Raw genomic sequence first — 72,089 nt, forward strand, 5'->3', positions numbered from 1 at the left:
GGCCCATCAGCGCATGCACAAGAGGGATAACGAAGCCATGCATGTTTCCAAGTACTGTAAAAACTTGGTTGAAGGGGCGGGGGCACGTTCTGAACGTTGCATCCATATATATGGTTCCACAGCCTCGCAGCTTCCTGATGTTTCCCTCTGTGGCAAACACAGCGATAGCCCACTCGTTGTCTTGGTGCAGGAGGAACTGTTCCCTGTCCCATGTTTCAGCCCATGCACCTTCGATGACGACATCCTCAAGTGTAGCTGGAATCGGGGGCGTGACTGCTGCGCGTGCTCTGGCCATAACAGTCCTTACAGACTGGAATCCTTGTGGTGGTGGTCTGTCGCCGCCACCTTGGATTTGACGTTGCCGATGCTGCAGGACCCTTTGCGCATTATAGATCCTTCTGATTGGGACTGTTGGCTCCCTCGCAACTTCTGCAATCACCCCCTGTCGGAATTCTGCACGGTGCACCATTTCTCCGTCAGGGGGATGCACGTGTTCCCCAACATCGTGCACAATAATGTTAGCATCCACGTCCTCCACTTCAAATCTATTTGTGATCAGTGGCACTCTACAGTTCCACCTCCCGCACCTCCATCTAATGGTGTCTTGATTGGTGCGGTGCTTCTGATATCTGAAGTTCTCATGTACCAACACTTTGCCCCCTCGATCACCATCCATAACTATCGCCATTGTTTGTCTTCTTGTAGGCTAGTAAGCACATGACAGTGAGTCCACGAGTTATCACCGATAACAACCGATTGTTGCAAATTGTTGCAAGTTGGCAGGCGGTTTAGACATTGGTGAATTTTGATCATGTGGTTTAGAACGCCAGGAAACTTGCGTGCAGATGACCACACATCCACGACAAGTTTTAAATATTTCCAAACTCGAAATCATGTGTGCATTTGGCTATTTATAAATTATTTTTCGAGCAATATATGTTTTGTGATTCAGCTTTAGCGTTGTTGATTAGCCTTTCATTCATATTTTGTCAAAAAGGCGTATGCATTAGCCTAGGCCTGTGTCCCGTTATTTCTGTAGCATACAGCATCTTAGAATTTTAAGAGACCAGGCAGATATTGTTATTATTTTGTTATTACCATGCTATATTAGCCTACTTTATAATTATAAATATTTCAATTATCAAATTTTTAGCATTTCTAATATAAGGCTATATTGTTATTATTATTATTATCATCATCATCATCATTATTATTATTAGGCTATCATTATTATTATTATTGTCATTATTATTATGTTATTATTATTATCATTACAATTATGATGCTTAAAGGGCCTTACTGAGCAGATGGTTTCTATCTAATATCTGTCAGATGCTTTTCCCAATAAGCTGGTGTGGTTATGATGGGAACGACAGCTTTCTAGCGAACATAGAAGAAGTGGGTCGGAATTGGCCTATTGTCGATATCAGCTAGCTTTCGCAGGAGTCTATCCCTGGTACAATGCACTAGACCTCTGGGAGATGGACTGCTGAGGACGGAACACAACACCTATCCTCAGCTCCCAGCACTTCTCGCACAATGTGCTACTCATACGCTGAGTTGGCGGCACCCGGGGTCGAACTCACAACCTTGCGATCCATAGGCGAGAGCTCTACCGACTGAGCTACGCCCGGGTACAATTGCCCAAGGAGCATAGGCTTACTATATTACATTCAGACACAGACGAGCCAGCTCACCTACTCGGCGAGGCGCATTTTCCTCGATAAGTGACATATTTCACGCATAAATATCAGAGAACTACCGGGGTGGGTTATGCGCCCAAATATAGGCTATAGCCTAATAAGTTGAAATTGATTTAGTGTCGAAAGTTTCCACATACTTTAGCCAACCTGGACTTTGTGAATTCGTTTTTGTGATATAAAAATAGCAATCGTATGATTCATTGTCTTCTTAATAATCTGCCCTAAATAATGCATTATTGAAAATGCACTTTTTGCGCCAAACAGCGTCAAACCTGCTGACCGGGGAACATAGGACCCTTTTTATAAAGAAAGGTCCTATGTTCCCCTGCACATACAAAACGGGGAACATAGGACCCTTTTGGGGAAAAGTGGGGAATATAGGGCCCTCTGTGTACAAAAAGGTCCGATATTCCCCGGTCTCATACAAAGCGGGGAACATAGGACCCGGGGACTATAGGACCCGGGGACTATAGGGAGGACCCCCTCTGGACAATATAGATCAACTGAACTGCACTGAATTCATTTAAAATAATTCAAAATAATGCAGGCCTGTGACAGTGTTATTAATCATTAATATGCAGTCACTGCAGCCTCCTGTGATTAATTAATTGGCCAATTATCAAACAGTCCTCCAGTACTGACCACCTTACTCTTTAACGTAACGTTACGTTAATAACGTTCGACTTTCTAGTGTCTGCCATGACAAAATGACAACACTCATAGGCAGCCTAAAATATAAAAAACATGTATCTTCATCTTAGCTGACAGGGAGGGAGTATTACAGACATATTACAGACGGGGTCATAAAATACATTACTACTCAATTAAAGTCTCTGTTAGCTGTAAAGCTAAATGCTAACAGAGCTAAGTGACGCTAACTCCGTAACGTAACTTTAACGTACACTTCCAGGTAAATTCAAGCTGTTCTCCTCAACTCTCTACCGCTAAATGACATGTAATTAACATGACAACACACATGTGCAACCTAAAATCATTTAAACAAACATTAATACATTTAAAAAAATAATAATCACCCATGTATCTTACCAGATTTGGGTTTGGGAGAAGAGGGGGATGCGAAGGATGCACTTATTTTATACTGTGCGCTTCTATGTCGTCTTTGGTGAGTTGTTGACAATGAGTAAGGTGAGCAATTTAGCGCCCCCTACTGGCACTCCATCGAAATACATGCGTGTACATTTCACGCTTGGGCGAGGCAAACCGTGACACTGGCAGGTTTTACAACAGTGGACAGGCGGCTGTATTACACGCTTAGGCATGATACCGGGTTGGTGTGGCGCAGTGTTGGGGGTATGCAAGGTTGAGGGCATAAATAAGGCCCATAAGCAGCATGCAAGCTTTGGCAGTACTGCCGCATCCCACCAACATCTCCTTGCCTTCAAGAAGGATGGATACATACATCAACGGGATCTTCTCCATCAGTGCCATGGACAACCAGGATCTTGATGATGTGTTGAATAGCATCACTGCGGCTGTCCTCCTGTATACAATGTACAAGAAGATTTAAGACAATACTATGAGCAGATCAAAAAAATAGAATTGCGTGTTAACTACCATGATTAAAGAATTACTCAGTTTACATGTTTGCATTTCTCTTAATTTTGAGTTAAGATTTTGAACCGTATTACTAAAAAGACAAAGCGAAACAGTTGAATTGTTGAATCTTCTTAACCACCAGCTAATGAAATATTACAAAAGCTCCGATAAAATAAAGTAACAAAACAACAAAAACAAGCTTTACCAGGCAATCTTCAAAAACTGCCTCCTCTTTCTCACCAAGGTAAAGGTTAAGGCTGCGGATAACAGCTTCACGTCTCATCTCAATGCTTTGGTTCTGTGAACAGATGAATATATTGTCAATACTGAACCCAGTATTCATACACAATGAACTGCATAAATCTGCAGTAAACAGTGACTTGAGAGCAAAGCAAGAACCATTTGAAAAATGGAGAAAGATGGAGTGTGGACTAACAGAGGCAACAGAGTGTTGGAGTTGGTGGCTTATATACACAGACATGGAGCAATGTGCATGTATAGTCTTTCTCACCACAATTAAATGTGAACAAGCACAATTTTGAACAAACACACCTGACTGAGTTTGTCCAACGACAGCCTCAGCTTGGTCCCGAGGACATCACCCTTGGCTTTCATCAAGGTGACAAGTTTTGGTGTGTGGTAGTCAAGCTTGTACATAAACGTCTGCTCGAGGGGAATTGTGGTTATTCTTCTGAATTCTGCCTTGACCTGAATGGACAAAAGTCAACATTAGGAACAGAGCCAAATAGTCAGATGGTCAAATAGGCAAAATGAAGGGAGAGTACATTCCTTATAGGGCAATTAAACCCTTTATAACCCAATGGTGCAGCACATAAGGTAGCACTGTAATAATGATTAACTCAAATAAAGGAGGGCCAATTCGGCTTCGAATTTTAACTTAGAACACATACATAAACATAAATAAACTTGATGCACTTCTTTCAGTCAGGAGCAGTAGTCCTCAATGGGGATGTATACATTAGAGATTTTAAGAAGTACAATCATAGTCTGAGGAAAAATCCTCTCCAGTTTTTATGATTATAATACATTAATTTATTTCACATCACCTCGGATATATAAAATAAGATTTTTAATGAAAGGTTTCATTGTCTTTCTTTCCAACATTTCTTCAATGAAAGGTTTCATTGTCTCTGTTTCAAACATTTCTTTGTTGGATGTTGTTTTAACAGTTACTGCCTTTACAAACAGAAATAATATAATAAACATATGATACAGCAAATAAACCAGTCTATAGAGCATTAGGTTCATAATACAAAGCAAATTCTGAGATTTCGAGCAAAAAGTTGTAATATAATGCGAATGATAGTCAGGAGTTTATTCTGATGATTGTTTTCTCATAATCTGACTACTCTAAGTTATAGGTTTTGTTCATAGAAAAATGTGCTCAAAGTCTATAAGTTTATTTATTTTTGAAAGTGAGAGCAGAAACACTAAGTTTATGTTAACCTTGAGATTTTAAAACACAGTTAATAGTGAAATTGGTTTATGGCTGCATCCGTAGTCCTTAATATATGTTATAAATTGAAATTTGTATTGCTCAGTGGGTCAGGTAATAGTTTTAAAGTTTATGGATTCACTTACCTCAGCTTCACAAAACAAAGCAGGCCAACTCTCTGCAGTCATCAGCCGCGGGACTTCCTGTCACAGTCTCAAGCCGTCGACTTGAGAAAGTCTTGGCAATGTTTTCTTGAATCACCTTAGTGTTGTTCTTCTTCTGTACGTCGTGAAGAAGCTCCTGTCTCTCCCTCTCCAGACTGTCACTAGTTTCTCCTATTGGATGTGGAGGAAGGTAGTTTACCTCTTGCAGTTTTTTTGCAGGATCTGTACAGTAAGCTACTTGGTTTGTCTGGCCTAAGTAGCTCTTAACTAAGCCAGAGCTTCCCAAACTTTAGAGGCTTGAGGTCTCCAAAAATTGTAGCAAATTCTCCAAGGCCTAAACGATCCTCCGTCCTTTCCTACACATCGTTAAGCACTGCAGGTATTTCCACAACAAAGCCATAAAATTAAAAGGTTTTAGTCAACACATCGAGCCTTACAAGCATAGCAACAGGACGGCTAACATTAGCACAGAGGTGTTGTAGCTTCCTAGCATTAGCACAGAGGTGTTGTAGCTTCCTAGCATTAGCACAGAGGTGTTGTAGCTTGCTAGCATTAGCACAGAGGAGTTGTAGTTTCCTAGCATTAGCACAGAGGTGTTGTAGCTTCCTAGCATTAGCACAGAGGAGCTGTAGCTTCAGTTAAATATGTGCTGAGCGACATTAAACAGATATAATAACGCTTCATCGTGTGATCATAAGCCGCATACACAGCAGCCTCGGCAGCGTGTTTAAAACCCATGTCAGGACATTCAGAGGACTTACCCACCAACAAAGCTGCCAGCTGAACTACTGCTGGACAGCTACGGCGGTTATAACAGGAGCGCACATTGCACCATGTAAACACGGCTCTCACACACACAGACCCGCATATTATCACAAATGTAGAGAGGCAATAACTTGCGGTACACACGCAGATATTCGGCCAGGAAGCTCCTCCGTGAAGCCCGACGGTTAAAATGGCGCGGGCGGGTCTCGCTTGATTCAAATGTGCTGCGTGTTTAGACGAAGTAAAACTTACTTACTATTTTCTGGTTTATGTGCGGTGATGATAAAACATGTAAACAGTATGAGAAGTTCTGCAGTAAAACTTACTCTTCCCACAGAGCGAATTTATTGTATGATTACATTGCGTAAACATATCGTAGCGAAGACGCTACCCCGTTAGAATTGTGCCCTGCTGTTTTACCCGTCAGGCATTGCGCCGCGTCAGTCACGTGACTGCAAACTCTGCTCCTCCCCCTGACGTCACATCGCTCCGCCCCGGCTCACAGTGTATATAAACTGGTGCGCTCAGCGTCGCCGCCCAGTTACTCCAAGATTCTAAAGAGATTAGCACGTGAGAGAAGAGCCATTGAGAGATCAGAGCATCGTTGGAAAGCACAACTGAAGACTACGATGTAAGCATCTTTACACTTTTAACCACCCATCACTTTCTACATTCTCCTTATTGTAAAGCCACTTAGAGGGTTAGAAAAGCGCTAAATGAGTTTATTATCATTATTGTTATCATTGTTATTATTAAAAAGTCAAGTGTGATTGTACCTTAAGTGAAAAGGTAGATGATGAATTGAATTTGTTGCTTTGTGTAATTTTATAATTTGGTGCAAAACTCTGCTGTGTTCACGGGATCGTCGGGTCGAATCCCCGCGTTACCTCCGGCTTGGTCGGGCGTCCCTACAGACACAATTGGCCGTGTCTGCGGGTGGGAAGTCGGATGTGGGTATGTGTCCTGGTCGCTGCACTGGCGCCTCCTCTGGTCGGTCGGGGCGCCCCCGTATCGGCGGAGAGGAGGTGGAGCAGCGAACGGGACGGCTCAAGAGGAGCTGGGTAATCGGCCGGATACAAATTGGGGAGAAAATTGGAAAAAAGGGGGGAAAAAAAACTTTAAAAAAAAATCTGCTGTGTTCAGTGGCCAAGATTATTTTTGTTTTACTGGCTTCTTTCTGTGTAACTCAAATCTATGAACTACTTTACTGTGGTACCCTGTACTAATTGAATACAATCTCAAAAACGAGCTTTGTTTTTTTTAAGACCAAAGTTATCTTTTTGTTTTTTATAATTGCAGCCTGAATGTTATTATAATGTCCTGTAAATATTCTTAAATAAAAACGAACGGTAACCATCACGGAAGGTTCCCTGGCCGTACGTTGGAGGTAGTGTGAAAAAAATCCTGGAAAAATCCAATCAGTTCATCATCGCAACTCCTCAGTTCACCGTTGTAACTCTAATTAATGTCCTCTGTAATTTGCATATGAACCCGGTGTTAGATCACCGGTTTCGGTCATAATGCAACTGTACTGTTTATAAAGTTGGACCTGCAGTCAGCTGAGATTGACGAAGTGTCTTAGATGAGTGATGAAATGTGTCCAGATAAACTGATTCAATTTTTCTGGGATTTTTACACCTGGATTATTGAGCATTTAGTACAGTACCCGTTCAAAAGGAATTTACCCCTGTTGTGGATATTTGTAACATGCGCCTTGGTTGCTCTGACTCGTCGGTTCGTTTCACACTCTCACTGAGACACACACAGACACTCTTGGTCGCCAGAGTGCATCGTCTGTTTGTGTACTTCCCCGCTGTCTGTAGTTCCCGTCTGTTCCTGCTTTTGTGTAAGTGTTTTGGATGGACCCAGCAGATCTGCTCAGCCTGCCGTATACGTGTAAGGATTTTGGGGTGTCGAGGGATACTTTTCTCCAAGAAGAGCCGTCCTTCTTTGGGCTTCTCACCGCGCTCTGGAAGTGAGACCCTGAGATAGCACAAAGACTTGGTTTCTACAAGTGGAAATTCTATGTGAATCTGGTTTCTCCACAGCCCTGCGCGACCGTGTCTTAGAGGCCCAGCATCCCCAAGCCTAAGCTACCCAGCATCCCCGAGCCTGAGTTGCCCAGCATGTCCGGGCCTAATCTGCCCAGCAGCCCTGGGCATAAGCTGCCCAACGACCCTGAGCCTGAGTTGCCCGATGCCCCTGAGTTTGAGCTGCACGGTGCTCCCAAGCCTGAGCTGCCCGGCGCCCCTGAGCTTGAGCTGCCCTGTGCCCCCGAGCCTGAGCTGCCCGGCGCCCCCGAGCCTGAGCTGCCCGGCGCCCCCGAGCCTAAGCTGACCAAAAACCTTGAGCCTGAGCTTCCCAGCGCCCTCGACCCTGAGCTGCCTGGAGTCACCGAGCCTCACCCGCCCGGCAACCCAGAGCCTCAGCTCCACGGCAGCCTAGAGTTCCAGATTGCTCTGTCTGATCCTGTCCGCCGGGCCGTCTCGGTTTCGGCTGTTGCTGTGCAGTCTATTGCTGCGCCGCCGGCCGCCATTGCCGATAGGCAGTCTGTTCCTGAGCCGTCGGCTTCCCGGCCGTCCCTGAAGCCTGTTCGCCATGCAGCAGCCCTTCCGCTGCCTCCAAAGTGTGGTCCTCGAGTGGCAATCATTCCGCCGCCCCTGAAGCCTGTTCAACCAATGACGGCCCTTCCGCCACCTGCGAAGCCTGGTCCCCAAGCGGTGGCCCTTCCGCTTCCCCCTGGGTCTATTTACCGAGCGGCGTCTGTTTACCGAGCAACTCTTCCACCGATCCGGAGGGCTGTTTCCCGAGCGGTCCTTCCGCCGCGTCCAAGGTCTGCTCCCCGAGCGGCGGCCCTTCCGCTTCCCCCTGGGTCTATTTACCAAGCGGCGTCTGTTTACCGAGCAACTCTTCCACCGATCCCGAGGGCTGTTTCCCGAGCGGTCCTTCCGCCGCGTCCAAGGTCTGGTCCCCGAGCGGCAACCCTTCCGCCGCCCCCGGGGTCTATTTACCGAGCGGCATCTGTTTACCGAGCGACCCTTCCGCCGACTCCGAGGTCTTTTTCCCGAGCACCACTTCCGCCGACCGCAGGGTCTGTTTCCCGGGCAGCATCTGTTTACCAAGCGACTCTTCCACTGACCACAAGCATCCCAGAACATCAGCAGCCCAGCGTCCCAGAGTTCCAGAATGGTCTGTCTGTTCCTGTGCCACCAGCGGCCCCAGCCGGCGTGCGGTCTTTTGCTGTGCGGCCGGCTTCCATGGCCGACGTGCGGTCTGTTGGTTTGTCGCAGGCTTCCCCAGCCGGTGTGCGGTCTGTTGCTGTGCGGTTTGTTACGGTGCCATCGCCCACCCCGGCCAGCGTGCAGGCTGTTCCTGTGCTGCCGACTGCCTCGGCTGGCGTGCGATCTTTTGCTAAGCCTGAGCTGCCCGGCGCCCCCGAGCCTGAGCTGCCTAAAACCCCCGAGCCTAAGCTGCCCAGCACCCCCAAGCCTAAGCTGCCCAATGCCCCCGAGCCTGAGCTTCCTGGCGCCCTCGAGCCTGAGCTGCCTGGTGTCCCCGAGCCTCAGCCACCCAGCATCCCAGAGCCTCAGCACCACGGCATCCCAGAGTGCCAGATTGGTCTGTCTGTTCCTGTCCGCTGGGCCTTCTCGGTGTCGGCTGCTGCTGTGCGGTCTGTTGTTGCGCCGCCGGCCGCCCTTGCCAATAGGCAGTCTGTTCCTGACCGGTCGCCTCTGAAGCCTGCTCGCCGTGCGGCGGCCCTTCCACTGCCTCCAAAGTGTGGTCCTGCTTTTGTGTAAGTGGGGTTTTTTTGGGGGTTTTTGTGTGTGATTAAAGCTGTGTTCAAACCCAGCCTATCCTTGCTGTCCTATCTCAGGTTCCCTACCCGTCCCGCCCGTGACAGAATGAACCAACCAAGGATGGACCCAGCATATCTGCTCAGCCTGCCGTATACGTGGGAGGATTTTGGGGTGTCGAGGGACACGTTCCTCCAAGAACAGCCGTACTTCTTTCGGCTTCTCACCGCACTCTGGAATTGGGACCCTGAGATAGCCCAAAGACTTGGTTACTACAAGTGGAAATTCCACGTGAATCAGGTTTCGCCACAGCCCTGCACGACGGCGTCTGAGCTGCCCAGCACCCCCGAGGCTGACCTGCCCAGCACCCCCGAGCCTCAACTGCCCAGCACCCCTGAGCCTAAGCTGCCCGGTGCTCCCGAGACTGAGCTGCCCAGCACCCAAGAGCCTAAGCTGCCCGGCACCCCTGGGCATAAGCTGCCTGGCGCTCGCGAAACTGAGCTGCCCGGTGCTCCCAAGTCTGAGTCGCCCGGCACCCCTAAGCCTGAGCTGCTCACCGCCCCTGAGCATGAGCTGCCAAGCGCCCCCAAGCCTAAGCTGCCTGGCGCCCCCGAGCCTAAACTGTCCGGCACCCCCGAGCGTCAGCCGCCCAGTGTCCCGGAGCCTAAGTTGCCCAGCGTCCCAGAGTCTGAGACACTCAACGTCCAAGAGACTCAGCAGCCCAGCGTCCCAGAGTTCCAGAATGGTTTGCCTGTTCCTTTGCCGCCTGCCGTCCCTCCCGGTGTGAGGTCTGTTGCTGTGCCACAGGCTTATCCGGCCGGCGTGCGGTCTGTTGCTGTGCGGTTTATTGGTGTGCCCTCGCCCGCCCCGGCCAGCGCGCAATCTGTTCCTTTGCTGCCAACTGCTTCAGCAGGCGTGCGGTCTGTTGCTAAGCCTGAGCTTCCCAATGCCCCCGAGCCTAAGCTGTCTGACGCGCCTGAGCCTGAGCTGCCCAGCGCCCCCGAGCCTCAGCCACCTGGCGTCCCAGAGCCTCAGCCACCCAGTGCCCCTGAGCCCCAGCCGCCCAGAGTCCCAGAGCCTCAGCCGCCCAGCGTCCCAAAGCCACAGCAGCTCAGTATCCCAGAGTTCCAGAATGGTCTGTCTATTCCTGAGCCATCAGCTGCCCTGCTGCCTCTAAAGCCTGGTCCCCGAACGGCGGCCCGTCTACTGCCTCCTAAGCCTGGTCTCCGAGCGGCGGCCCGTCCGCTGCCTCCAAAGCCTTGTCCCTGTGCGGCAGCCCTTCCATCGCCTCTGAAGGCTGGTCCTCGAGTGGCAGCTATTCCGGCCCTTCCGCCACCTCCAAGGCCTGGTCCCCGAGCGGTGGCAGTTCCTCCGCCTCCAAAGCCTGGTCACCGTGCGGCAGTCCTTCCGCCGCCTTCCAAGCCTGGTACCCGAGCAGCGATTCTTCTGCAGCCTTCGAAGCCTGGTCCTCGAGCAGCGGCCCTTCCACTGCGTCCGAAGGCTGGTGCGCAAGCGGCAGCCTTGACGGCCCTTCCGCCACCTCCGAAGCCTGGTCCCCGAGCGGTGGCCCTTCCGACACCTCCAAAGCCTGGTCCCCAAGCGGTGGCCCTTCCGCTGCCTCCGAAGCCTGGTACCCGAATGGCGGCCCTTCCGCCACCTCCAAAGGCTGGACACCGAGCGGTGGCCCTTCCACCATGTCCGAAACCCGGTCCCCGAGCGACGGCCCTTCCTGCCCTTCCGTTGTCTCTGAAGCCTGTTACCCGAGCAGCGGCCCTTCCACTACCTCCAAAACCTGGTCCCCGAGCAACGGCCCTTCCGGCCCTTCCACTGTCTCCGAAGCCTGGTACCCTAGCAGCAGTCCTTCCGCAACCGCCGATGTCTTGTCCTCCAGCGGCGGCCCTTCCGTCACGTCCGAAGCCTGGTCCACGATCAGTGGCCCTTCCTTCGCCTCCGAAGCCTGGTTTGCGATCAGTGGCCCTTCCTTCGCCTCTGAAGCCTGGTCCACGATCAGTGGCCCTTCCTTCGCCTCCGAAGCCTGGTTCACGAGTAGCAGCCCTTCCACCGGCTTCGAAACCTGGTCCCCAAGCAGCGGCCCTTCCACCGCCTCGGAAGCCTGGTCCCCTAGCGGCGGCCCTCCCGGCTCTTCCACTGCCTCCGAGGTCTTGTCCCCGAGCGGCGACCATTCCGCTGTCTTCGAAGTCTTTTTCCCAAGCGGAGGCCTTTCAGACAACTCTGAAGTCTGTTTCCCTTCCGACGCCTCTGAAGTCTGTTTCCCGTGCTGTTAGTTCCTGTGCCACTGGCCGAGGACTGAAGATGCAGCTGAACTGAAGATGCAGCTGAACTGATGATGCAGCTGGAGGAGGCTCAGGAAGAGGCACAGAGAGAAACTTGAATCAATATCTCGAGGGACAAGTTGTGAATTATTGGTATTATTGCAATAAAGAGGCTTTCTGCAAAAAAATAGCTGAAAGAACCTTTTTTTAAATAATTCTTTATTTCAAACTATCAACATATATAATAACAAAAGCAGACAACAGAATCAAACAAATAATGTATAGAATGCAACGACGAGCAGTGTCAAACAGAAACAAAGAAAAAACACATCTAGGATAGAAAGGAAAACACCCGAGTATATGACTTAAAAACATTAAAGACATTGCAAACGTTTATTGCTTTGATAGCTTTCTTCTTTTGAGAGGAAGAAATCGTTGACACATATTGACCCATTTCTTTCATAAATACAAAGAAATGAGGATTTTTGTAAATTTACATTTGTGACTGTGGAATTTGGCAAGAGGTGGAATTAGTTTAAACAGAAAAATGCACTAATGTCTTGCTCACTACAATCATAGCAACCGAATATAATATTTCTATAATAAAGGACAAAATGTTGTGGTTACACCGGCCAGAGCTGCCTCCCCGGCACGTTCAAGCCACTCCCCCTGCTCGGACGTGCCGGAAACATCCGAGCGCTCGGCTCACGCTCTGAGGAGACGAGCGCTGCGTTGCACCAGGCGTTTGCCATCATCCATCAGGCACACCTGCGGCAATCAGGCAGCCCTCTACAAGAAGAAATATGTCTATTTCTTGTATATGTCTATAGCTGGGTTCCCCGTTCCTACCTGGCCGACCCCGCACCTGTGGAGGAGTCCTGTCGGGCCCAGCCCAATGCCATCGGACGGTAGCCCGGTGTCTCCCGTAGGAGGGGGGGGTCCTGTTGTGGTTACACCGCCCCGAGTTGCCTCCCCGGCACGTTCAAGCCACTCCCCCAGCTCGGACGTGCCGGAAACATCTGAGCGCTCGTCTCGCACTCTGAGGAGACGAGCGCTGCGCTGCACCAGGTGTTTGCCATCATCTATCAGGCACACCTGCGGCAATCAGGCAGCCCTCTACAAGAAGCCTACCAGAACGTCTCTCCATGCTTCGACGTACTGAACCCTGTGGTAAAGCTCTGACAAGCCCTCCAGCGTTCCTTGCCCTCTTGCTCTCCCGTTTATTCCCAGTGTCTATATTCATGTCTCTCTTTTTTCCCTCCCAGGACTCTCCCTCCGCGACTTCCACGGCTCCCCGCGTCTCCCTCGCTCCTTGCCCCCAGCGACCGTCACGTTTTCCCCCCGGACCTCTCCAGCGATCTCCCTCCATGTCTCTCTACCTGGACCCCTCCTATTCGGACTTGACTTCCTGGATCTTGGACACGGACTTCCTCGGACAACCCCTTGCTCTACGGATTTGGACTTTGGTAGCCAGGCGCACATTGTCTCAACAACGCCCACCTGAGACTCACCTGTCATTATCCCCTGTGACACTGTTGTTTGTTTTTCTTCCCTGCATTAAATCGCCCTTCGGGTTATCCCGGTGCTCTGTTGTCTGTCTGTCCTTTTGGGTTTCCCTACACTGGCCTCTGGTCTTCATTCGTGAAATGTAACACAAAATCTGAGAAATGCTGTTAACCATAAAATGATTAAAATCTTTCCACAACTTATATGTAAACGTACAAGACCAACATAAATGGGAGCAAGTTTCAGCATGTAATTCACAGAAAGAGTAATTTACATCTTTGTCACTCTTTAACTTTTGTAAGAAATGTTTAGCTGGATAGAATCTGTGGATCAACTTAAATGAAAATTATTTAACCTTATTTGTTAGAAGGAACTTTTGTGGTAAGGACCGACATTTCTGCCAGTCAATATATACCAACAAAGTTACTCCAATAAAATGTTGCTGGAGGAACAGAAACGATGTTGGCCTGAAACAAAGCTCTTATTCTGGAATTCATGCCTCTATGAAAAGAAAAGCAATCTTTTCCTAATGGAGATTGAATTGGGTCAGGGGTGACATTGACAAGGGCAGAGAGTGGTCAACATTCCCAAATAACAGGCATATACCAGATGGGATAGCGTCAAAACTACAGAAAATTTTTTGGGGTTATTGGTATATTATACCTGGCAAGACATTCTGAGTAGTTGTACAATAGCCCTTCTTTATTAAACAACTGACTCACTAGGATAATGCCATTGTTAAACCAATAATCATAAAATAATGACTTGTTCTTATGTACAATATCACAGTTGTTCCAAATATAACATCTCTGCGGTGAGAGGTTGTACTTGTAAATCAGCGCCCAAGCCAAAGGAACCTGTTGGTGAAAATTTGAAAGTTTGAGTGGGATTTTTTTGAATATTATAGTTACAAAGCAGAATGAATTTTAGACCACCTAAATGTGGAAAAAAAGTGAGGAGAGATGAAATTCCAAATAGTAGGGTTTTTTAAATATTATTTGAACCAGTTTATTTTGAATGTATTGTTAAGCGAGCTGAAGTCTATAAAATGTAGCCCACCGTTGTTGTATGTATTTAGAACGACAGATTTTTGCATATAGTGGGTTTTGTTTTTCCATAAGAAATTGTCAAGCATTCTGTCGATAGATTTAAACACCGAGCCATCAACATACACTATGTACAAAAGTATTGGGACAACTGGCCATTACACCTACATGAACTGTTATGACATCTCATTCTAAATCCATAGGCATTAATATGGAGTTGGTCTCCCCCTTTGCAGCTATAACAGCTTCCACTCTTCTGGGAAGGCTTTCCACAAGATTTTGGAGTGTGTCTTTGGGAATTTTTGCCCATTCATCCAGAAGAGCATTTGTGAGGTCAGGCACTGATGTTGGACGAGAAGATTTGGCTTGCAGTCTCCATTCTAGTTCATCCCAAGTGTTTGATGGGGCTGAGATCAGGGCTCTGTGCGGGCCAGTCAAGTTCTTACATGCCAAACTCACCCAACCATGTCTTAATGGACCTTGCTTTGTGCACTGGGGCACAGTCATGCTGGAACAAAAAAAGGGCCCTACCCAAACTGTTCCCACAATGTTGGAGCATAGAATTGTCCAAAATGTCTTGGTATGCTGAAGCATTAAGATTTCCCTTCACTGGAACTAAGGGGCCTAGACCAACCCCTGAAAAGCAACCCCATACAATTATCCCTCCTCCACCAAACTTTACATCTGGCACAGTGCAGTCAGGCAAGTAACCTTCTCCTTCGCCAAATCCAGACTCGTCCATCAGACTGCCAGACAGAGAAGCGTGATTCGTCACTCCACCGAACATGTTTCCACTGCTCCATCCAGTGGCGGCGTGCTTTTCTTTCTTTTTTATCAATATATTTTATTGATTTTTCAATAATAACAGAAACAATGTGCATTACAACAATACCCTCTGGGAAGAAAAGCAAAAAGGAAATGTAATACACATTGTGCATCTGTGTACCTAAGCTTAGTATACAGCATATGAAATATCAAACAATTTCTTAAAGCTACATTCTAATAGCAAATATGTATAAAAAATGCTAAAACAACAATAAAAGAAAACCATAACACAGAACAAAAGTTTCTCTTTTCCTATACAATTTCTCCTACATTCTACATGGGTATCCAATGGTGAAGATACATCACCTTGAAAAAAAATCGCTTTGCAGGCTCAGCCCCCCCCCCCCTTCCTCTTCTGGTTCATGTAAAATATTTTCCAGGTCATTATGTTGAACAAAATGTATAAACGAGCCCCATATCTTTTTAAACAGTCCTCCTCCTGTCAATCCTGGTCATCAACTGAATGTGGCCCGAGAGCTTGTGTCTGTGACAATGCAACGCTGAAACACAAGAGGGCGCTGCCGCACTTCGCTTTTTCCCCATAGTAACAGAAATGCTGAGTAGCATGTTCCCGCAGTAGCATCGCCTACGTCACCCGAGTAACGTTACCTGAACGTACGCTTTGCAAAGGAGATCGAAAGCTAGCTAGCTAGCATGAGCAAAAGATGGCGACAAAACGAAAAGTAGACAAAGAGTATCGACAGTTTCAAGAGAGGTGGGAAGCTGAATACCTGTTTTGTGAGTTAAAACAAAAGCCAGCGTGTCTCGTATGTCAAGAGTCGCTGGCAGTGTTCAAAGAGCACAACATCCGCAGAGCCTTCGAAAGGAAGCATGGCGAGCAATATGCTAACATGGACACGGAGCAGCGGCTGCAGAAAGCCAAAGGCTTGAAACGCAACCTTCAACATCTGCAAAGCGTGTTCACTCGCATCGGTAGTGAAAGTGAGGGCGCTACCGAGGCGAGTTGTATTATCGCAGAGGAACTCGCAAAGGCTAGCGAGCCGTTTAGCGAGGGAGAGTTTATTAAAGACTGCCTTGAAAAAGTGTGCAACGTCGTGTGCCCTGACAAGAAGCAGGCATTTTCAAACACCAGCCTGTCCCGGAATACTGTGGCTAGTCGTGTTGAGGAACTGGCCTCCGCTGTGGAGAGCCAGCTACAAACCAAAGCCGAGCACTTTGTTCCATCCTCACTAGCGGCAGATGAGAGTAAAGACAGGACGCACACAGCCCAGCTGTCCATACTCATCCGAGGGGTGGACACTCAGTTGTCCGTCACTGAGGAACTTTTAGACGTGAAACTGGTCGGTTTGACTCGGAAGGCGACGGGGCACACAGGAGAAAACTTGGTAGCCTACCACCGCATCCTCCCCCAGGAGGCCCTCTGCTGTAAGGTGTTGGGCATGGAACAGGTCATGACTGTTGTGACTAACACTGTGAACTTTAGTCGTGCACGGGGCTTGAATCATCGGCGGTTTAGGGCTCTTTTAGAGGAGGGAAACTCTGTGCGTGAGGATGTGCCCTATCACACGGAGGTGCGCTGGTTGAGTCGGGGAAAAGTGCTGAGGAGGTTTTACGACACCCGCGCTGAGATCGCTCGTTTCATGGAAAGCAAACAGAAGGCCGCCCCCAAGCTTGAGGATGAAAAGTGGCTGAGCGACTTGGTGTTTATGTGTGACATCACGGAGCACCTCAGGTCACTGAATCTCAAACTCCAGGGAAGAAAGCAGCTGATCCCCGAGATGCGGCACTCCGTGAAGGCATTTGAACTGAAACTGCGTCTGAGGGAGGGCCAGATGCGCAAAGGTAACTTGACCCACTTTCCTACCTGTCAATCAATGAGCGCCACAGTCACCATTCCACTCCGGACCCAAGTGTATGCTGACAAACTGAACACACTCAAAGCGGAATTCAGCAGGAGGTTTGCTGATTTTGAATCACAGAAATTCAACCTTGACCTGTTCGCAAATCCTTCTGCAATTGATGTCGACGCTGCCCCTGAGCACCTGCAATTGGAACTCATTGAACTGCAATGTAGCAGCGCTCTGAAGTCCCAGTACCAGTCAATCGGGGCTGCTGAGTTTGCAGCTCTCCTCCCCAAATCAATGCCAGAGCTCCGTCTTCATGCTGCACGCATCATGTCCATGTTCGGAAGCACTTACTCGTGCGAACAGATGTTCTCCATAATGAACCTGAACAAGACATCCCACAGATCCCGACTCACTGACCAGCATTTGGTGTCGGTACTGAAACTGGCCACAGCCAAGGACATTAAGCCTAGAATAGACGAGATCATCTCTAAGAAAAGGTGCAGAGTGTCTGGTAAGAGTTGAACTACAATGCATTTCAGATAGGCCTTGTTGCACTGACTATTTTGCGTTATCACAGAAAACATAATTTGTTGTGTTGAAAGACACAGTAGTAGGCCTAATGGTTTTGTTTAACTGTGAAACTATTTTGTTAAAAACTGAGCCTATTGTAGGCTAGACTGCTAATGTAGTTTGTTTAATTGTGCACTTGTCTTCTTCTTCTTTTATTTTTTATTATTATTATTATCTTTAAATACAACATCGTTTTTGCACTTGCCGCTATATTGACAGCACTTCCATCTTACTTTGCTGATAAAAAGAATTACCCACAAATATGAAGGGGGAACAAACTGTATTTTTATTTTATTTAATCCACCTGCTAGCCTACTTATAAACATAATTGTTGTGGTCCTGTCATCCATGTGCCCTCTCCTGGCAGGTTCTCGCCAGTCATGTGTTTGGTTTGATTGTGTGAATAAACCCGCCAGTTTGGCTGCATTGACGTTACCTCTGAGTCATATATGAATTGAATTGAATTGAATTGCCTTTTATTAATCCCCAGGTTGGGGAAATTTGAATGTCACTCCGACAGGAAAATGAGAAGAAGCATACAGAGTATTGAAGTTTACTGTACAAAGAGACCAATCAAATATACAATAATCCTAAAAAACTGTCTGTGCTATATAAATAGCATATGGGTTGTAACCATAACAAGAATCACTGTAATGAATGTCATGGCCCCCGATTTTATTCACAACCCTCAGAATGGCCCTCAGTAAGTTTGGATTTGACACCCCTGGCGTAGAGTAATCACAGAGCAAACAGATTTGATGGCAGGGCTCTTTCCCAGCTTAGCATTATTGGCCAGCTAGCTTCAGCTTCAACAACATAAATCGTCGTCATCACTGTCATTGCTTAAACTATTCGTAAAAAAATGACATTTTCACTACACAATCATACCTATAATACACATGACTATTTAGAGATATTTAAATCAAACATTATGGACATTCAAACATTCTAGCTTCTCAGAAAAAGGGTGTACATAGAGCTCCTGGCGTTACTAACCTCTGCCCAAAACAGCCAGACCCGGGAAAGAGACAGAGACCTAGGAGTTCACGACCCCGCCAATGTCCCAGCTCATAGCCCAACAGTAATCAGGATATTAAATGTGGCCAATCAATAATCAGGATATTAAGATATAGTAAATAAATCAATAAAATGAAACATTAAACAAGACAGGCGATCACAGAAACAGAAAAACAAATAAACAATAGCAAATGAGACATAAAAATCTAGTGAAACATACAAACAAAATTAATCCTGTTACACAGGCAAACAACCATGCATACCCCAGGAGGATACCTAATAATAATAATAATAACTCAAGATTTCCATAGCGCCTTTCAAAAAACCCAAGGTCGCTTTACAGGGTCAGGTAAGGGGTCGGGAGGGGCAGTGGGGGGCAGCAGCAAAAAAGGGGAAAATGAACCTAACTAAACTAAACTAACTAATGGGGAAAAGCCTTGGTAAAAAGGTGTGTTTTGAGGGCTGTTTTAAAAGTGTCCAGGGTTGGGGTGCCACGGATTTCAGGAGGGAGAGAGTTCCAGAGGGTAGGGGCCGCCACACTGAAGGCTCTGTCACCAAAAGTCTGCAGCCTAGTATGGGGGATGGAGAGGAGACCCAGGTCAGAGGACCGTAGGTTCCAGAATGGAGTGTACTGGTGGAGGAGGTCAGACAAGTATTGGGGGGCGAGGGCATGGAGGGATTTGTAGGTGAGGAGGAGGAGTTTGTAGGAGATACGGCTCTTGACTGGGAGCCAGTGGAGGTGGATGAGGGTGGGGGATGATGTGCTGCCAGGGCTACCCAGGTTGCCTCCTCTTCAGCCTCCTCCTCACTCTCTTCCGAACTGCTAGGTTCACTTTCCTCTTCATCATCCAAGCCTCCAAGGAGAGATGCATGTGGCCCCAAAGCAGCCTGGTAGTGGTGTAGGACCAACCGCAAACTACCTTCCACTTCCGAAAGTCTTCGAATAAGAAGACATCGTAGTCCTTCACTTCCCTCTGCTGACATTCAAAACAAGACAATACACAAACCTATAGTAAGGATTCTGATAGTATGTAACTTCTAATCAAATGCCTGCTGATTTTGTGTTGCAAAAAGATTTTTGGTGGGATGGCAGTAACATGAATGGAAAACAAAGTTGTTTTTTTCAACATACCCTCACTTATAATCTTGGTCCTGAGAGCCGAGGCCAGGTTTCACAACGTTGGGCCATCTCCAAAACCAGGAAGCTCCTCTCCTCTTGCAGGTGTGTGGTCAGCATCTGCTGGTCATGCACTCGTCTCCTGGTGCTGATGTTCACTGATGATCCTGTAAGTTATACAAAAGATCCCCTACTGACTTGCTAAATGTCACTTTATGATGCATGATCAGGGCATAGTCCGTAACTTATATTCTATATAATTATACCCTGGGTCTCAAAACACACACATTTGAGCATCCCAAAAGGCACGTACCACTGCTGTGCACCTCCCATGGCCATATGTGTGACACAGTGTGTCCAGCCAGCGACCTCTCGACCACTGCCACATTGATCTGCATCTCTGACACCAGCCTGTTGTATTCGGCAATCTGTTCGAAGAGACGCCACTTGTCTTTCACCAAATCTTTGCGCAGGCGGTGACGAAGCTTGTTGCTGTCTAACAAGACAAAAGTAGCGTAAAAACAACTGACAATGTAGCGAATGGGTAAGTGATCATGTACATGTATTGTCCATTACATAGGATACAAATAAATACTTCAAATTTTACCATACCATTTTGACGGTAGAGGCTCTGTTTTCTGTGGTGACGGCTCAGATGAAGCCCCTCAGTGGACTGTTGTTGCAGGGATCGTTGATCACTGGCGGCATCTCTTGTCTCTACAGAATTGGGAAATAGTAAAGGAATACCAGATATAGATATTTAATCTAACAAAATCATTTAATCACACACCTACTTCACAGTTTGTATATGTATTGCACTACTTTTTCAACATTCAATAACAGCTACTTCTGAAAGTACAGATAGAAATGTTAAAAAAAAGGACAAAAAGAGATGGGAGAGATATGATTTCCTGTCATCCTTACCCCCAGCCCATTCCTGAACATCCGTAACCCACTGCAGTGCCATCTCCTCTGAGCAATGGACCTCTTCTCTGAGCTCTAGAAGTCTTGCTGTCTCCTCCACAGCTCTTTGACAAGTCTGAAAGACAGAAATATTTTCAGCATCAATTTCAAGTCAGGTACAGTGACCCAAATCTGCTTCACGCATGTGGGTTTAACCAGATACACAAACACATAATGATACAACAAACATGAATACAGGACATACCTTCACATATCTTGTGGAGAGGGCCTTGTGGAGATTGTCTCCCTTGTTCCTGTTCCATTCCATTGCATGGACAGTCAGCATGTCCACACAGGCTGTTGGAAGTAGATGATGTCATTATGGACCGCAAATTATAGAACAATGTGAGAAGATGACGCACTTCAGGATAGATACAATGCCACTTTTTTAACAGAAAATTAGAAAACGAAGTGAGAGTGAGTACAGTAAGGTACAGTTGAAGAGAGTAGAGTTGAGATGAGTAAGGATTGGGTGCTGGAAAAGTGCTGAAAGTGACCAACCTGCTTTGGACATGTATTTCGTTGTCAGAGCACAACGGGAGAGGTAGCTGTTCACCTGCTCAACCTCTTCACCAGCCGTTGTGCCCGCTCCCTCCTGGTTCCTGCCACTCCATTTAAGCTGTTAAAGGAGACAATGAATGTAGTCAGGGAGCTGGATTGATCAAAAGTACCAGTGGCCCTGCCTTTGATCACGAAACACCCGGAGAACCCTGCCCCTGCCACTGACAATGGACTGAACACTGATATTAGCAGCAGTGCATGAAAATAGACATGGAATCTTGAGCTGAATCTCAATATCGTTTCTTTATAAAACAATACATAAAAATTGAAAAAATGAAAATATACCTCACACTTTGTGGCATGAGCCCTGGCATGCATGATGCTGAGGAATGGCCTCATCTGCAAGAGCCCCTGGAGTGGTGGAAGGGCAGCCACTACCTTTAGGAGGCATAGCCAGTACTTGCAGGTGACATCCATGGCAAAGAATTTGACATTTGCTGTGGCCTGAATTTCTCTCTGGAGATAGAGAGGGTAGGCAAAAATTTCACCCCGGTACATATTTAGGCCTTTCAAGAGGTAGCCATGGCGACACACGGCTACCTCAACGCCCTCCTCATCGAGTTTACTGGCCCTCCGTGAGGTTTCCCTGGCTGCTGCCCACTGCGAAGCACCGCATGTTGCTTTGCCTTGCGTCTGTGAGAACAGTGCATTAACAGAAACATTTGAAACACAGGTACTACAGCATCATTAACATTCCTTTCACTTAATACCCGTTGGTATCGGGAGTAGCTGAATAGCCCACTAGTATGTGGTGAGTACATACAGTAGCAACATGATTAATGTATACTTGGCTGTTGTAAGACTTACGCTTTTCACTGCAGTCCTAATGGTGTCAACAAAAGCTGACACCTCACTGTCCTTGGCAAGAAACAGCCCTTCAAAAAATGCAAATTCAACAAAAAGACCACAAGCAAAAGACACACCCGCTGGATCGTTTAAAGCGGTAAAGCTTCCGGTTTCCATCAGCTGCTACAGCCACCATTTCTGGGGTACAGGCGGGGCAGGGGAACGGGGTCGCACAGCAGAGCTGGTCCTCCTCAAACGAGCAATAGCTGAACTCCAGGAAGCTCCGCTGAAGTGCATCCCCATTGATTTGCCCTGACTGAAGTGTACATGATTATGAACATATGGGTATTGTCTATTTAACAGTATAATAATAATTACGAAGACATTTGTTCTATTACACTTACTCTTCCAGCACGCCGAGTGCGATGTTCCAGCAACTTTGCAAAAGCTTGCCTGGAAAAGCCAGGTGAAATGACCTTCAGGTCTGGGAATGAGTGGAAGAGGTCAATAGTGTACAGGGTCGGGGAATGTGAAGAGGCTGGCCACTAACCACTCTTGATTAGATCTTTAAGACCCGGGGTCCAGCGTTGCAGGCAGATATTGCACACATGAGCAGGCATGTGCAAGTCGAACCATCCTGGTGATATATTTAAACAATTTAGACAATGACATGTCATTATGCTAACAGATATGAAGTATAAAAGGACAACTCTTTACCGTTTATGGTGATAAGGATGACTTCTCTGCCTGGAGACATAGTGACGTCAGCAACTTCACATGAGCATAGCTGTGGTGCGCGCACTGTGGGTAAAATGGAAGCTGACAGAAAATAAAATAGAAACATGTTATTTGCATAACAGACAGAATAGAAACATGTATATTTTAATGTCATACACTCTCACAGAAATAACTACCAATCAAAAATTTGAGAACATAAGATAATGCCTTAATAGTGAGTGAGTAAAAAAACATAGAATATGTACCTTGCTTGTGTGGGATGTAGTGTCCAGTTTCCCCTTTAGTATAGCATGTGGATGGTGGGATGGCCTTGAGGAAGCCATCCACCACGCTTGTCTCTGTTGTGGAGTGGCCATCATTTATGATGCAACACATCACAGGCCTCACACAACCACTCCTCGGGAAGGCAGTCTCTGCACCTAAGCAAAGAAAAACAGATAATTATTTCATAAGCAAACAAGACGTGCCATATATTTTCAAATTTGCATTTGGTTGGAATAATTGGAGTAAGATTGAGCCATGTCCTTTTGTTAGGACATGTCCTTCCGTATTTATTCAGCCTATGATAAAAGTGTGTAAACTAAACTATTTACAAAAACTGAAGAGAGCTGCAGACATCTGACTCCAACCTTATAACAGCAGCCTGATGGCAGATAGAGCGCAACTCCTGGCCAACAGCCTCAGTTGCCAGTAGATATTGCAGGAGGTCTGGCCGAGCTTCCTTCCACTGTTCTTGGGCTGTCAGCTGACGCAAGGACCAAGACGAGGAGCTTTGCAGAGGCACAGCAGGCACATCAGTACGGAATGACCCAGAAGTCATTGACAGTCTCTCCATGTTTCGGTCTATGAAGGAAATGCAAAAGCATGTTGAATATGTTAAAGGTGCAATAGAGAACTTGTAATCTCTACTTCCATTTGAGTACTCAAAAGCCATAAAGGGTTGTTGAAAATCGAACAATACCATGCCTGATCAGTTGCAAATTACAAAACATCAAAACTAAGGATTACTTGGATCAACAGGGTGAATGACAAAAATTTTATCTGTAGATGCAGTGTTACAGACCAAGTGAAACATGTCTATGGTGCAATGAATGAATGGTGGCAGGGCGCTTTACTGAGATATAACCCCAATAGTATAGCGTCCTATACCATGGCCGATTGATACCCTGTGAGGCATCTTTAAGATTTCAGCATGATGCGATCTATGTGTACAATCTTACCAAATTCTTCTTGAGCAAACGCTCTTGGCTGGGAATTCGCTTCAGCAGTCGTGGCCTGGGAGTCCTCCGTACCAGGGCATGTGACTGTTAAACAATACATGCAAGAATAGAAAGAGATTAGGAGAACCCTAACATGTTTTGAAGGTTAAGGCAAAATAGCAACAATCTATTCACATGTTCATTACACTACAAATGACAACACTCAACAACAGCTTGACAACACTGTTAGTCCCATCCTTGGCGTTGATTGGATAATCATTAGAACCCGCAGGGTTCCCCACACATTGTAAATACTTTGCAGGCCGCCCAAGTATATTCATGGCTGCCAACGTATCGAAAAGTATCAAATCTAGCAATAGCAGAGTCTGATCATACCCCACCCCGGCTACCACCACAAGTATATTTCAATCATGTGGGAAACACTGATCCTGAGATCATTTTGTAGTAAGAGAAGCAGTGACATGAATAATTAGTTACATAGTAAATCAATGAGACTTAATGAATTTCGAATTTGTTTAGGAGTTACCAGCAGTTGAGGCTCGGCGCCGTCCTCCACATCTCCCTCTTGGCTTGCCTCGTCCTGCATGGTCCCTTTTTATCGGCTGAGGGACCTTTCTTTGCGCATTCTGTGTGTGACAATTCTTGTAAGACTGAAATTTAAGAATAATGATGAAGGTACTGTCTAGAAACTGAAAATGTAAATCCACACAAATTGCTATTAAAACACTAACCCTGGCTTCAGTTGGGACAGCATCGTGCTTTACATGGAGTGCTATGCCCCTCCCCTCCTGGTAGGCCTCTTCCAGTAAGCGCTCATCTACGTCTTCAGCATAATCAATTTCATGCCTCAGGGCAAGTGCAATGCGCCTCCCCTCCTGATAGGCCTGGTTCAACATGTCTCCAGTCAAGACAGCTTCGTTGTTGAAAGCATGTCCAATGCACGTTCCATAAGTGTGGTCGTGGATGTGGTCCATGTTGGAAGCCATCGATGAGATAGACAAGAGCGTGAGAGATTGGTTAGCAAGAGTGTGAGAGACTGACAGACAGACAAGAGAGTGAGAGACTGACAGATAGACAGGAGTATGAGAGATAAGGATGGATGGATGGATGGATGGATGGATGGGTGGGCGGAAGGACAGACAGACAGACAGACAGACAGACAGACAGACAGACAGACAGACAGAGACAGAGGTTGGTTCTTAAAAGAGCCTTTGGGTTTAATAATATTGAGGGATCCAAGGGTGGGGCAAAAACAATGACTGGAGCTGCAATGAAAAGGAAAAGAGGGGTGAATACTATATTGCCACATACAGTAATACTCATGAAATGTTGTCTTTTTTTGGAGGTTAGAAGAAACCCTCATCTTCTCCGACCGGTCGAGCTACAGTATACCAGTGATCCGAGTTGGCTAATGCAGCTATGAGCTAGCAACTTGGGCTCATTTCATGCTATTGCTATGTACAAGCTATAAGGACTGTTAGTCAACTAGGTTAGTGTAGATAAATGTAATGGTGTGATGTTTAATAATGATGATTACAACGTATTAATTGGAATAAGGGATATAAGGATATATTAATCATTGGGAAAGCATATGCATGAGGAACAGGGCTTGTTACAAGGACATGAGGTGCTATAGTGGCAGTGGAAAAGTACTGAGTATGTTAGCAGACAGAGGAATGCAGAGTAAATTATAGGAAGAGAAGTGGGGGGCAATAAAAGGATAAGATGTCCCAAGAAGGAGAGTGTGTCTATCTCCATGGAAGGAGTGAGGGTCGCTGACTTTAGATAAGGTTAGCGGCTCTGAATAGGAAAGGGAACAATAAGGGTGTTGTGGTCAAGGTGGAGTAGAGACAAGAACAGGATTTTACGACGGCAGCTGCAACAAGGAGGTCACAGCAGATGTAGAAGAAGATTACCTGGAGTCCGGATATCAGTGAGGTGGAAATGGAGTCAGATGAACGGACCAATCACAAAGAAGACCACACATTCATGTTTAGTCAACACTTTGTATAGTATAAAGACTGGGTCAGGGAAAGGAGAGACAGTCAGACTTCGTGAACTAACACAATCTGTTGTTTGTCAGGGATAGGAAGATCTAGACCCAGAGCTCTGTATGCTTTATCCATTTACTGCTAAATAAAACGGATGGTTTTGAGACCGAACATCTTCTCCTAGTGCTTTATCAACAAAACACGCAGGACTACGCTCTCACATAGATGAAGATGAGTTGGTAGAGTGAGCTGCAGTCCAACAATTTGGTGACCCCGACGTGATAAAGACGGAGAAGCGACGGATTGACCGCAGAAGTAAAAGACAACGGATAACTGCAGTGTGATGGCAACAACAAGCGGCCGCTGAAAAAAACTAAGGTAAACAGACGCCTGTTTTATCGAAGTTCTGTTATTGGCTATACCAAATTGTGTGTTGTCATTATACGGCAAGTGTCCTAGTTAAAGTGGATGAATAAAGCATTGAAATAAATTGTGCACGGGTTTAAGGGATTAGAGACCCTTGAAAGCAGCAACAGTACTGAAAAGAAGACGTGCGGGTTTAGAGACCCATGAGGTTAAGAAATCCCATAAAAGCAGCGCATGCACGTGGGAAATACGGACGGGTTTAAAGACCCATGAGGTTAGAGTCCTCATAAAAGCAGCGCATGTCCGTATAAGGGGTTAGAGGCCCTGAGTGAGTAGGTTTAGAGACCCATGGGAACAAAAAAAAAAACAAAAAAACGGAGGTTCCCATAAAAGCAGCGCTCTCTGGTTTATGATATGTGCTGTGTTTTAACGGCAAGTGTGAATGTTTGATATTTTGTATGATTAAAAAGTGTGTTGTTTGATAAAACTGTGTGTAAGGGTGGTAGAAACTCAGTAGTGTCTCAGAGAGGAAGGAGGGAGTGTCTCAGTGAGAAAGAATCAGCAGTGGAAACCTAACTGGTGTCAACGCAAACTGCCTGATAAAACTCACTGATTGGGTCAGTTGCTCGGGACGTATGTGCCATACAAACTGACTGGCTACTGAACTCTTCTCTGATTGGGTTGGTTGCTCGGAACGCAAATGTCATACAAACCAGCTGGCTACTGAGTGGGGACAGATAAAACACAATGGAAAGGGAATCTGACAGGGAGTGTGAAGAATATGGAGGTTGCCCTCCCAATGTTATGTTGACCGTTCAGCAATAATGGGAAAGAACCAGGAGTCAAATTCTTGCAGGGCTCCCTAAGAACAAGCGAGACACCATGATTGAAGCGTATGACAGTATATGGAAAGACTTACAAACACAGGGTGAGGTCCCCAAAGAGGAGGAAAGGAAGAGATTGATATTATACCTAGGGAAGGCAGAAAAACAAGCTAAAAAGAAAGCAGATGAACACTGGAAGGCGGAAAAAGTTTCCATGTTAGTCAAAAGAAAATGGAAGAAAGACGGAGAGGAAAATGAGCAGAGAAGAGCCCACTTACACAACATGACCTTAGCTTGCATGGCAGTAGAAATGAATCAACAACACTCAGAAATAACCAAAGAAAAAGATAAAGGAAATGAAAAAACAGAAGCATCAGTGCCAATATATCCCAAAATACCCGGAATACAACCCCCTCCTTATCCCACACCGCAAATGCCACTCATGCATGTGGAAGAAGGAGTAATGAGAATGACAGCAATAGAAAAGGAGGAGTACAGAGAGATTAGGGAGACGTTAGAGGAAGCAGTAACAAGGAGAATATTAGAGGTGGAGGACCTGGTGAGGGAGGCAGCGCGCAGGAAGCCAGAGAAGTGAATAGGAAAATACATGAACAGAATAGTGGACAGGAAGAGATAAATCAGGCAAGAAGCTCACCCACGACAGTGTCAGAAACATCCTCCACCCCAAACGGGGGAGGAGCAGGACAGGGGAGGATACAGAGTCAGGGGGTTGAAACAATGGATGAGTTTCAGGAGAGACAGCTCAGAGAGATAAGAGAGGAAGTGAATAGGGCAGACAGTCACGAGGAGGAGAGCTCGGAGGCAGGTACAGAGGCAGGGGGTGTGAAGAGTAATGAGGAAGACGAAGACACATACCAGATCACAATTACAGGGGCACTAACCAGGCACAACCGGACTCATATACCACCCCGTGCTGACTACAGGCATAGACACCAGCTTAGGGACAGAGAACAGATACAACCACCCGCTAGATATCATCAACTGCCACTGATATATAAAGGACCCCAAACGGGGGATGTGTATCAACCATTCTCATTCACAGACATGAATTGCATCCTGGATAAGATGCCCCCTCCCACTGAGGGAGGAGGGCCCTGGATGGAGAAATTTTGCCAACACACATTGGGATATAAATTAGCTATGGGAGATTGGAGAGCATTATTGGGAAAACAACTAGCTATGTGGGCAATACAGCAGATTGAGGCTGCAGCAGGCACTAGTCATATACCAGATTCAGAACCATTTACCAGACAAGCCACAGCTGTGGGAAGGGCAATGAGGGATAAATTCCCCATTCCTCCCAGAGCAATGCATTCACTGACCTTTTCCATGAAAGACGGAGAAGACGTCAGCATTTTTAGGTAGATCCAAAGGCATATGGACAGACACCACAGGAAGCCATCCAGGTTCAGGACAGTTACAGACCACACTGTTTAGAAAAGCTGTTATGGCTGGAATGCCCAAAACAGTACAAGATGCCGTGGAGGGCAATCCAGACAGCCCATGCTGCTCTACTGAGCAATGGGAAAAACATTTGATTCATCATATGAAAAGACACAAGGCTACACAGGATGAGGATAGACAGAGCACAGAGTCAGCCCAGGTGCAGCTTCTAAAGCTCCAATTGGATGAGGCAAGGAAAAAGGTAAATGATGCTAAAAAGACAAACCAAAAGGTAGCCAATCAGATGGTTCAACAGCCGCCACCACAAAACTACACCCCAAATTTGTACCCAGTGCCTGAATGGGTGTCTAGTTCCCCTTATCGGGGCAGGCCTGTCAGAGTAACAGGAGGTATGAGAGGTAGAGGGAGGGGTCGCGGAGGACCCAGAGGTATGCCACTTACATGCTTTGGATGTGGCCAGCTTGGACACTGGATCAGGGAGTGTCCCATGCTGTGGGGACCCAGGGGAGGTCAAGGTCCAGTCAGCAACAGGGGTGGTTATGTGCAGCCCCCGGTCCAAGGGCAGCCTTCAGTTATGGTTCCACTACATCAAGCCCCTCATGCAGCAACAGCTCCACCGCAAGGACAATATCCCCAGACCATGCAGGGTGGTCAGGGGGATGAGTACTGAAGGGGCCCAGGAACTCAAGGGCAGGTGGGGCTGGCAGAATCCTACCTGCAAATAAGGGTAATGGAGATGGATCTGCATTTCCTAGTTGACACAGGTGCAAGGTTTTCCACTATCACGTGCGCCATGTCTCGGTCCAACCTTTCATCCTCCAGCGTCCAGCTAGTAGGGTTCTCGGGTAAACCAGAAAATCTGCCGTTGACGACACCTCTGACTACCACGGTGGCAGGACAGACTTTTTTGCATCAATACATTTCATCACCAGCATGCCCAGTCAATTTGATGGGACGGGATATGTTGGTGAGGTGCGGGGCATCAGTCTTGTGTGGGCCAGAGGGACTGGTAGTGACTTTTCCCAGTGGGTATTCTGTGAACTGTTCTCTGTCAATGATCCAGTCCAGCTCTCAAATGTTGTTGTCAGCTGATGTTTCACCCACGGCTGAAGGACTTTGGGCAGAAAAAACTGGGGACTCCTAGAACCGGAAAGCAAGCAAAGCAAAGGCGTACAGACTCTGTATCATCAGTGGCGGCCGTGGGTCCAAATGCTACATCCCTACTCCCCTCCAACCAACCCCCTCCATGTTACTCTGTACTATGATAGGGACGGGGATGAAATTTATCAGCAAACTTTTTACAATTACTTTTTATTCCCCATCCGAAAAGGCTTACAGGATCATGCACAACATGGCTGACAAAGTGCTGTTAGAACATAGACAAATAGAGAGATTTCATGGCAGAGAGAAGGCTGATCACTCTGACGCCGCAAGCATGATAGACACTCTCCCTGAGGCGTTATGGTCAGCAGGCCCAACTGATGTAGGCCACTGCAAGAATGTTGATCCAATCTCTTTTGAATTGACAGATCACACTCCGATCTGGCAGAAACAGTACTCCCACAAACCTGAGGCAGAAGCAGGGATCACAGATACTATTGGGGGACTGTTGGCAACGGGGGTGTTGGAGCCCTCAGCATCTGGCTGGAACACACCTATTTTACCAGTAGAGAAGCAAAATACAGGGAAATATAGAATGGCTCACGACCTTAGACGGGTCAATAGTATTGTGTCAACTCCTACAGTCCCAGTACCAAATCCATACACTGCTATGTCTGCACTGTCCCCAGAACACAGATGGTTTTCCTGTATTGATCTGGCCAATGCATTTTTCTGCCTACCACTAGCTGACCATGTGAGAGACATCTTCTCGTTTACCTATAAAGGCCAACAGCTAAGGTATACGAGGGTTCCCCAAGGTTTCATCTTGTCTCCTGGGCTGTTCAATCAGGTTCTGAAACAGCAGCTCACTGATCTCACCCTCCCAAAGGGGGTGGTGTTGATTCAGTATGTGGATGACATCCTTCTGGCAGCTCCAGATCATGTCTCCTGCCTAGCAGCCACCAAATCCCTATTAACTCGGCTGTATCACATTGCGTTCAAAGTTTCAAAAACCAAGCTCCAGTGCTGCAAACAGATGGTCTCGTTTCTGGGGAGAATTATCTCTAGTAGAGGAACAGTGGTGTCCCCAGCCCATAGATCCTCAATTCTACACCATCCTAAACCAGTTACAGTGAAAGACATGCTCTTATTCCTGGGGTTGACGGGCTACAGCAGACAGTACATAGCATCATATGGGGAACTCACGCACCCCTTAAGGGCCATGGTTAATGAGCAGGGGATGAGAAATTTGCCCGCATGCTTACAATAGAACACTGAAGCAGAGAACAACTTCATTTCCCTCAAACAGGCTCTCACAAACGCTGCTGATTTAGCACTGCCTGACTACACAAAGCCATTCTATCTGGATGTTTCAGAAAAATCACATACAGTAAATGGTGTTCTTTTTTTTTTTAAAAAAAGGGGGAGGTAGGCAGGTGATGATGTATGCAAGTGTGACACTCGATCCAACAGAAAATAGACATCCACCATGCACAAGACATGCAGCAGGGGTAGCAAAAATTATGCAAAAAGTAGTACACATAGTCGTGGGACATACTCTAACAGTCCTGACAACACACAGCATAGTGGCCTATGTGAATTCAGCAGCATTCACCATGACATCATTAAGACAGACAAGGTTGGAAAAAATCCTCAATGCACCACACATAACGTTCACACACGAGGGACTCAACATGGTAGACAACATGGGGGAAGGTGAGCCACATGTGTGTGAAGAAAGAGTACAGAAAGATGTTAAGGTCAGAGCAGATTTACGGGCAAAACCCTTAGCTGACCCAGAGGAAGTGCTGTTCACAGATGGCTGTTGCTAAAGACATCCCACGGAGGGACTGAAGGCAGCATATGAAGTGGTAAGACAAACAGATGAAGGGTTTGAGGAGGTAGTGACAGGGGGAGTAATAGGAAAAGAATCAGCGCAGCTAGCTGAATTACAGGGAATGATAGCAGCATTAGAATGGGCAGAAGGGAAAAAAGTAAACATCTACACAGACTCGGCATACGTGGTAGGAGCAATACAGGTGGAGCTCAGTCAGTGGATCAGAGCAGCATTTTTGACAGCAGCAAAAACCCCAATCAAACATGAGAAAGACATCAAGAGACTGGTAGAAGCCCTAATGAAACCAACAGAGGTAGCAGTAATAAAGTGCAGAGGTCACGACAAAACTGAAACAATGATAGCAAAAGGAAATCAGGAGGCAGACTCTGCAGCTAAAAGGGCAGCAGGTTACACAGCCCAATACATGATGATGCAGGTGGGAAAAACGGTGTATGATTTACTACCTGCCTGCGATGTAAATATGTTAATAAAGGAACAACAGAAAGCCTCTCCTCAAGAGTTCACAGTTTGGAAAGAGAGAGGGGCAACGGAATCCGAAGGAGTGTAGAGGTCGCCGGATGGCCGACCTGTGTTACCCCCAGGGTGGACGGCTTCCGTGTTACAGGAGGCGCACGGGCTAACACATTGTGGAAAGGTACAGATGCAGAGACATCTGACCCATTGGTGGCATTCATTTTTGCCCGCAATGATTGTGAACCATATCAGGGAATGTAAAATATGTACAGAATACAATATCAGGGCTACAGTGAAGCCACACGAGGGAAAATTTCCTTTGCCAAAAATGCCAGGTCAAGAAATCATAATTGATTACACTGACATGTTGGAAAGAGTAAATGGGTATAGGTACCTCTTGGTCGCTGTGGATGTATTCACTGGCTGGCCAGAAGCAGTACCTGCTAAAAAGGAAGATGCCAAAACGGTAATCAAATTCCTAATCAACCAATACATACCAACGCATGGGTTTCCAAAAAGAATCAGGTCAGATAATGGCACACATTTCAAGAACAAAGACCTGCAGGCAGTAGAAGCGGCCCTAGGACTGAAACATGCGTTTGGAACAGTGTATCACCCCCAATCACAGGGAAAGGTGGAGAGAAGGAATCAGTCCATTAAAGGAAACATAGGAAAAGTGTGTGCTCATTCAAAAATGAGTTGGCTGGATGCCCTACTAATAGCTCTAATGTCAATTAGGAGCTCAGTAAACTCCATCACAGGTTACGCTCCATATGAGCTGACAACAGGGCAGCAGTTCCCGGGACCGGGAGCTGGAACCCCAACCACAGAAAAGGAAAGAGATCCGCTGAAGTACAAACCTTACTATGACCAACTAACAGCTTTGGTGTCAGCTTTCTCAAAACAGGTTGCAGCAGCAGAGGGGAACCTAGAGGGTCAGACACCGCCCACCACGGACTGGGTTCTAATGAAGGTGATCAAGAGGAAGTGGTCGGAGCCAAGGTGGACAGGGCCCTACAAGGTGGTTGAGAGGACATCACATGCGGTCCGACTACAGGGCAAAGGAGACAGCTGGTACCACTGCAGCCAGTGTGCAGCAGCGGATTCACCCGCTAGGACACGGGAACAGATAAGAAACACCACAGTTAACTCTGAATAAGTGTAAAGACACGAGCCACTATTTGTGGCGACAGCTATTATAGCTATCACTTTTGGATAAGATTTATAGTAACCGGCTTTGCATATACTCAGGCAAGCCACAAGATACTCAAAATTGGAATGAAGAATTTTGCCAGGTGCGGAAAGAATGTTCTGATGTTACTACAGAAGGTCAAAAGCTCTCCCAGAAAAGGTTTTTCTAGGATACAAGGAACTGATAACCAGAACACAAGAAGGTTTTGCTTGCTAAGAATTTTTGATATGTGATGATTAAGATGTTTGAGGGAACGGGAAAACCCCACCAAGCCAAATGGTGGTGGTTGGGAGTGTGTGGGATCATTTCTATAGTAATAGTTACTCCAAAATTGATGTGGGAATCACCCATCAGAGACAGACACACAGATCAAAACCAACACCACGACAGAACAAAGAGGGAAGGCCGGAGCCAACCAGATTACTGCATTAAAACATATGGAGGTATAGACGTAGATTACACACTGTGAACGAACGTGACATTTCAATTTGACTTATGCCATGTTATTAATTGTGGGAAACGACAGGTGAGGTGGAGAGGATATGATTTATACCTGTGCGGAAGTCCAAAAACTCACTCCAGATGGCTCGGTAACTAGAGCCCTAAAAGGACTTAGGACCCTGTCGGAGGAGATGCATGAACACTCACGTATAAACAACCCACTGGGAGGAATTTTTTGAACAGTGGTTTGGGAAGTGGAAAGGTGTGATAGTGTCTGTGTTTCTGTCCCTGGGAGGCATGATGACTGCACTTGTGTTGTGTGGATGCTGTTGTATCCCCTGTATCAGATCTCTGTTTGAAAGGTTGATCGTCACTGCCATCGAAAAGAAGAGTCCCCCATCACCCTATCAGAAGGCTTAAGTCAAGACAGAGACGGTGGCTCTGATGGAGGACGGAGGGTGTGAAGAACTGGGCAGTGACACAGAGGCTGAAATGTGAATTTTGAATCCGATTGGTTGGTTGGTCTCATTTACATGAGACCAAAAGGAGGACTTGTGGATAAATGCAATGGTGTTATGTTTAATAATGATGATTACTTGTGGATAAATGCAATGGTGTGACGTTTAATAATGATGATTACAACGTATTGATTGGAATAAGGGATATAAGGATAGAATAATCAATGGGAAATCATATGCATAAGGAACAAGGCTTGTTACAAGGACATGAGGGGCTATAGTGGCAGTGGAAAAGTATTGAGTATGTCAGCAGACAGAGAAATGCAGAGTAAGCTACAGGAAGAGAAGTGGGGGGCAATAACAGGATAAGATGTCCCAAGAGGATTGTGTCTATTTCCATAGAAGGTAAAAGAGTAAGGGTCGCTAACCTTAGATAAGGTTAGCATCTCTAAATAAATAAAAGGGAACAACAAGGGTGCTGTGGCCTTGGGGGAGTAGAGACAGGATGTGCTGTGATCTGTGGTTTCAGAGATGGGAACCGGATCTTACGACAGCAGCTGCAGAAGGAGGTCACAGCAGCTGCAGATGGAGGCCACTTGGAGTACCGGATATTATGGAGGTGGAGATGGAGTCAGATCAACGGACCAATCACAAAGAAGACCACACATTCATGTTTAGTCAACACTTTGTATAGTATAAAGACTGGGTCAGGGAAAGGAGAGAGAGTCAGACTTCGTGAACTGACACAATCTGTTGTTTGTCAGGGATAGGAAGATCTAGACCCAGAGCTCTGTATGCTTTATCCATTTACTGCTAAATAAAACGGATGGTTTTGAGACCAAACATCTTCTCCTATTGCTTTATCAACAAACACGCAGGACTACCCTCTCACATAGATGAAAATGAGTTGGTAGAGTGAGCTGCAGTCCAACAGTGCCGGATAAGGACACTTGTTAGTGCTTCCACTTTAGGTTCCAAGGTGCTGAAGGTGCTGGAGTGCTTTGTATTGTGTATTAGCACTATTGTTTTGTTTGCACAGCAATTATTGTCACTTTAAGCTATGAATGTTCCTGTGCAGTGTTTGTTTTTTCCAAAAAATACATTTTAAAATAATCATTTTGTCCTTGAATATCATATTATAGTTCTACCCCGTTATATCTATATCCAAGATAACATGCCATTTATCTGTAATTTGTTTAAATACAGAAATTAATAAAGTCTCAACATTCAAAGGTGTTGCATTCATATCTTGTCTATATGGAAACCACACTGGCTCTCCTATGATTGGTACCTGGTATCGTTCTCTCAATTATTCTCACTAATAACATATTTGCATGTATCACATATTTTGCCAGAAAATTCATTTTATATCAACAATATAACTTTATACAAAGCTATTTTGTGTGGCCCGGGAAAGGGTAGTATGGGGTTCCCTGCTGGACCTGCTACCCCCGCGACCCGAAACCAGATAAGCGGAGGACGATGGATGGATGGATGGATGGACAAAGCTATTTTTTGAAGAAGATTAACAAATACTTTGTAAAATTAATGTTTTTATTATAGGTAGAACAACAACAAATAAGGTGTTGACCAGATGCCCCTGTTTCATACTTTGTTCCTTGCTGGAGTTGCACCCAGATACCTTTCCATCTTCACAGTGCTGTATTATTTCCAGTTACTCCAACCACATGTTATTCCAGTAACAAGTTAATCTAAGGGATTTGATATAGTTTTTAAGAAGCACATAATAAAACTCACATGAATGATATGAATTGAGTTAATGATCAGCACACATCACTGATAAGTAACCTACTGGTAGGTTCCGGAGGCTGTCATCACTCTTATATCTGGACACACTGGTAGCAGAGCCAGGCTGTCACGTGACTGTGTTAAATCCTTCTGGAAGCTTAGTAAACAGCCAGGCAGGAACTTCAATGTATTTTTGGATACTTTATACAATCAATCGATTGCAATATTGATATTTGACGACAAAAAATCCGTTTTATATGATAAAATCCATCCATTTCGCTGCAAGCATGCCGACCGGAAGTGACTGTCCCTCGGTTGTGGGCGCCTTCACTGAAGTTGGCTACTGTTTTGGCTAAAATATCTGAAATAAACCAACATCTTAACTTTTTCTTAACATAGATCATCTAGATACAGTGTACTTACTAATTTGTCTGTACTAGACATTTGATATATGGGACTTCCGGTTATGGCGAGGGACTAGGGGATCGCACATCTCAAGCTCTGCAGCTACCGTGTAAATTAATCCTACAATACTAATCCGAATCTTGTCTAAAGTCACGCAATACGTGTATAAGAGTACCCAGAACTAAAATGTCAGGGAAAAACCCGAAAGAAAAGGCAAAGAGAGAAAAAGAGAAGGAGAAAGGGAAATCGCGACACGAGGAAGAGGCCGAGAAGGTTAGCGACGCCATGCAGGTTGAAAATATGGCTAACGAAGGAGACGACCACGAGGAAGATGACGAAATGTTAGACACAGATAAGAATAGCAACCTAGATATCATGAAAGCCATACAGTCTTTGAAAAGTGGACTTTACAAGAAAATTGATGGAGTGCAAGCGACAACGGCGGATGTTAAGAAACAAATACAGGAATGCACGGGCCGCATGGAACAGGCCGAGCAACGGATTTCTGACGTGGAGGACGACGTTAAGAAGCTAACACCCCGAGTTAGCACGCTGGAAAGCACCGTCAAAAGCCTTACTGACAAAGTGGAGGACTTGGAATGCAGGAGTCGGCGAAATAACGTAAGGTTGGTGGGCCTACCGGAGAAAGAAGAGGGCCAGGATGCACCTGCATTTCTGGAGAAGTGGTTGCCGGAGGCTCTGAACATGGATCCGCGGGAGGGCTTGGTGGTGGAGCGGGCTCATAGAATCGGCGCTCCGGTAGACTCTCGCACGGGTCGTCCAAGGACATTGATCATGAGGTTCCTGAACTTTAAGGACAGGGAGCGAGTACTAAAGGCAGCCAAAACCAAGGGACAGGTCCTTTACAAGAACACGCCGGTCCGTTTCCACATCGACCTCTCCGCTGGGGTGCACAAGATGCAGCGCGACTATGACCAGGTCCGGAAGAAGCTGAGAGACCAGGGGATCCACAAGCACAGAATCATCTTTCCAGCCCGGCTCCTGGTAACACACGACGAGAGACCCCACACCTTTCAAACCCCGGCAGAAGTGGAGCGGTTTATTCAATCCCTCGGATAAGGACTGATGCAGTAGGCTATTAAGCTCACTTCATTTTATTTTATTTCCATTTACACGAAAGATGTAGCTACGTGTTCGGGCTGTCGCCATTTTGTTTTTGTTTAGGCTTTATTTTTCTACCTGGACAGGACGGAGTCTGGTTTATAGCTAGACTATTCAGCTTTTGTGAAATGCACTTAACCCTGAATGAGAGACAATGTCCAAGCACCAGCCGAAATGACATGGGCACATCCAAGTAGGCCTAGGCCTAAGGGACAGAGAGAGTCATCATCGGTTTATGCGCCTGTCGGAGGACGGAAGGCCCGATGCATCGCGGACTCTTGTGACCAGGCTACAGACTTTTCCCTCTCCTCGTCTTCCAGTCTGCATGCACGGGTTCCAGGTTTGTGTATGTGCTCGGATGGTTAATTTTATATATGCCTACATGTTGTTGGCGTTGAACAGTTCATTAATGATGTTATGTGTGATTAGTATTTAGAAAAAGTAAGATAGCGAGCTGGAGCGAGAAGAAAAGAAAAGTTAGAGAAACTCGTTTTAGCGGTAGTTAAACGTGGGATGGGAGGGGATGCCCAGAGCTCATGGACTTTAGGTTCGTATGGGGTTGAGGGTGGGTTGTTGTGGTTTCATTTTATTATTTATTCTTTCATCAGTGGGTGTGGTTCGTCAAAGTACTTCTTCACTACGGTTCCTAATATAACATACCGGAATCAATGTCAGAGAGTTGCAAGGTAAAATTTACTTCGTGGAATTGTAGGGGTTTGATCAAACTCACAAAAGTGAAGCAGGTAATGAGCAGGATAAAATCCTTGAAATCAAAAATCGTTTTTTTACAAGAAACACACATGGTGGATGAGGACGTTCCCAAAATAGCAAGACGATGGCAGGGTCAAGTGTTGTCTGCTCCTTACACCACTCATGCTAGAGGGGTTATGATACTAATTCATAAATCGGTTCCATTACGGGTACAGCATGTAATATTTGCTAGTAATATTTGATTTGGTAATGTCCCTTACGGCTTTCCGTAGCGCCACAACAAAGTCACGTGATGTACGTAACAACGTCAGTCGGAATCCGGTCGGTGAATAAACACCCAGCACGAGAGAAGTCGTCCTTGCTTTATTAATGTTATAAGTTAACATAGCCAGAGGGCACAGATCATTACATGGTGTCAGAGTAGCGGAGTTTAAATACCCAATATGGATTCGTACGGCGTTCCAGCTCCACGGATGGACTGGGAATCGGCGAACTTACCTGAAGCATGGAGACGATTTCGACAAACAACGGAGCTAATGTTCACGGGCCCCCTGCGCGGGAAGAATGAAGAGGAGAAATGCAGCTACCTCCTGCTCTGGATAGGGGAAAAAGGGCGAGATGTGCACAACACTTGGACACTCAGCGGAGAACAAGCCAAGAAGCTAGAAACGTACTACGATAAGTACACTGAGTACATCACCCCCAAAGCAAACCCGATTTATGCCAGATATAAATTTCATGAAAAGATGCAGGGAGAGAGTGAATCCTTCGAACGATTTGTAACTGAGCTAAAGCTCCTAGTCAAAGACTGTGGCTACCCAAATGCCGACGAGATGGTCAGGGACCGCATCGTGTTTGCCACCAACTCACCCAGAGTGAGAGAAAAGCTACTTAGCCAGGGAGCTGAGCTAACGCTAGAAAAGGCCATAGATGTAGCCCGCTCACACGAGCTAGCAAAGCAACAGCTAAAGTCTATGGGCCAGGGCAGCACACATGAAACGGTGCACGCAATAGGCAGAAAGACTTACAAACCGAACGCACCCAAAGCAGCTAACGCTAACTTCAGACAAAGGGAGGGTAACGTTAGCACCGCCGCTAGGGCGTGTAGCTATTGTGGAGGGCTACACGGCGCTAAAGCCACTTGCCCAGCTAAGGGTAAACAATGCATTAAATGCAAGAAGCTCAATCATTTTGCTAAAGTATGCAAGTCTAGCTCCCAGGGACAGACAAAGTACTACCGCGGCACAGTACATGCCGTCGGAGAGAACCCAGAAGAGTACACCACTGACAGAGAGCAGGAAGAACTGTACTTCGACAACATTACAGTGGAGAGCACCGCTGTGGGAGAACAGACAGAGCTGTACATAGACTGCATCTCAATAGAGAACAACGGAAAAAGCAACGAGCAGGCTTACGTAGAGGTTGGAATTGGCACACCTCCACAGAAGGTAAAGTTTAAACTAGACACTGGGGCACAGGCCAATACTATTCCCACCAACCTGTTCCAGGCGCTGTTCAAAAATGTGACACTGAAACCAGCAATACACAGACTCACTGAATATGGAGGAGGCGCGCTGAGCGTGAAAGGCACATGCAAACTCAAATGTAAGTACAGAGACAATGCAATTATGCTGGACTTTTACGTCATTGACACAAACGCCCCACCAGTCATGGCAATGAAAACATGCCGTGACCTAAACTTGGTAAAAATAGTGATGGCTGTGAGCGAGGAAAACAATGTCACATCACAGAGCATAATGGATGAGTATGCAGATGTTTTCCAGGGAATAGGAGAGTTCCCAGGCGAGTGCACCTTCCGCGTCACACCAGATGCAACGCCGGTCGTCTGCCCGCCACGCAGAATCCCCATCGCCCTACGCAGCAAACTGAGGGACGAGCTTGACAGCATGGAGAAAGGCGGCATAATCTGTAAGGTAACAGAACCCACAGAATGGGTGAACGCACTCGTCATTGTTGAGAAGCCAAAGACAGGCAAACTTAGAGTGTGTTTAGACCCCAGAGCTCTTAACAAAGTGATACAACGACCTCACTACCCCCTCCCCACGCTGGAGGACGCCACCACAAAGCTTGCTGGAGCTGAGTACTTTAGCGTGTTAGACGCGCGGTCAGGCTATTGGGCCATCAAACTGAGCACTGAATCCTCAATGTTGACGACATTTAACACAGTGTTTGGCAGGTATCGTTTCCTCAGACTGCCATTCGGAATCGTGTCCGCTCAAGACGAGTTCCAGAGACGCGTGGATGAAACATATGAAGGATTGGACGGTGTGACGGCCATAGTGGACGATATACTAGTGTTCGGCAAGACTAAAGAGGAACATGACCAGCGTCTCAGAGCGATGCTGAAGCGCACAAGGGAGCGAGGGGTGAGGCTCAACCCCGACAAGTGTCACATATGCGTGTCCGAGGTAAGCTACTTCGGCCACACGCTCTCACACGAAGGCATCAAACCAGACCCACACAAGGTGAAGGCGGTCAAGGACATGCAACCCCCACAGAACAAAGCAGAGCTGGAGACAGTCCTCGGCATGATCAACTACCTCGCCAGATTTGCTCCACACCTCTCACAGATAAACTCACCCCTCAGACAGCTTCTGAAACAGGACAGTGAGTTTGTGTGGGATGCAGTCCACGACAAGGCGTTCCAAGAGATGAAGAATCTCATTACACAGCACCCAGGTCCAGTACTCTCATATTTCGACCCGCAGAAAGAGCTGCGACTCCAAGTGGATGCATCCAAAAGTGGCCTTGGGGCTGTCATGCTCCAAGATGGCAAACCAATTGCCTATGCGTCCAAGTCACTCAACAGCACTGAAGAAAACTACGCACAGATAGAGAAGGAGCTCTACGCTGTGGTCTTCGGCTGCAAGAGGTTCCACGAGTACATGTATGGACGAAAAGTGATTGTGGAGTCAGACCACAAGCCTCTGGAGGCAATACTAAAAAAGCCACTGGCAGCAGCACCACCCCGGCTGCAACGGATGATCCTGGCGCTCCAAAAATACGACATCCAAATCATCCACCGCCCCGGTAAGGACATACCGGTGGCCGACACACTGTCACGCAAGTCAATAGAACACCACGACAGTGACCTACAGGAAGGGATGGAGGCCCAAGTGCACACAGTCCTCAGCAACATCCCTGTGAGCGACACAAGACTCACAGAAATCAAGCAGGAAACAGCGCAAGATCCACAGCTCACCGCACTCAGACGAGCCACACTCACTGGCTGGCCAGACACAAAGAAAAAGTGCCCGCCCAGCATCCAGGAATACTGGAACCACAGAGCAGAAATCTCAGAAATGGACGGTATCCTGTTCAAAGGTGAGAGAATCATTGTCCCCCAAAAGCTTCGCAAGGACATGATACAGCGCATCCATGCCAGCCACCTTGGCGTGGAAAAAAGCAAATGCCGAGCAAGAGACTTACTGTTCTGGCCTGGCATGGGGAAACAGATCGAGGATGCGGTAGCAGACTGCAGCATATGCCAAGAACGGCGCAGCGCAAATGCAAAGGAACCAATGATGTCACACGCCATACCCGAGCGGCCGTGGCAAGTGATAGGCACAGACCTATTCACATGGAACTCACAGGACTTCATAGTCACTGTGGACTACTACTCCAGATTCTTCGAGCTAGAAAGACTTTACAGCTGCACCTCATCTGCCGTCATCATGAAGCTGAAAGCAGCAATGGCTCGACACGGAATCCCCGAGACTATCATCAGCGACAACGGTCCGTGCTACAGCTCTGGTGAGTTCCGCAACTTCTCACAGACATGGGGTTTCTCACACACCACCACAAGCCCCCACTACCCACAGAGCAACGGCCTCTCCGAGAAGACTGTCCAGACGGCCAAACGCATCCTGGACAAAGCCAAAGCTGAGAACAAAGACCCCTACATGAGCTTACTGGAGTATCGCAACACACCGGTGGACAACCTGAAATCACCGGCACAGCTACTGATGAGTCGGAGGCTGCGGTCCATTCTCCCATCAACAGCAAAACACCTGCAGCCACAGATCGCCAGTCAGGAGGATGTTCACAAAAGGAGAGAGGTATGTCAACAGCGCCAGCAGGCATACTACAACCGAACAGCCAAACCTCTGCCCCACCTGCCCGCAGGCACACCAATCCGCTTCCGGCAGGAGGATGGATCCTGGAGACCTGCAACTGTGGAAAGACCAGCGAACACAGACAGGAGCTACCACATCCAAACCAAAGAAGGTCAGATCTACCAACGCAACCGTCAACACCTGCGACAAAGCAGAGTGAACACTCACACTACGCACACACACACTTCACAGCAGACTGTTACCAGCGCTAACAACAACACACAAGCCCATCAGCAAGAGCATGCTGAACCTCCAGACACGAACAATCAGCGACAACCAGACACACAGCCTGGTTACACCACGAGGTCAGGTCGCACGATCAAACCAAGACAAATCCTTGACTTATGAATGTTAAAAAAAGAGAATTTTACACCAACCTGTACTATACCTGCTATGTTTTGAAAAGAAATATTTACAGCGTTCACTTACCTTGTGTACCTACCTGCTGTTTGCAGTTACCAGTAATGAAATGAAAAAAAAGATGAAATGTTATTACGGTGTCACATTTAGACAGTGAAGGAAATGTTTTACACTACTTTGTTGCAGTCCAGTTATATAAGAGTTCCACTTTCATATTCTTTCTTATTAAGATTGTATTCGCTTATAAACGTGCTCAACGTGGTCTGTATCTCTGCAGAGAAAGCAGCACTTTTCAGAAAAAGGGAGATGTAATATTTGCTAGTAATATTTGATTTGGTAATGTCCCTTACGGCTTTCCGTAGCGCCACAACAAAGTCACGTGATGTACGTAACAACGTCAGTCGGAATCCGGTCGGTGAATAAACACCCAGCACGAGAGAAGTCGTCCTTGCTTTATTAATGTTATAAGTTAACATAGCCAGAGGGCACAGATCATTACACAGCATGTAGTTAAAGACCCTGCAGGGAGGTATATTATAGTCCAGGGTAGGTTATTATCTGAAACCTTAACTTTGATAAATGTTTACGGCCCCAATGAAGATGACTCTAAATTCTATAATAGTCTGTTTTTGACTGCTTCAAATCATCCAGGGAAATACATAATAGCTGGCGACTTTAACTGTACGTTAGATCCTTCAAAAGACAGGTCAACTGGTTTAGATGATACCCACAGTAAGTCCAGAAAGACGATACACCATTTTATGAATGAATTAAATTTGTTTGATGTTTGGAGGCATGGTAAACCGAACGCAGTAGAATATTCCTGCTATTCCGGTACTCATAGAACTCACTCACGCATAGACTACTTTTTGGTTTCAGCGCTACTTGTCTCCAAAATAGATGAATGTCATTATAGTAGTATAGTTCTGTCTGACCACGCTGCAGTATCCTTGACCTATGAAGATAATAACTTAGTGTGCGACCCCCCGAGATGGCGTTTTCAACCCGGGTGGCTTGCGGATCCTACATTCATAGATTTCTTAGATAAGCAGATTGACCTGTATTTTGAATGTAACAAGTCCCAGACTTCTGCTAGCACAAGGTGGGAGGCTTTCAAAGCCTTTATCAGGGGCCAAATCATTTCCTTCACTAGTTCCAAGAAAAAGGCTACACGACTTGAAATGAAGACATTAGATGAGGAAATTAAAAAACTGGAAACAGAAATATATAATAATAGAAATATACCTACAGATGTTCATACAAGACTGCTACTGCTTAGAGCACAGTACAATGAACTGGCAGCTAATAAAGCGGCTGCTGATTTAATGAGACTCAAACAGTCCTACTATGATCAGGGGGAAAAGCCCGGAAAACTTCTAGCATGGCGCATTAAACAACAACAAACAGAAAGGTCTATTAATTGTATTGAAGTCCCAAGTGGTAGAACTATAGTGGACCCGACAGAGATTAATGAAGCCTTTAGAGACTTCTACAGGAAATTATACAGCTCTGAGTGCTCTCCTAATCTGGACACGCAAACACAATTCCTAGACAATCTTAATATTCCTAAAATTTCGGAAGAGGAAAGTAGAGTATTAGATCAAGATGTAACTGCATTGGAAATTGCAGAAGCAATTGGGTGTATGCAGGCTGGAAAATCAGCGGGTCCAGATGGCATCCCTATAGACATTTATAAAAAATTTCAAACCAAATTAATACCACCCCTCTTGGAGATGTTTCAGGAATCCTTTGAGAATGGTCTTCTCCCTACATCTATGAGGGGCGCCCTAATCACTTTACTCCCAAAACCGGGGAAACCAAATACAAAATGTGAAAATATGCGTCCAATTAGTCTCCTAAATTCTGATACAAAAATACTCTGTAAAATTCTTGCAAGAAGATTGGAGGATCTTCTACCTAGAGTAGTGGGAGAAGACCAGAACGGATTCATTCAAGGGAGACAGGGTTTTCATAACGTTAGACGAGTGCTCAATATTTTATACAGTCAGAGGGAGGCGCCTGACACGGCCTTACTTTCACTTGATGCAGAGAAGGCCTTCGACCGTGTTGAATGGCCTTATCTGTTTGAAGTGTTAACACGATTTGGCCTTGGGGATACATTTATCAAATGGGTAAGATTGCTTTGTACAGGGCTTACTGCAGAAGTTTTGACGAATAGTAAGGTTTCTAAACCTTTTAACATTTGTAGAAGTTGCCCTCAAGGGAGCCCTTTATCGCCTTTACTTTTTATCCTAGCGATAGAACCATTTGCTATAGCGGTGAGGACACACAGCGATATTTATGGAATTCGAGAGGGACATCTGGAGCACAGGGTAGCACTCTTCGCCGATGATGTGATATTAATGCTTAAAAATCTGCATAGATCTATCCCAGCGCTCCTAAGCCTTATTGAATCATTTGGGAAAATATCTGGTTATAAAGTTAATTACTCCAAATCATCTATAATGTTACTGAATGAAACAGAGAGGAAGAATGGTCTTGTTTATGCTTCTACCTTCAACCCAACAGACACATTTACATATCTGGGAATAAAAATTGTCCCTGAGGTGAATAAGATTGCTCAGTCAAATTATGAGCCCATCCTGGACGCTAGTATTGCTTCGATAGAGCGTTGGACATCCTTACCTATTTCAATGATCGGCAGGATTAATATCCTAAAGATGAATATACTTCCCAAATTTCTTTATTTGTTCCAGAATATCCCCCTACCCCCTCCTTCATCTTTGTTCACGAAAATCAAGAAACTGTTTACCAACTTTATTTGGCAAAATAAACGTCCTAGATTACGTCTATCTTTACTTTATCTACCATATGATCGAGGAGGCCTGAAATGTCCAAATATCCAATGGTATTACTGGGCAGCACAATTAAGGTCGATTATGTTTTACTTCTCATCTGGAAGTCCCCCAGCTTGGATTGATCTGGAAGCCTGCTCTGTTAAACCAGGCTTACCATTGCACCTGTATTTGTATTCAGCAGACCGTAAATATCTGAAGAAAAATACAGACAACCCTATAATATTGAATATGATTGATGTTTGGTTCGATGCTTGTAAGTATTTGAATATAAATATGTCCCGGTCACGCTTCAGTCCTATTTGGGGTAATGCCAATTTCAAACCAGGGCAAAATGATAGGGGATTTAAATTATGGGCTGAAAAGGGGTTAAGGAAAGTGCAAGACATGTACAGGGAGGAGGATGAAGTATTCATGTCCTTTGAGGAAATATCTACCAAGTATGACATTCCAAGGAATCATTTTTTCAAATATCTTCAGCTAAGGAGTTTTATATCATCCTGTCAAAGCCATTCATTAGACATTCCTACTATTTCTATATTAGAAGTTGCAGTCACAAAACACTGTTATGATAAAGGTTTAATTTCAACTATGTATGACTTATTTGTATCTGGATCTGATGAATCATCAGAGACAAAACTGAGATTATGGGAGGGAGATATAGAGGAGGAAATATCTTTAGAAGAATGGAGTGAGGCATGTAAAGAGGCCCAGAGACAGATAGTTAGCAGCAACCTAAAGCTTCTACAGTATAAATGGCTGATGCGTACATATATAACTCCTGTTAAATTGCACAAGTTTAATGACAATATTCCTGATACCTGTATTAAGTGTAGTGAGGCAAGGGGGACGCTGTGTCACTGTATATGGGAATGTGTGGAAGTGAAAACCTTCTGGCAAGATGTTGTTGATATGATTGATCAAATTTTGTCAAAGAAATTACCATTGAGTCCAAAGCTTTTTATTCTTGGTTTATATCCTACCACCCCACATTTACATAGCAATGAGTTCAGATTTATAGATATGTGTATATTACAAGCAAAACGTGTAATTGCTCTTAATTGGAAAAGTGTTGATGGACCAAGAATTGGTATGTGGGTTAAAGAAATGGCCTCAAACATGTCAATGGAAAAGATAATGTATATTGTTAGACGTAAACAAAGTGTTTTTGATCAAATCTGGGGATTGTTTCTGTACTTCCTAAGACGTAATACTAATGTTGGTAACTTGCTTAATCAAGAACAAGCTCTGGGGGAGTAGAACAACTCTATCTGACTGTTTATATGCGTAAAAGCAACTGAAAAAAAACCACACCCTCTAATCAGTCTGTGAAAGAAATTATTGTTATTATTTTATTTTTTTTATTAATTGAATTTTTATCTTTATCTTCTTTAACCCTGCTTTGAATTGTATTACTTGTTATAGGGACAGGGTTATGGGGGGGGGGTAGGGTGAAAATGTTTGCTGCACTGTGCTATTACTTGTTTTGATGTAATTTGCAAACAAAATTCAATAAATATATTGCTTAAAAAAAAAGATATTTGATATATTCAGTAGATCTGTTTGTTAAACCCTATTTTATAACCCTAAATTGCAAATTTAGGACTACAAAAGTGATGGTGGTTTGTAGCTTTATGGCGCGGCTTTAGGGAATTGTAGTTTTTAACAAAGAGTAGTGTTTTTCTTAGAATTGGACGTTTTAAATACTGAAGTGAGAGTTTCCTGAGTAGTTAAAGGGGATGAGACACACATTTGTGTAATAATATTTTAAATATCTGTAATATATGACGTGGTGGAAGCCATGTCTAGTCAGTCAACGACGTTTTTTATTCTGTGGTCTCAATACAAACACAGTAACACAAAAGCAAAGTTACAGTGCCACCTCGCGGTCACACCGAGTAATGTACTTATTCAAATACACTACATCTCCTTTTCTCGAGGTTTTTTTCTTCTTCTCTACTCAGTCCAGATAACGCCTTGGCACTCTAACAGGCCTTCCACAGCGCGTTGTTCTCACAGGACTGTTTGTGGATACAGTATTGTCAGTCACTACTCTTGGACTATGCGGTACAGTGGAACAGTCTGGAGTAGGGCTGGGTGGATCAGCACTTGGCAGAGTGTCTTGCTCCACATGACATGAGTGCTCTGGTGTGATGTCATCAGGTGTCCCTGGGAATGAAGTCTCTCTTGTTTTGAGCAGGTGTCTGCGATTTCTCCTGTACATTTCTCCACTTGTGGTTTTAACAATGTATGGTAACACTTTAGTATGGGGAACATAGTCACCATTAATTAGGTGCTTATTAGCATGCAAATTAGCGACATATTGGCTCTTAATTGGTCATTATTACGTACTCATTAATGCCTTATTCTGCATGGCCTTATTATACAACCAGTAAGCCATTAACTATGAGTTTTCCCTCTATAACCTCAGAATTATTGCTTATTAGTAGTACCATCTCAATATGCTTTGCTTAGTATGGACTTTATAAGGTGGTAGCACCACAAGAAGTTATTCTCCCTTACTAACGCTTAATGAATATGGTCTGTTCTTACATAACAAAACACAAAACTACAAGTGTTAATAGTGTTAAATTACTGTAAATTAAGTTTTTGTTACTTAGAATATGTTCCCCATACTAAAGTGACATCTTGATCATTACTAATTCACTTACCGACTCAGGGAGTCGGTAAGGTGCTCAAACTGGCAGTCTTTCGCTTTACTCTTTAAATCAGCCACATAGGCATCAACACATTCTGATTCCCCTTGCACTCGAGTGAAGAACAGGCGCCTCAAATATGTCACGTTTCTCCTTGGCTCACAACGTTGGCGGAATAGCTCTTTCAATACACCATAGTCATCTACGTCTTCATCGAAGTCAAGCGTGTTATAAACCTTCATTGCTTCGTCTCCGGCCACGTGTAGGAACGTGGCTCTTTCCACCGCATCGGACTTTTCGTCAGTTCCGCTGGCGACAAGGAACAGTTCGAATCTCTGGATCCAGACTCTCCAATTTCCCGCTGGATTTCCTTCTAGACTTAATGAGGTGGGAGGTTTCATCTGCTCCATCTTCTTCCTTTCTTTGGTTTCTTCAAGTTTTATTCTGACACCATGTAATATATGACGTGCTGGAAGCCATGTCTAGTCAGTCAACGACGTTTTTTATTCTGTGGTCTCAATACAAACACAGTAACACAACAGCAAAGTTACAGTGCCATCTCGCGGCCACACTGAGTAATGCACTTATTCAAATACGCTACAATGTCTAATCGTTAAATGGATGAAAATGAATTTTAACCACATTTTACCAACATGTTATAGCGCCACCTAGTGATGACTACACTGACATGATAGCTAAGGTCAAGAGCTTTCCATAACAGTTGGTCCGATGTCTGCAGCCCCTTTTGTTGCTGAATTATAAGCCTTCAAACATGCACCGAGGTCAAGGTTCAAAGGTCAATATTTCACAGCAGGAGGCATGTAACATCTTCATACTGACATAATGTTACTCTCCTCACCAAGACCTTTCCAACGATGTATTTCACCTGAAAGAAATCTTATTTGGAGACGGCCCTAAAGATCACGCAGGAAGAATGGGCTTTGCACATTTTTCAATGATAGTTGCCTTACAGTAAAAGTTATGACAAGATTCACCCTCTGCCTTAGCAGTTGAGCAAAGCAGGGGGACGTATCCAGCTAAAGAGGGTGGTGTCACAGGCTGCAGCACAGCAGTTGGCAGTGGTAATAGTCCCTGAAACATTGGGGGTGGGATGAAAATGAATTAATTGACCTGCTGAGTTTTGGAAAAATCACATAAACATCTAAAATAGTTTCCTTTCCATCAGTGTGTTGCTTACACACTGCAGGCAATGACATTAAAAAATAAAAGCACCATAACAGGCTAGCGTCCATTACACTTCTTAATAAGGTTTTGCTTGAAACATAGTTGCAGTCCAATCAGGACTGACACGCAACCCACCAGTTGAGAAGCACTGATTTACACTGCCTCAAAATCACTGTCATCTGAACTCTCACAGTCAGCTTCTTTATGGACCTCCGGTATCTCTTCAGGACAGTCCTCCAGCAAAGAAGCAGCATCTGGTCCCAATGCCTGGCTGTAAGTTGAGCATACAACTTGGAACTTCTCCTCCACATCTGCAAGCCTTTTCTGAAGAAGACAACGTAGCCCACGATGCCTCTCTTTACTTAAGCTTTCTACAGGGAACATTTTTAAAGAGAGGCAGGACAATATTTTAATATCATATGGAAAGGACCTTAAACCATCACTAGGTGATTTTAGGAAACCTGAAAGTAACCTGTGCTTTATAGAGACTTTTATCCCAATTTTTTAAAACAGTAACAAGTCTATCAAATTCTGGCCCAGAATGTAGCTCTGCCCACTCAACCAATAGTAATAATAACAATAATAATAATAATAATAATAATTTTGCAACTGTGAATCGGAAGCACTGCTCCATTTTGTAAAGTGAACCTTCCGTTGCATCATATTATCTTTGGCTATAAAGTATGGTGCACTTAAAGTAATGACAGATTATGGACCCTTAGACCTGAACAGAGTTGTAGTTGTGGAGCTTGAGCTGTACCTCCAGAACAGTGGCACTAGATGGATCAAGGCAAAAATGTAATCTCAATCACTCAAACAACATAGCCTGTGACTGGAGGAAAGGGAATATACTTCAAAAAGTCTGAACCTATCCTTTTGTTCGCGTTGAGTTAAACATCACTGTGTGGTCACCCAAATCAATAGGATTGTTCCTGCAGAGGTCGTGAATGTGGACAGCAAATTTGAAAAAACGTTTGTTGCGTTCTTAACCAGGATCTGCAGTGGTGTGGTGGTGTTTGAGTACAAATCCATAGTATCCCCAAAACCATAGCTGCAAGAAGATAAAAGTTAGCTTGCCACTGTTCCAGACAGAAGACATTTGCCATATCTTTGTCCTGATACTCGCAGCCAGATTTCTGAGGTAAGTGCAGTGCTGTCTCATCTCCCTCATCATAATGACCTTTTCCTCTTGAAGCCGCACTTTTGATATGTATGCATCAAAAATCTTCTTCTTGGTGAGGATATTGCTGGAGTCTGAAGGCACACAAATAACATCCCATCAACACAACTTTGAGCTGTACATTCTAAACGACATGCAAAATTGCCACCACAGTAAGAGAAAATGTAAAATTAAAGTTTTTATTGTATCATTCTATTATCTATTGTAGACCCAAATGGCAACAACAAATATCTGACAAGTATATACCCACCGTTTTCTAAAAGCAATATATCACTTAACTCTGTGATATACGCTCATTATATCACAGCAGGGGGTTTTATCTGCTTCGCGTCGGGCCGAACCACGCCCCTTAGCTGTGACTTCATGAGCGTGTATCACGGCCTGTCGTGATGTATAGCTTAACTATAAAATTAACCAGATAAACTGTGTTGCATACGCTTGAATGTCAGTTTGTTTAATCATATTTTTTAATATATTAAAACATAACATATAACAAAAATATTTTTGAATTGATTAAAAGAGAAACTGTTCCATACCACTGCTGTGCACTTCCCATGACCATATTAGATCTGCTCTGCTGTCGTCTCCCACCACAGAGAGTCTGCTCTCCACCTTCGCCTCATCGATCTGCTCCTCATCTGGCACCTGCTCATTGTAGAGCTTGATTGTTTCGAAGAGTTTTTTCTTCTCTTCCCCCAATTTTCTTCTTCGCAAGTGGCGGATTTTGTTGCTGTCTATATAATCACAAACCACAGAAAAAATACGAGTAATTGTGTGTATGCAGATATCAGAAGGTAGAATGCAATCCTGTAAAAGACTACTGAACAATATATAAATCAAAATTTACAACAAAAATAATTACTTAAATAGGTCTATATCTGTACAATTTAGAGGACATTTAATAACTAAGGACCAGAAGACACAGCATAACTATCCAAATAATCTGTGAGTATAAATAATAAATGACAAAAATATTAGATTTTTTATCAACATACCAGTCTGAGTATAAAGGCTGGCCTTTTTCTGATGAACACCAAGAAACATGTGTTCAATTGATTGCTGAAGGTTATGTTGGTCATCACATCAGGTACCTACACAATCTTAAAAAACAACAATAAAAATAACATAAGTAAACACAATTCTGATGTCTTTCATTTCAAGTTAAAGTGTATCTAAAGCCCGAAATCACCATAACTTTGAAGCAAACAAAATGACAATGATGACATCCCCTGACTTAGCTGGCAGTAAAGAGCTCCCCAAAAACTGACAGGTGAAACAGGAAGGAAATGAAAGAAATCATGAGAGACCAAAGAAAAAGAGGACCCATTCATGGCTTGGTGTACAATGAGTGCCTAGTGAGCAAATTACAGAGAAATAATGCTATACTGCAAAGGAAACACTAGCAGACAAAGACAACAAAAGCAGTGAGACTCCTCAAATAAGGCAGGAGACATGGCCACAGTAGCACATGAGGAATGACCTGCTACAAAGCTACCACAACAGCCAGAACAATGAGAATCATGAGTAGATGGGAAGAATGAGAAGGATGCAGGGGATACAATGGAATGTGAGGGTGGACAAAGAAGGGAGTCACACCTAGGAGCAAGACAGTAGGGCTGTAAACTTCATCTAATTTTATTTTCAATTACATTTTGGCTTCCAATTATTATGAAATAATTGGAAATTGAAATAAAATTATTAAGATTTTTGTGACGCATTTTGCAATGATGCTTTTGTTTTGTAGTGTTATAAATGTACCACACCCCTTTCTTCTAAAGCGATGCACTTTACATATTAATTTTTTCCCACACTGAATGAGTAATCATGTCAGATAATCAGGACATCAGTATTATCCCAAAATAATCGTGATTAGGATTTTTGCCATAATTTTTTCTAGACAGGCTGACACACCCAAGAGTCCAGCATATGAGCTACATTTGACTAGGCAGAAGGTAAACACAACAACATGACTACCTCAAGGCTAATGGTTGGTGCAAGACATGCACAGCCACACAGATCCAGTCTCAATTATACTACTGATTATGATACGATAATATTAGCAAACTAATTAGTAGAATGTCCATAAAATACTGTACCGTCAGTGGCCCATTGTCTGACATCATGTACCCACTGCTCCACCATGTTCTCAGGACACCCAAGTTCACTACTCAAGTCCTCCAGTCTCTGAGATTCAGTCTGACCTTTTTGGAAAGTCTACAGTAAAATAAATAACAAATAAATACAAATATTTTTGCCTTGGTCATCTTATTGCCATATTAAAAAGTGAGAAAATCATGAAACGCTTACATATCAGAGACAAAGTGGCCAAACAGGGAATTAGTTTTATGTAGACTTGGTCAGAAAACATGATCTTGTCACATGGTATCTGGTCAATACCTTGATGTATCTGCTGGATAATACAAGATGAAGGCCATCCTGCTTCTGTCGATTCCACCCAATCGCATGGACTGTTAGCATGCCATTCCTGGCTTTTTATCAACATAAATTCCACAAAAGATGCAAGTCCCATGAATGATCACATTATTGAAATTCATCAATGCATTGACAATTGAGCTTTAATTAAAGATAAATGCAGGAAGTTTTATTAATGTATTATAATATTATCAAATACCAAATAAAGTAAATTACAAGCTTTCTCTTATGTCATACTATACAAAGTATTAGAATGAAAGAAGAAATAATAAAAGACAGGAAGATAATATAATATAGATAAGGAACACTTACCACATTTTGTCATGTACTTGGTGGTGTGGGCACAACGAGAAAGGTAGCTGTTGACCATTTCGACCTCTTCTCCAGCAGTTGTGCCAGCACCCTCCTGATTTCTGCCACTCCATATGATCTAACAAATCACAGGGAAAATTATCATCATATGTATTGTATAAGTAGTTCAACAATTACAATTTCAAATGGCATGATGAAGAACATGTAGTACCTCACACTTTGTTGAATGGGCCTTGGTGTGCATAAGGGAAAGGAATGGCCTCATCTGTAGCAAAGGTCTGAGATCTATCATGGACACTGTCACCTTCTCCAGGTAGGGCCAGTACTTGCAGGCAATGTCTGTGCAGAAGAAATACCCGTTTGTGGCTGCCTGAAGCTTCTTCTGCAGGAAGAGGGGATAGGCAAAAATTTCCCCCCTGTACATGTTCAGAGCCTTGAGCAGCACTCCATGCCTGCAAACAACCACCTCAAGGCCTTCTTCGTCCAGTTTGCTTGCTCTTCTGGCAGTTTCATGAGTAGCAGACCACTGACTGGCTCCACAGATTCCTGTGCCAGCAGTCTACATGACAAAACATTCTGGTTAAGATCAAAAGCTGTGATTTTCTATAACTAGCTCTTTTGTCCATCAGGAACATTGAGTCAGATTACATCACATCATTGTGCATCTTTGTAATTGGAGATTTCAAACTAATACTGAAGGAAAACGCACCCTCCACTTTCCCTACACCAGTTACACAAAAAAGCTGAAAGGCAGTGTGACAAACTGTGAACACACTCAATATCTATTACAGAAATATGTAATAACATAATGGAATACAGAGCTACTACCTTTTTAAGTGCCACCATACATACGCATATCCAATTTCAAAACTCAGCACAAAATTGCTCAAATCACTAGTTTGCGAACTAGTGATTTGATACTAGATACTAGTCGATTTGTAATATAAGCTGACACAAACCGGAATTGAGTGATACAAAACTACAAAAAATGGAAAAATCTTACATTTCAAAATTTTGGCCACATCATGTATTAATACAAAAGTGCAAAAAAAGTACTAACACTTTTAAATCTGCTCCTGATGTCCTCAACAAAATGGTGTTCTTCAATGTCCTTACAAATAAAGGTGCCGTCAAAATACGGTTCCTCTGACCTTAATGGGATGAGAAAAAAGAATGTGAAGAAAAAAGAAAATGTTGATGAGTCTCAGACATTATTTGTTTAGTTAATTTTACAAAGTGTAAATTAACTCATCCTTTTGACTGCTGAAATCTGTACTGCTTTCTGTTGCCATCTGCACAGAGGGCCAGCATATTTGGTGTACATGCCGGGCAGGTGTACGATTCGACTTCGGCCATGTTGTCACACTGGTGCTGGCAGAATATATATTCCATGAAGCTTCGCATGAATACGTCTCCATGTATTTTCCCAGCCTGTCAGTTAGTAAAAAGTAAAATGAAACACCTCACTAATATTCTCTAATCTCTACTTAAGGCAACTGTCATCCACACTGAACTTACCCTTCAAAAACTGAGAAGTCCTCCTCTCCAACATCCTCACAAAACCTTGCCTGGACAAACTGGGCGCAACAGTTTTCATCTCTTCAAATGTGGTGAAAACATCAATTGAAAACAGCGTGTCAGCATGTACTGTTGCTGGCCAATAGCCGCTCTTTATAAGGTCGCCTTTGTCGGGTGTCCACTGTGCCAGACACAAACTGCACGACAGATTTGGAAGGTGCAAATCATACCGACCTAAAAACAAAAAGAAGTACATTAAGTATGTGGTTATTTTGAGACACACAAATGGGCAAAAAACATATGTATATAAATACTTAATTCATACCATTTATGCAAACCAAAATTACTGCTCTGCCAGCTGACTCAATGATGTTTTTTGGGTCACATGTGCACAGCTGGGAAGGTCTCACAGTCGGCAATAGACGTACTGAATAGAGGAGTTCAATCATTAGGGAAAAGCCTTAAAAATGTGTCTAATTAAGATTATAATTCAGGGGCTAACAGAACTTTAACCACTTTAACAAAAAAGATAAAAGGAATAACTTGATTGACCAGTGAATATGTGCCTTCCTGCTTTGCTATACAGCACACCATTGGCTCAATGGCTTTGTAAATGCCATCAATGCAAGAATCCCTGTTATGGAGTACCAGTTTTGCATGAATGTGTACGTCACACTCCATACACAGCCACTCCTGTGGCATGCAGTCTCTGCAGCGGATTATGGCAGGGGATGCGCAGTGGCAGCACTTCCGTTCTGGCATCTCATTGCAGGATAGCAAACACTCAAGTTGATGAGACCTTGCCTTCCGCCACTCATCTTGGGCTACGGATTGTCGGAAGCTCCATAATGTGGATGTTGAAGTGCTCTGAGCATTTGCTGACTTCACAATGTCCTTCAGACTCTGCATCTCATTGTCTGAATGACAGATCAAATAAAATGAACATCTCTTTCACGCTTTGTGCTAACTTGCTTAATTACAGTAAGGTGTCATCTTACCAAATAAGTGTTGAGAGCAGTTGTCTTGGGTCACTGTGGGAACCTCCTCAGCTGACTCCAAAGGGGTAGAGGCCTCCTTAGTGGCAAACACAGAAACTAAAAACATAGAGAAAACAGAAAAGTAAACAATGAATCTGTTACTGGCATAAAATTAAATGTTCATATTAGTAACTTAAGGCTGTAATACGGCTGCAGTTACTTGAAATATTATTGAAATTTTTATATGGCCAAGTGCAATATCTACATCACAGAAGTTTCCATTTTTGATAACGAACAGTTCTTGTTCTCCAGATGTAAGAAAACATGTTTGTTTGGTACAGACACCAACAAATGTCACATCATCATGATTTTTCATTGAAAATGAAACTGTGATGCTGAAATGATCATTTAAGCTAATAGTGAATTACATCGGAATCGCTGTAAAAAATAATTGCCACAATATTATAAGATATTTGCCTTTTTTTCCTATAATACAGCCCTAGACTGAAATTTTAATGATAAAACTTTCTTCGTTTTGCATTACGGCAGATATTGGAAACTGCTGTCTGTAGTGACAATCCTGCATTAGGGTACAGCTGACAGGTCAACCTCATTTCACAATTTCTGCTGGAACTGTTCATTTCAAATGAAGGTATGGCTAATTACTAGATCTGACTGGTAAGTAGGCCCAGGACTCTATCTGTTTTTTCCTGTGGTTTTTCTTTGTGCTTGAAGATAAAAAGACATAATCGGAAAATCTTTAATTTATTGCCACGGTTCCATCTCCTTAATAAAAGAATGGGACAACACATCGGAAAACTAAATCTCTGATTCAAACTCAATGACTGCTTCACTTTGACGTTATAGCTTTGGATTTTCTTGGCATTAGACCTTTCTAATGGCTGTTTGGTGGTCTATGATTCAAATGTGAAAACCACAACAAACTCAAGTACATAGGGCTGTATGCTAAACTGAATTTAAATACGATGGACACGGTTAATTGTTATTACCTATTTGAGGTGGGTAACAAAAGTACTCTTGCAAGACATGAACTACCTGTGGCTGAAGGTTTCCTTATTCCTTGTCTCTCCACTTGGGCTTCTTTTGAACAGTGGAAATCCATCTACATCTCTCTCCACCCATCGGACATTAGACTTGTTGCCTTTAGCAGGTGTAGTGTATGCTGCTTTGTCCTTTGCTTGCTTTGCCTTGCATGAAAGAAAGAGAGCATTGTATGATAACACTGAAATACATACAACTCTTGAGAAATTCAATACAAATGTCACTCCCTAATCACCACACTCATCACAAATACTGAAAAAGTAAAGATACTCACTTTTCTTGAGCCAGAAGCAAGTCTGCGAGGAAAATATCATCCTCTGCTCTCCCTCTGTCCTGTTTAGCCGCCATTTCCCACAGACAGAGGCAGGCAGGCAACAGGCAGACAGACAGACAAACAGACAGATAGAGGTGTGTGTGTGTGTGAGTGAGTGAGTGAGTGAGTGAGTGAGTGAGTGAGTGAGTGTGTGTGACAGAGAGCGAGAGAAGTGAGAGACAGAAGTGGTGAGAGTGGCTCTTAAAAGAGCCTCTGGTTTATAATAAAAGAGGATGCAGGATGTAAGGAGATGGGAATGGGATAGAAGCTGTTGGGCAGAAGAAAACAGAAACATGGTTAACTCTCTTTCAGCAAGCCTTATTGGATTCCCCATGTGATAAATGCATAAGTGTTACAAAATAAATAACTAAGATTCTGTTATTTCATAATGCAATAAACTTATTTAGTCAATTTCAACATGTAAACTGCATAGATGTTATCTCTGGACGGGCCCGTGCCTATAGTCCCCGGGTCCTATAGGACCCTTTCGAAAAAAAAAGGGTCCCATATTCCCCGTTTTCCCCTAAAAAGGTCCTATAATCCCCGTTGCAATAGACACCGGGGAACATAGAACCGTCTTTTGGAAAAAGGGTCCTATATTCCCCGCTGTTTCCAGGGGAACATAGGACCTTTTTCCAAATAAAGGGTCCTATATTCCCCGCTATTGCCAATCGAGGAACAAACCGGGGAACTTAGAACCCTTTTTGCAAATTATTTCCTTAACGGGTCCAAAATAATAAAAACTGGGGTCATGGCTGAGATGTAGGCTACGACAATCTATTCCTCCGCTGATTAAATTAGGCCGTATTACCATTGTTGGCTGTTGTATATCGCAGGCCACCTTGAGTGCGTATCCAAATTCGGCCTAGAGGAGGCTGTAATTTGCTTTATTGTTATTTCTTACCAATATTTACTGCAGTAGGCCTAGTTAGTTGGCTCTCCGGCTCAGCATGGACAGTCGGCAATCAACGCAAGTTTGTCTTGCAGTAGGCCCGCCTACCAGTATAACCTAGCCATTTCCACCTTCGCTCAAAGTTCAATTTGCACAGCACTGGACACTTCAGCCACTTTCTTGTTACTTTGCAGTTCGTTTTCCATATTAAATCACTTGGCAGACTTTCTTTCAAAAAGACTTTAATGATGAACTTTTTAGGCAGAGAACTTAGACCAGGACTTGGGAATTTAGGACCAGCACAAAGTATCCATCAACGGGGGCCGCCTACCTTACACAATAGGCTAATTGCCTAATAACAATAATATGTGCTTCTCAAAAAACTAAAGGCTTGTGGAGGTGCTAAACCAAAAACATGAATCAAAGACGAACATCAAAGGATGTAAGGTAACACTCACCAAATGGTAAAAAAATAACAGAGGCAGTCCTCTATTTCACCATTTTATTGTTTGGCATCAGTCATTAAGGTTTCTGAAGAAGACCACCCGGCCAAGTTATTGACTGATGCCAAACAATGAAATGGTAAAATAGAGAATTGTGTCTTTTTTTTTTTTTCATTTGATGAGTGCTACCTTACATCCTTTGATGTTCTTCTTTAATAATAATAATAATAATAATAATAATAGCCTAATTATAAAAGAGGCCTAATAACAAATAACAATTACAGGCATAATACTATCAATAGTAACACTGATAATAGGCTATTAATAACAAAATGCTTCTAGTAAAAGCTTGGCTGAAAAAGGGTTGGTCTATGGCAGAAGCCCCCCAGAAAAGGCATGGTCTAAAACAAAAATCTCCAAGGCCTAACTAGCCTAACGTTAAGGCTTTTTTCTTCAAAAAAGCAAAATGAGTAGTCCTAGCCCATTAGGCTACTCAACAAAGAGGGGCTAAAACCTCTACTCAGCCTATCTGAAAATGTGATGGCTTACAGCCCTCCAATATGATTCCAAATCTCTGTGACCAGCATCCAGTTGACCCTTGAGCCGCAGGAGACGGGCCTCCAACCTCCTCCACTTGGGCTTCCGCCTTGGGGGAGCATCTCCTCGCTCCGCCATCTCCAGCCTTTCCTCTGCCAGGGTTTGCTGGTCCTTAATGTGGCGCAGAAACATCCAAAGGGATGGGTGGCGCACTTGGACTGCATCATTTAGAGTGCGATGATAAGCTACAAAAACAAAAACAAGAGGTTAATCACGTAAACTGTTAAAGAAATGTGAATATGCTGAACATGTTGACAGTGGCTTGATAAACATGAATGCATAATACAGCTTTAGGAGTGTAGGCCTTTGTGTGATGTAGACCTCCAAAAATTATGCTGGATTGTGTTAAACTGATTTTTAAAATGAAAGTTAAACACATAGCCTATGGTGAATTCCACAGCTAATTGATGGAAACAATGTAGATTCATCAAGCTTTAAGAGTATCCAAAGCAATGGTTGACTGTGAGTCCTACACCGATGCTATATTATTTTTTTGAATAATGATACAAATAATCGACTAAAAACAGTATAGCCAAATTTACACAACCATAATTATACAATTGGCCTACGTTATCATAGCCTGCACGCTTCTGTGGTGTCGCATGAAAATGTTAAGCGTGTTATGGGCCACACATCAAAAATAAAGTCTGTTCGCTGATTATTCAATAAATCAGAAAATAAGTCTTAGTCACTTACACTCAACGTGGTTGTTGGTCCTTTGCTCCATGTTGCGTGCATAGACGTTCCACATTGGATGTGGGAAGAGGGCTCCATCGTGGACGTATGTGTTCCCGACATACTGCAGGAAGTCATGCAGCTCTGGATGGTCCCGCTGGACGCGCCTCGTGTCTGGGTGGTGAACGAGCAGGGCGAAGTTGCCTTGAACTGTGTCCAGTGGTAGGTGGCCGAGTGCCATCACCTTGCGGATGACTGCTGCCAACTGAAGGTCATCCCGGAATGCAGTAGTCAGTCCAAGTCTTTGCACCCTCTTCCACAGGGCTTGACTGAAATGGAAGTAGCATCCACTCACTTGTGCCCTTGGAAGTTCTGTTTCCAGCGCATTGATAAGCGCCTGTTCAAAGTCGCATATGACCTTTTGAGGTGCCCAGTGGCGCTGCGTAATCCTCCTGGTTTCCCGTTTGATGCAATCGAGCACCTGCCGGTAGTGCCCAATTGTGCGCTGGCCCATCAGCGCATGCACAAGAGGGATAACGAAGCCATGCATGTTTCCAAGTACTGTAAAAACTTGGCTGAAGGGGCGGGGGCACATTCTGAACATTGCATCCATATATATGGTTCCACAGCCTCGCAGCTTCCTGAAGTTTCCCTCTGTGGCAAACACAGCGATAGCCCACTCGTTGTCTTGGTGCAGGAGGAACTGTTCCCTGTCCCATGTTTCAGCCCATGCACCTTCGATGACGATATCCTCAAGTGTAGCTGGAATCGGGGGCGTGACTGCTGCGCGTGCTCTGGCCATAACAGTCCTTACAGACTGGAATCCTTGTGGTGGTGGTCTGTCGCCGCCACCTTGGATTTGACGTTGCCGATGCTGCAGGACCTGTTGCGCATTATAGATCCTTCTGATTGGGACTGTTGGCTCCCTCGCAACTTCTGTACCATTTCTCCGTCAGGGGGATGCACGTGTTCCCCAACATCGTGCACAATAATGTTAGCATCCACGTCCTCCACTTCAAATCTATTTGTGATCAGTGGCACTCTACAGTTCCACCTCCAGCACCTCCATCTAATGGTGTCTTGATTGGTGCGGTGCTTCTGATATCTGAAGTTCTCATGTACCAACACTTTGCCCCCTCGATCACCATCCATAACTATCACCATTGTTTGTCTTCTTGTAGGCTAGTAAGCACATGACAGTGAGTCCACGAGTTATCACCGATAACAACCGATTGTTGCAAATTGTTGCAAGTTGGCAGGCGGTTTAGACATTGGTGAATTTTGATCATGTGGTTTAGAACGCCAGGAAACTTGCGTGCAGATGACCACACATCCACGACAAGTTTTAAATATTTCCAAACTCGAAATCATGTGTGCATTTGGCTATTTATAAATTATTTTTCGAGCAATATATGTTTTGGGATTCAGCTTTAGCGTTGTTGATTAGCCTTTCATTCATATTTTGTCAAAAAGGCGTATTCATTAGCCTAGGCCTGTGTCCCGTTATTTCTGTAGCATACAGCATCTTAGAATTTTAAGAGACCAGGCAGATATTGTTATTATTTGTTATTACCATGCTATATTAGCCTACTTTATAATTATAAATATTTCAATTATCAAATTTTTGGCATTTCTAATATAAGGCTATATTGTGATTATTATTATTATCATCATCATCATCATTATTATTATTAGGCTATTATTATTATTATTGTCATTATTATTATGTTATTATTATTATCATTACAATTATGATGCTTAAAGGGCCTTACTGAGCAGATGGTTTCTATCTAATATCTGTCAGATGCTTTTCCCAATAAGCTGGTGTGGTTATGATGGGAACGACAGCTTTCTAGCGAACATAGAAGAAGTGGGTCGGAATTGGCCTATTGTCGATATCAGCTAGCTTTCGCAGGAGTCTATCCCTGGTACAATGCACTAGACCTCTGGGAGATGGACTGCTGAGGACGGAACACAACACCTATCCTCAGCTCCCAGCACTTCTCGCACAATGTGCTACTCATACGCTGAGTTGGCGGCACCCGGGGTCGAACTCACAACCTTGCGATCCATAGGCGAGAGCTCTACCGACTGAGCTACGCCCGGGTACAATTGCCCAAGGAGCATAGGCTTACTATATTACATTCAGACACAGACGAGCCAGCTCACCTACTCGGCGAGGCGCATTTTCCTCGATAAGTGACATATTTCACGCATAAATATCAGAGAACTACCGGGGTGGGTTATGCGCCCAAATATAGGCTATAGCCTAATAAGTTGAAATTGGTTTAGTGTCGAAAGTTTCCACATACTTTAGCCAACCTGGACTTTGTGAATTCGTTTTTGTGATATAAAAATAGAAATCGTATGATTCATTGTCTTCTTAATAATCTGCCCTAAATAATGCATTATTGAAAATGCACTTTTTGCGCCAAACAGCGTCAAACCTGCTGACCGGGGAACATAGGACCCTTTTTATAAAGAAAGGTCCTATGTTCCCCTGCACATACAAAACGGGGAACATAGGACCCTTTTGGGGAAAAGTGGGGAATATAGGGCCCTCTGTATACAAAAAGGTCCGATATTCCCCGGTCTCATACAAAGCGGGGAACATAGGACCCGGGGACTATAGGACCCGGGGACTATAGGGAGGACCCCCTCTGGACAATATAGATCAACTGAACTGCACTGAATTCATTTAAAATAATTCAAAATAATGCAGGCCTGTGACAGTGTTATTAATCATTAATATGCAGTCACTGCAGCCTCCTGTGATTAATTAATTGGCCAATTATCAAACAGTCCTCCAGTACTGACCACCTTACTCTTTAACGTAACGTTACGTTAATAACGTTCGACTTTCTAGTGTCTGCCATGACAAAATGACAACACTCATAGGCAGCCTAAAATATAAAAAACATGTATCTTCATCTTAGCTGACAGGGAGGGAGTATTACAGACATATTACAGACGGGGTCATAAAATACATTACTACTCAATTAAAGTCTCTGTTAGCTGTAAAGCTAAATGCTAACAGAGCTAAGTGACGCTAACTCCGTGACGTAACTTTAACGTACACTTCCAGGTAAATTCAAGCTGTTCTCCTCAACTCTCTACCGCTAAATGACATGTAATTAACATGACAACACACATGTGCAACCTAAAATCATTTAAACAAACATTAATACATTTAAAAAAATAATAATCACCCATGTATCTTACCAGATTTGGGTTTGGGAGAAGAGGGGGATGCGAAGGATGCACTTATTTTATACTGTGCGCTTCTATGTCGTCTTTGGTGAGTTGTTGACAATGAGTAAGGTGAGCAATTTAGCGCCCCCTACTGGCACTCCATCGAAATACATGCGTGTACATTTCACGCTTGGGCGAGGCAAACCGTGACACTGGCAGGTTTTACAACAGTGGACAGGCGGCAGTATTACACGCTTAGGCATGATACCGGGTTGGTGTGGCGCAGTGTTGGGGGTATGCAAGGTTGAGGGCATAAATAAGGCCCATAAGCAGCATGCAAGCTTTGGCAGTACTGCCGCATCCCACCAACATCTCCTTGCCTTCAAGAAGGATGGATACATACATCAACGGGATCTTCTCCATCAGTGCCATGGACAACCAGGATCTTGATGATGTGTTGAATAGCATCACTGCGGCTGTCCTCCTGTATACAATGTACAAGAAGATTTAAGACAATACTATGAGCAGATCAAAAAAATAGAATTGCGTGTTAACTACCATGATTAAAGAATTACTCAGTTTACAAGTTTGCATTTCTCTTAATTTTGAGTTAAGATTTTGAACCGTATTACTAAAAAGACAAAGCGAACAGTTGAATTGTTGAATCTTCTTAACCACCAGCTAATGAAATATTACAAAAGCTCTGATAAAATAAAGTAACAAAACAACAAAAACAAGCTTTACCAGGCAATCTTCAAAAATTGCCTCCTCTTTCTCACCAAGGTAAAGGTTAAGGCTGCGGATAACAGCTTCACGTCTCATCTCAATGCTTTGGTTCTGTGAACAGATGAATATATTGTCAATACTGAACCCAGTATTCATACACAATGAACTGCATAAATCTGCAGTAAACAGTGACTTGAGAGCAAAGCAAGAACCATTTGAAAAATGGAGAAAGATGGAGTGTGGACTAACAGAGGCAACAGAGTGTTGGAGTTGGTGGCTTATATACACAGACATGGAGCAATGTGCATGTATAGTCTTTCTCACCACAATTAAATGTGAACAAGCACAATTTTGAACAAACACACCTGACTGAGTTTGTCCAACGACAGCCTCAGCTTGGTCCCGAGGACATCACCCTTGGCTTTCATCAAGGTGACAAGTTTTGGTGTGTGGTAGTCAAGCTTGTACATAAACGTCTGCTCGAGGGGAATTGTGGTTATTCTTCTGAATTCTGCCTTGACCTGAATGGACAAAAGTCAACATTAGGAACAGAGCCAAATAGTCAGATGGTCAAATAGGCAAAATGAAGGGAGAGTACATTCCTTATAGGGCAATTAAACCCTTTATAACCCAATGGTGCAGCACATAAGGTAGCACTGTAATAATGATTAACTCAAATAAAGGAGGGCCAATTCGGCTTCGAATTTTAACTTAGAACACATACATAAACATAAATAAACTTGATGCACTTCTTTCAGTCAGGAGCAGTAGTCCTCAATGGGGATGTATACATTAGAGATTTTAAGAAGTACAATCATAGTCTGAGGAAAAATCCTCTCCAGTTTTTATGATTATAATACATTAATTTATTTCACATCACCTCGGATATATAAAATAAGATTTTTAATGAAAGGTTTCATTGTCTTTCTTTCCAACATTTCTTCAATGAAAGGTTTCATTGTCTCTGTTTCAAACATTTCTTTGTTGGATGTTGTTTTAACAGTTACTGCCTTTACAAACAGAAATAATATAATAAACATATGATACAGCAAATAAAACAGTCTATAGAGCATTAGGTTCATAATACAAAGCAAATTCTGAGATTTCGAGCAAAAAGTTGTAATATAATGCGAATGATAGTCAGGAGTTTATTCTGATGATTGTTTTCTCATAATCTGACTACTCTAAGTTATAGGTTTTGTTCATAGAAAAATGTGCTCAAAGTCTATAAGTTTATTTATTTTTGAAAGTGAGGGCAGAAACACTAAGTTTATGTTAACCTTGAGATTTTAAAACACAGTTAATAGTGAAATTGGTTTATGGCTGCATCCGTAGTCCTTAATATATGTTATAAATTGAAATTTGTATTGCTCAGTGGGTCAGGTAATAGTTTTAAAGTTTATGGATTCACTTACCTCAGCTTCACAAAACAAAGCAGGCCACCTCTCTGCAGTCATCAGCCTCGGGACTTCCTGTCACAGTCTCAAGCCGTCGACTTGAGAAAGTCTTGGCAATGTTTTCTTGAATCACCTTAGTGTTGTTCTTCTTCTGTACGTCGTGAAGAAGCTCCTGTCTCTCCCTCTCCAGACTGTCACTAGTTTCTCCTATTGGATGTGGAGGAAGGTAGTTTACCTCTTGCAGTTTTTTTGCAGGATCTGTACAGTAAGCTACTTGGTTTGTCTGGCCTAAGTAGCTCTTAACTAAGCCAGAGCTTCCCAAACTTTAGAGGCTTGAGGTCTCCAAAAATTGTAGCAAATTCTCCAAGGCCTAAACGATCCTCCGTCCTTTCCTCCACATCGTTAAGCACTGCAGTTATTTCCACAACAAAGCCATAAAATTAAAAGGTTTTAGTCAACACATCGAGCCTTACAAGCATAGCAACAGGACGGCTAACATTAGCACAGAGGTGTTGTAGCTTCCTAGCATTAGCACAGAGGTGTTGTAGCTTCCTAGCATTAGCACAGAGGTGTTGTAGCTTCCTAGCATTAGCACAGAGGTGTTGTAGCTTCCTAGCATTAGCACAGAGGAGCTGTAGCTTCCTAGCATTCGCACAGAGGTGTTGTAGCTTCAGTTAAATATGTGCTGAGCGACATTAAACAGATATAATAACGCTTCATCGTGTGATCATAAGCCGCATACACAGCAGCCTCGGCAGCGTGTTTAAAACCCATGTCAGGACATTCAGAGGACTTACCCACCAACAAAGCTGCCAGCTGAACTACTGCTGGACAGCTACGGCGGTTATAACAGGAGCGCACATTGCACCATGTAAACACGGCTCTCACACACACAGACCCGCATATTATCACAAATGTAGAGAGGCAATAACTTGCGGTACACACGCAGATATTCGGCCAGGAAGCTCCTCCGTGAAGCCCGACGGTTAAAATGGCGCGGGCGGGTCTCGCTTGATTCAAATGTGCTGCGTGTTTAGACGAAGTAAAACTTACTTACTATTTTCTGGTTTATGTGCGGTGATGATAAAACATGTAAACAGTATGAGAAGTTCTGCAGTAAAACTTACTCTTCCCACAGAGCGAATTTATTGTATGATTACATTGCGTAAACATATCGTAGCGAAGACGCTACCCCGTTAGAATTGTGCCCTGCTGTTTTACCCGTCAGGCATTGCGCCGCGTCAGTCACGTGACTGCAAACTCTGCTCCTCCCCCTGACGTCACATCGCTCCGCCCCGGCTCACAGTGTATATAAACTGGTGCGCTCACCGTCGCCGCCCAGTTACTCCAAGATTCTAAAGAGATTAGCACGTGAGAGAAGAGCCATTGAGAGATCAGAACATCGTTGGAAAGCACAACTGAAGACTACGATGTAAGCATCTTTACACTTTTAACCACCCATCACTTTCTACATTCTCCTTATTGTAAAGCCACTTAGAGGGTTAGAAAAGCGCTAAATGAGTTTATTATCATTATTGTTATCATTGTTATTATTAAAAAGTCAAGTGTGATTGCACCTTAAGTGAAAAGGTAGATGATGAATTGAATTTGTTGCTTTGTGTAATTTTATATTTGGTGCAAAAATCTGCTGTGTTCACGGGATCGTCGGGTCGAATCCCCGCGTTACCTCCGGCTTGGTCGGGCGTCCCTACAGACACAATTGGCCGTTTCTGCGGGTGGGAAGTCGGATGTGGGTATGTGTCCTGGTCGCTGCACTGGCGCCTCCTCTGGTCGGTTGGGGCGCCCCCGGATCGGCGGAGAGGAGGTGGAGCAGCGAACGGGACGGCTCAAGAGGAGCTGGGTAATTGGCCGGATACAAATTGGGAAGAAAATTGGAAAAAAGGGGGAAAAAAAAACTTTAAAAAAAAAATCTGCTGTGTTCAGTGGCCAAGATTATTTTTGTTTTACTGGCTTCTTTCTGTGTAACTCAAATCTATGAACTACTTTACTGTGGTACCCTGTACTAATTGAATACAATCTCAAAAACGAGTTTTGTTTTTTTAAGACCAAAGTTATCTTTTTGTTTTTTATAATTGCAGCCTGAATGTTATTATAATGTCCTGTAAATATTCTTAAATAAAAACGATCGGTAACCATCACGGAAGGTTCCCTGGCCGTACGTTGGAGGTAGTGTGAAAAAATCCTGGAAAAATCCAATCAGTTCATCATCGCAAGTCCTCAGTTCACCATTGTAACTCTAATTAATGTCCTCTGTAATTTGCATATGAACCCGGTGTTAGATCACCGGTTTCGGTCATAATGCAACTGCACTGTTTATAAAATTGGACCTGCAGTCAGCTGAGATTGACGAAGTGTCTTAGATGAGTGATGAAACGTGTCCAGATAAACTGATTCAATTTTTCTGGGATTTCTACACCTGGATTATTGAGCATTTAGTACAGTACCCGTTCAAAAGGAATTTACCCCTGTTGTGGAAATTTGTAATATGCGCCTTGGTTGCTCTGACTCGTCGGTTCGTTTCACACTCTCACTGAGACACACACAGACACTCTTGGTCGCCAGAGTGCATCGTCTGTTTGTGTACTTCCCCGCTGTCTGTAGTTCCCGTCTGTTCCTGCTTTTGTGTAAGTGTTTTGGATGGACCCAGCAGATCTGCTCAGCCTGCCGTATACGTGTAAGGATTTTGGGGTGTCGAGGGATACTTTTCTCCAAGAAGAGCCGTCCTTCTTTGGGCTTCTCACCGCGCTCTGGAAGTGGGACCCTGAGATAGCACAAAGACTTGGTTTCTACAAGTGGAAATTCTATGTGAATCTGGTTTCTCCACAGCCCTGCGCGACGGTGTCTTAGAGGCCGAGCATCCCCAAGCCTAAGCTACCCAGCATCCCCGAGCCTGAGCTGCCCAGCATGTCCGGGCCTAAGCTGCCCAGCAGCCCTGGGCATAAGCTGCCCAACGACCCTGAGCCTGAGTTGCCCGATGCCCCTGAGTTTGAGCTGCACGGTGCTCCCAAGCCTGAGCTGCCCGGCGCCCCTGAGCTTGAGCTGCCCTGTGCCCCCGAGCCTGAGCTGCCCGGCGCCCCCGAGCCTAAGCTGACCAAAAACCTTAAGCCTGAGCTTCCCAGCGCCCTCGACCCTGAGCTGCCTGGAGTCCCCGAGCCTCACCTGCCCGGCAACCCAGAGCCTCAGCTCCACGGCAGCCTAGAGTTCCAGATTGCTCTGTCTGATCCTGTCCGCCGGGCCGTCTCGGTTTCGGCTGTTGCTGTGCAGTCTGTTGCTGCGCCGCCGGCCGCCATTGCCGATAGGCAGTCTATTCCTGAGCCGTCGGCTTCCCGGCCGTCCCTGAAGCCTGTTCGCCATGCAGCAGCCCTTCCGCTGCCTCCAAAGTGTGGTCCTCGAGTGGCAGTCATTCCGCCACCCCTGAAGCCTGTTCAACCAATGACGGCCCTTCCGCCACCTGCGAAGCCTGGTCCCCAAGCAGTGGCCCTTCCGCCGCCTCTGAAGCCTGGTCCTCTTGCGGCCGCCCTTCCGCTGCCTCCGCAGCGTGGTCCCCGACTGGCGGCCCTTCCGCCGACTCCAAAGCCTGGTCCCCGGGCGGCGGCCCTTCCTCTTCCCCCTGGGTCTACTTACCGAGCGGCGTCTGTTTACCGAGCAACTCTTCCACCGATCCCGAGGGCTGTTTCCCGAGCGGTCCTTCCGCCGCGTCCGAGGTCTGGTCCCCGAGCGGCAACCCTTCCGCCGCCCCCGGGGTCTATTTACCGAGCGGCGTCTGTTTACCGAGCAACCCTTCCGCCGACTCCGAGGTCTTTTTCCCGAGCACCACTTCCGCCGACCGAAGGGTCTGTTTCCAGGGCAGCATCTGTTTACCAAGCGACTCTTCCACTGACCACAAGCATCCCAGAACATCAGCAGCCCAGCGTCCCAGAGTTCCAGAATGGTCTGTCTGTTCCTGTGCCACCAGCGGCCCCAGCCGGCGTGCGGTCTTTTGCTGTGCGGCCGGCTTCCATGGCCGACGTGCGGTCTGTTGGTTTGTCGCAGGCTTCCCCAGCCGGTGTGCGGTCTGTTGCTGTGCGGTTTGTTACGGTGCCATCGCCCACCCCGGCCAGCGTGCAGGCTGTTCCTGTGCTGCCGACTGCCTCGGCTGGCGTGCGATCTTTTGCTAAGCCTGAGCTGCCCGGCGCCCCCAAGCCTAAGCTGCCCAATGCCCCCGAGCCTGAGCTTCCTGGCGCCCTCGAGCCTGAGCTGCCTGGTGTCCCCGAGCCTCAGCCACCCAGCATCCCAGAGCCTCAGCACCACGGCATCCCAGAGTGCCAGATTGGTCTGTCTGTTCCTGTCCGCTGGGCCTTCTCGGTGTCGGCTGCTGCTGTGCGGTCTGTTGTTGCGCCGCCGGCCGCCCTTGCCAATAGGCAGTCTGTTCCTGACCGGCCGCCTCTGAAGCCTGCTTGCCGTGCGGCGGCCCTTCCGCTGCCTCCAAAGTGTGGTCCTGCTTTTGTGTAAGTGGGGTTTTTTTGGGGGGGTTTTTGTGTGATTAAAGCTGTGTTCAAACCCAGCCTATCCTTAATGTCCTATCTCAGGTTCCCTACCCGTCCCGCCCGTGACAGAATGAACCAACCAAGGATGGACCCAGCATATCTGCTCAGCCTGCCGTATACGTGGGAGGATTTTGGGGTGTCGAGGGACACGTTCCTCCAAGAAAAGCCGTACTTCTTTCGGCTTCTCACCGCACTCTGGAATTGGGACCCTGAGATAGCCCAAAGACTTGGTTACTACAAGTGGAAATTCCACGTGAATCAGGTTTCTCCACAGCCCTGCACGACGGAGTCTGAGCTGCCCAGCACCCCCGAGGCTGACCTGCCCAGCACCCCCGAGCCTCAACTGCCCAGCACCCCCGAGCGTCAGCCGCCCAGTGTCCCGGAGCCTAAGTTGCCCAGCGTCCCAGAGTCTGAGACACTCAACGTCCAAGAGACTCAGCAGCCCAGCGTTCCAGAGTTCCAGAATGGTTTGCCTGTTCCTTTGCCGCCTGCCGTCCCTCCCGGTGTGAGGTCTGTTGCTGTGCCACAGGCTTATCCAGCCGGCGTGCGGTCTGTTGCTGTGCGGTTTATTGCTGTGCCCTCGCCCGCCCCGGCCGGCGCGCAATCTGTTCCTTTGCTGCCAACTGCTCCAGCCGGCGTGCGGTCTGTTGCTAAGCCTGAGCTGTCCAACGACCCCGAGCCTGAGCTGCCCGGCACCCCCGAGCTTGAGCTGCTCGGCGCCCCTGAGTCCCAGCCACCCAGAGTCCCAGAGCCTCAGCTGCCCAGCGTCCCAAAGCCACAGCAGCTCAGTATCCCAGAGTTCCAGAATGGTCTGTCTATTCCTGAGCCGTCAGCTGCCCTGCTGCCTCTGAAGCCTGGTCCCCGAACGGCGGCCCGTCTACTGCCTCCTAAGCCTGGTCCCCGAGCGGCGGCCCCTCCGCTGCCTTCAAAGCCTTGTCCCTGTGCGGCAGCCCTTTCATCGCCTCTTAAGGCTGGTCCTCGAGTGGCAGCTATTCCGGCCCTTCCGCCACCTCCAAGGCCTGGTACCCGAGCAGTGGCAGTTCCTCCGCCTCCAAAGCCTGGTCACCGTGTGGCAGTCCTTCCGCCGCCTTCAAAGCCTGGTACCCGAGCGGCGATTCTTCCGCAGCCTTCGAAGCCTGGTCCTCGAGCAGCGGCCCTTCCACTGCGTCCGAAGGCTGGTGCGCAAGCGGCAGCCTTGACGGCCCTTCCGCCACCTCCGAAGCCTGGTCCCCGAGCGGTGGCCCTTCCGACACCTCCAAAGCCTGGTCCCCAAGCGGTGGCCCTTCTGCTGCCTCCGAAGCCTGGTACCCGAATGGCGGCCCTTCCGCCACCTCCAAAGGCTGGACACCGAGCGGTGGCCCTTCCACCACGTCCGAAACCCGGTCCCCGAGCGAGGGCCCTTCCTGCCCTTCCGTTGTCTCTGAAGCCTGTTACCCGAGCAGCGGCCCTTCCACTACCTCCAAAACCTGGTCCCCGAGCAACGGCCCTTCCGGCCCTTCCACTGTCTCCGAAGCCTGGTACCCTAGCAGCAGTCCTTCCGCCACCGCCGATGTCTTGTCCTCCAGCGGCGGCCCTTCCGTTGCCTCCGAAGCCTGGTCCACGATCAGTGGCCCTTCCTTCGCCTCCGAAGCCTGGTTCACGAGTAGCAGCCCTTCCACCGGCTTCGAAGCCTGGTCCCCAAGCAGTGGCCCTTCCACCGCCTCGGAAGCCTGGTCCCCTAGCGGCGGCCCTCCCGGCTCTTCCACTGCCTCCGAGGTCTTGTCCCCGAGCGGCGACCATTCCGCTGTCTTCGAAGTCTTTTTCCCAAGCGGAGGCCTTTCAGACAACTCTGAAGTCTGTTTCCCTTCCGACGCCTCTGAAGTCTGTTTCCCGTGCTGTTAGTTCCTGTGCCACTGGCCGAGGACTGAAGATGCAGCTGAACTGAAGATGCAGCTGTAGGAGGCTCAGGAAGAGGCACAGAGAGAAACTTGAATCAATATCTCGAGGGACAAGTTGTGAATTATTGGTATTATTGCAATAAAAAGGCTTTCTGCAAAAAAATAGCTGAAAGAACCTTTTTTTAAATAATTCTTTATTTCAAACTATCAACATATATAATAACAAAAGCAGACAACAGAATCAAACGAATAATGTATAGAATGCAACGACGAGCAGTGTCAAACAGAAACAAAGAAAAAACACATCTAGGATAGAAAGGAAAACACCCGAGTATATGACAGGAAATTGACTTAAAAACATTAAAGACATTGCAAACGTTTATTGCTTTGATAGCTTTCTTCTTTTGAGAGGAAGAAATCGTTGACACATATTGACCCATTTCTTTCATAAATACAAAGAAATGAGGATTTTTGTAAATTTACATTTGTGACTGTGGAATTTGGCAAGAGGTGGAATTAGTTTAAAAAATGCACTAATGTCTTGCTCACTACGATCATAGAAACCGAATATAATATTTTTATAATAAAGGCCAAAATGTTGTGGTTACACCGCCCAGAGCTGCCTCCCCGGCACGTTCAAGCCACTCCCCCTGCTCGGACGTGCCGGAAACATCCGAGCGCTCGGCTCGCGCTCTGAGGAGACGAGCGCTGCGTTGCACCAGGTGTTTGCCATCATCCATCAGGCACACCTGCGGCAATCAGGCAGCCCTCTACAAGAAGAAATATGTCTATTTCTTGTATATGTCTATAGCTGGGTTCCCCGTTCCTA

General features: G+C 45.3%; 1 protein-coding gene across 1 annotated transcript; it reads left to right on the forward strand.

Moving 5' to 3' along the window:
- The first annotated feature begins 15,754 nt into the window (after positions 1-15,754).
- Positions 15,755-17,419, forward strand: LOC130112107 (general transcription factor II-I repeat domain-containing protein 2-like). The gene has a single exon (XM_056279401.1). It carries the CDS (start codon positions 15,755-15,757, stop codon positions 17,417-17,419), a length of 1,665 nt encoding a protein of 554 aa, XP_056135376.1.
- Positions 17,420-72,089: the final 54,670 nt, after the last annotated feature.

The sequence above is a fragment of the Lampris incognitus genome, chromosome 4 (genome assembly GCF_029633865.1).
Source record: "Lampris incognitus isolate fLamInc1 chromosome 4, fLamInc1.hap2, whole genome shotgun sequence".
Lineage (NCBI taxonomy): Eukaryota > Metazoa > Chordata > Actinopteri > Lampriformes > Lampridae > Lampris > Lampris incognitus.

Bases quoted from the DNA above. Each gene is read 5' to 3' on its own strand.
- LOC130112107 (XM_056279401.1), top strand. From the start codon at position 15,755: ATGGCGACAAAACGAAAAGTAGACAAAGAGTATCGACAGTTTCAAGAG.